Source organism: Amblyraja radiata, unplaced genomic scaffold (assembly GCF_010909765.2).
Source record: "Amblyraja radiata isolate CabotCenter1 unplaced genomic scaffold, sAmbRad1.1.pri scaffold_775_ctg1, whole genome shotgun sequence".
Taxonomy (NCBI): domain Eukaryota; kingdom Metazoa; phylum Chordata; class Chondrichthyes; order Rajiformes; family Rajidae; genus Amblyraja; species Amblyraja radiata.
Genome location: NW_022630784.1, coordinates 1 through 56,786, shown reverse-complemented (window position 1 = coordinate 56,786; position 56,786 = coordinate 1). Strand labels below are relative to the sequence as shown.

Sequence of the window (56,786 nt, the reverse complement as noted above, 5' to 3'; positions counted from 1 at the left end):
ATCTTTAAGAGCCCCTATCTAGCTCTCTCTTGAAAGCATCCAGAGAACCGGCCTCCACCGCCCTCTGAGGCAGAGACCCTTCTTCAGAGCTCCTGCACCTATTTTCTATGAGAAAAAGTGTTTCCTCGTCTCCGTTCTAAATGGCTTACTCTATATTCCAATGAGATACCCTCTCAACCTTCTAAACTCCAGAGTGTACAAGCCCACAGCCGCTCCATTCTCTCAGCATACGACAGTCCCGCCATCCCGGGAATTAACCTTGTAAACCTACGCTGGGCTCCCTCAATAGCAAGAATGTCCTTCCTCAGATTAGGGGAACAAAACTGTACACAATACTCCAGGTGTGGTCTCACTAGGGCCCTGTACAACTGCAGAAGGACCTCTTTGCTCCTATACTCGACTCCTTGTGTTATAAAGGCCAACATGCCATTGGCTTTCTTCACTGCCTGCTGTACCTGCATGCTTACTTTCATAGACTGATGAACAAGGACCCCCAGATCCCGTTGTACTTCCCCTTTTCCCAACTTGACGCCATTTAGATGGTAAGAGGTTTTATTTTCGTGCTGAGCAGCAGGCAACTGCTGTGAATAAAGTATGAAAGTCCTGGGATGTCAGGACTTTCATATGAAGAAAGACTGGATAGACTCGGCTTGTACTCGCTAGAATTTAGAAGATTGAGGGGGGGATCTTATAGAAACTTACAAAATTCTTAAGGGGTTGGACAGGCTAGATGCAGGAAGATAGTTCCCGATGTTGGGGAAGTCCAGGACAAGGGGGTCACAGTTTAAGGATAAGGGGGAAGTCCTTTAGGACCGAGATGAGGAAAACATTTATTTTCACACACAGAGAGGCCAGTTCATTAGCTATATTTAAGAGGGAGTTAGATGTGGCCCTTGTGGCTAAGGGGATCAGGGGGTATGGAGAGAAGGCAGGTACAGGATACTGAGTTGGATGATCAGCCATGATCGTATTGAATGGCGGTGCAGACATTCTTGCCATTGAGGGAGTACAGAAAAGGTTCACCAGACTGATTCCTGGGATGTCAGGACTTTCATATGAAGAAAGACTGGATAGACTCGGCTTGTACTCGCTAGAATTTAGAAGACTGAGGGGGGATCTTATAAAAACTTGCAAAATTCTTAAGGGGTTGGACAGGCTAGATGCAGGAAGATTGTTCCCGATGTTGGGGAAGTCCAGAACAAGGGCCCACACAGTTTAAGGATAAGGGGGAAGTCTTTGAGGACCAAGATGAGAAAAAAAAATTCACACAGAGAGTGGTGAATCTGTGGAATTCTCTTCCACAGAAGGTAGTTGAGGCCACAGTTCATTGGCTATATTTAAGAGGGAGTTAGATGTGGCCCTTGTGGCTAAAAGGATCAGGGGGTATGGAGAGAAGGCAGGGATGGGATACTGAGTTGGATGATCAGCCATGATCATATTGAATGGCGAATGGTGCAGGCTCGAAGGGCCGAATGGCCTCTACTCCTGCAGCTATTGTCTATGTAAAAGATCTGGTAGCAGGTCTCTCAGCACCAGGATAAGCGCTGCTAGTCACGGGACAATCTCACACAGGAAGTGAAACTAAGCACACCATTTCCTGTCTATGTTCGAACACTGAACACAGAACGGTTTCCTTACAGTCCCTCCCACTTTTCAAAGACCCACAGGTTTGTAGGTCAATGTTTAACGTTTTATGTGTCATTCCTAACTGTCACCGTACGCCATTGTCACTTGCGGACGGAGCACCAAGGCAAATTCCTTGTATGTGAATCCTTAATCAAACTTCAAACTTAACTAAAGTTTCTCAGTAAAATTGTCCCCCAGTGCGTGTAGGATAGTATGAGTGTGTGGGGATCGCTGGCCCGAAGGGCTATATCTCCAAAACGGAATTAAAAAAAGAATAAGTACTGCACAAGAACAGACCCTTTAGAAACTCCCTGTCTCTCTCTCTGTCTCTCTCTGTGCCTCTCTCTCTGTGTATCTATCTCTGTGTCTCTCTCTGTGTCTCTCTGTGTATCTCTCTCTGTGTATCTCTCTCTGTGTATCTCTCTCTGTGTATCTCTCTCTGTGTATCTCTCTCTGTGTATCTCTCTCTGTGTATCTCTCTCTGTGTATCTCTCTGTGTGTGTCTCTCTCTGTGTCTCTCTCTGTGTCTCTCTCTCTGTGTCTCTCTCTGTGTATCTCTCTCTGTGTATCTCTCTCTGTGCATCTCTCTCTGTGTCTCTCTCTGTGTCTCTCTCTCTGTGTATCTATTCGGCCCTTCGGCCTATCGCCATTCTCTGTATGGCTGATCTCTCTCTTCTCTGGCTTCTCTCATTATCCCTGTCCCTGTGCCTCATCTTCTATCTGTGCCTTCTGTGTTATCTCTCTGTGTTTTCTACTACTTTGTTATCTCTGTGTCTCTCTCTGTGTCTCTCTCTGTGTATCTCTCTGTGTCTCTCTCTGTGTATCTCTCTCTGTGTCCCTCTCTGTGTCTCTCATAGAAACATAGAAAATAGGTGCAGGAATAGAGGCCATTCGGCCCTTCGAGCCTGCACCGCCATTCAATATGATCATGGCTGATCATCCAACTCAGTATCCCGTACCTGCCTTCTCTCCATACCCCCTGATCCCTTTAGCCACAAGGGCCACATCTAACTCCCTCTTAAATATAGCCAATGAACTGAATGGTGCTTCTACTCTGGGACTGTAGAAAGCATCTTGTCCGACCGGCAACATCTAAAACTCGTTTGGGAACAGGACAGGAAGGCTCTGCAGAGAGTGGTGCGTTCGGCCGAACGCTCTATGGGAACTACACTCGCCCCCCCCTCCCTGCAGGACCTATACACCAGGAGGTGTAGATTCAGAGCCAGCAACATTATGGGGGACCCCTTCCCCCCCAGCAACGGATTGTTCCAGCTGCTACGGTCAGGCAAACGCCTCCGCTGTGAGAACAGAATAATAATAATAATGGATGGGATTTATATAGCGCCTTTCTAATACTCAAGGCGCTTTACATCGCATTATTCATTCACTCCTCAGTCACACTCGGTGGTGGTAAGCTACTTCTGTAGCCACAGCTGCCCTGGGGCAGACTGACGGAAGCGTGGCTGCCAATCTGCGCCTACGGCCCCTCCGACCACCACCAATCAATCACACACATTCACACACAGGCAAAGGTGGGTGAAGTGTCTTGCCCAAGGACACAACGACAGTATGTACTCCAAGCGGGATTCGAACCGGCTACCTTCCGGTCGCCAGCCGAACACTTAGCCCATTGTGCCATCTGTCGTCCCGCAGAACAGAGAGGATGAGACGGAGTTTCTTCCCACAGGCCGTCGAGACTGTAAACTCTTATCTCACCAGGGACTCATTTACTGTTGTGCTGTGTCTTTATAAAATGTGAAAACTGGTTCTGTAATTTTTTGCACAATCTGCAGGCATTGCCACTTTCATTTCACTTCACAACTTGTGTGTGTGTGTGTGTGTGTGTGTATATGCGTGCGAATGTGTGTGCATGCGTGTGTGTGTGTGACAAATAATGTTGACTTGACTAGGCAGTTCTGTCCGAGCCAGACCCAGCAACTTGTTTATGAGTGATTCACAGTCACGCGTTCATCTAATTCCTACTTCCCATAACTGCAACATCATCAGTGGTTGCCTTGCGAATGAAATGGGAAAAAGCTGACCTCAGCCACCACTCTGCAGATCAGAAAATGCCCCTGAATCTTTGCTAAGGCTGGCAGTTGTCACACCCACTATTGAGTCAGGAGTGTGGTTGGGTCGGGCCACATGCAGAGTAGTGATAATAGACAACTGGTGCAGGAGTAGAGGCCATTCGGCCCTTCGAGCCAGCACCACCATTCAATGTGATCATGGCTGATCATCCCCAATCAGTAACCCCGTTCTTGCCTTCTCCCCATATCCCCTGACTCAGCTATCTTTAAGAGCCCTATCTAGCTCTCTCTTGAAAGCATCCAGAGAACCGGCCTCCACCGCCCTCTGAGGCAGAGAATTCCACAGACTCACCACTCTCTGTGAGAAAAAGTGTTTCCTCGTCTCCGTTCTAAATGGCTTACTCCTTATTCTTAAACTCTGTGTGTGTTGTGTGTGGCCCCTATTTCTGCAAGGGTTACTTGAAGTTAGAGAAGTCAATATTCATACCGCTGGGTTGGAAGCTGCCCATGTTCCTGTCTGGTCTTAAGAGATTTAGTTCTTAGGGCTAACGGAATCAAGGGATGTGGGGAGAAGGCAGGAACGGGGTACTGATTGGGGATGATCAGCCATGATCATATTGAATGGCGGTGCTGGCTCGACGGGCCGAATGGCCTCTACTCCTGCACCTATTGTCTATGTTTTCTATAGACACAAAACACAGCACCTCATATTTCGCCTGGCCAGCGGTATGAATATTAATTTCTCTAACTTCAGGTGCAGGAGTAGAGGCCATTTGGCCCTTCGAGCCAATGAATCCTTGCACCCCCTCTCTCACCATCCCCCCCCCCCCCCCACCCCAAGTCTAGGACCAGAGGGCACAGCCTCAGAATTAAAGGGCGTTCCTTTAGGAGGGAGATGAGGAGGAATTTCTTCAGTCAGAGGGTGGTGAATCTGTGGGATTCATTCACTGAGGGCTGTGGAGGCCACAAGTCAGTGGATATTCTAAGGCAGAGATTAGTACAGGAGTCAGGGGTGGCAAACTTACAAAATTCTTAAGGGGTTGGACAGGCTAGATGCAGGAAGATCGTTCCCGATGTTGGGGAAGTCCAGAACAAGGGGGTCACGCAGTTTAAGGATAAGGGGGAAATCTTTTAGGACCGAGATGAGAAAATCATTTTTCACACACAGGGAGTGGTGAATCTGTGGAATTATCTGCCACAGAATGTAGTTGAGGCCACAGTTCATTGGCTATATTTAAGAGGGAGTTAGACGTGGCCCTTGTGGCTAAAGGGATCAGGGGGTATGGAGAGAAGGCAGGTACAGGATACTGAGTTGGATGATCAGCCATGATCATATTGAAGGGCCTCTACTCCTGCACCTATTGTCTATGTTTCTATGTGATGGGGAGAAGGCAGGAGAAAGGCAGATACAATTGATGGGCCGAATGGCCTAATGCTCCTGTGTTCAAGAAGGAACTGCAGATGCTGGAAGATTGAAGGTACTCAAAATGCTGGAGAAACTCAGCGGGTGCAGCAGCATCTATGGAGCGAAGGAAATAGGCAACGTTTCGGGCCAAGACTGATAGGGGGTGGGGGGGGGGGGGGGGAAGAAGGAAGGAAAAGGGGAGGAGGAGGAGCCCGAGGGCGGGGGGATGGGAGGAGACAGCTCGAGGGTTAAGGAAGGGGAGGAGACAGCAAGGGCTAGCAAAACTGGGAGAATTCAACGTTCATGCCCCCAGGATGCAGACTCCCCAGGCGGAATATGAGGTGCTGTTCCTCCAATTTCTGCTGTTGCTCACTCTGGCAATGGAAGAGACCCAGGACAGAGAGGTCGGATTGGGAATGGGAGGGGGAGTTGAAGTGCTGAGCCACCGGGAGTTCAGGTAGGTTATTGCGGACTGAGCGGAGGTGTTCAGCGAAACGATCGCCCAACCTACGCTTGGTCTCCCCGATGTAAATCAGCTGACATCTAAAGCAGCGGATGCAGTAGATGAGGTTGGAGGAGATACAGGTGAACCTTTGTCGCACCTGGAACGACTGCTTGGGTCCTTGAATGGAGTCGAGGGGGGAGGTGAAGGGACAGGTGTTGCATTTCTTGCTGTTGCAACGGAAAGTGCCCGGGGAGAGGGTGGTACGGGAGGGAAGGGAAGAATTGACAAGGAAGTTGCGGAGGGAGCGGTCTTTGCGGAAGGCAGACATAGGGGGGGATGGGAAGATGTGGCGAGTGGTGGGGTCACGTTGGAAGTGGCGGAGGATTATGTGTTGTGCCTAATTCTCCTCCTGTGTTTGAACCCAGCTAACAATGGCCAGTTTCCTTTATCATTACTTTTTTCCATATCTTTTTATTGGTTTTTGCTCTATATATCTCTCTACATCACCGCGTATATCTCTCGTTTCCCTTTCCCCCGACCCTCTGTCTGAAGAAGGGTCTCGACCAGAAACGTCGCCCGTTCCTTCTCTCCACAGATGTTGCCCGACCCGCTGAGTTACTCCAGCATTTTTTGTGTCTGTCTTCCCACCGTACATGTGTTGACAGCACCACCCAGTGGAGGTGGGAAACCCAGGCTGGGTATCAGAGACAAGACACAAAAAGGCTGGAGTAACTCAGCGGGTCAGGCAGCTTGTTCAAAAGGAAACTGCAGATGCTGGAATATTGAAGGTACACAAAATTGCTGGGGAAACTCAGCGGGTGCAGCAGCATCTATGGAGCGAAGGAAATAGGCGACGTTTCGGGCCGAAACCCTTCTTCAGACTGATGGGGGGTGGGGGGAAGAAGAAGGAAAGGGGGAGGAGGAGGAGGAGCCCGAGGGCGGGCGGATGGGAGGGTGGGAGGAGACAGCTAGAGGGTTAAGGAAGGGGAGGAGACAGCAAGGGCTAGCAAAATTGGGAGAATTCAATGTTAATGCCATAAGGACGCAAGGTCCCCAGACGGAATATGAGGTGCTGTTCCTCCAATTTCCGCTGTTGCTCACTCTGGCAATGGAGGAGACCCAGGACAGAGAGGTCGGATTGGGAATGGGAGGGGGAGTTGAAGTGCTGAGCCACCGGGAGGTCAGGTTGGTTATTGCGGACTGAGCAGAGGTGTTCGGCGAAACGATCGCCCAACCTACGCTTAGTCTCCCCGATGTAAATCAGCTGACATCTAGAGCAGCGGATGCAGTAGATGAGGTTGGAGGAGATACAGGTGAACCTTTGTCGCACCTGGAACGACTGCTTGGGTCCTTGAATGGAGTCGAGGGGGGAGGTGAAGGGACAGGTGTTGCATTTCTTGCGGTTGCAACGGAAAGTGCCCGGGGAGGGGGTGGTGCGGGAGGGAAGGGAAGAATTGACGAGGGAGTTGCGGAGGGAGCGGTCTTTGCGGAAGGCAGACATGGGGGGAGATGGGAAGATGTGGCGAGTGGTGGGGTCACGTTGGAGGTGGCGGAAATGGCGGAGGATTATGTGTTGTATTTGCCGGCTGGTGGGGTGAAAGGTGAGGACCAGAGGGACTCTGCCCTTGTTGCGAGTGCGGGGATGGGGAGAGAGAGCAGTGTTACGGGGTATGGATGAGACCCTGGTGTGAGCCTATATTTAAGAGGTCAGGCAGCTTGTCTGGAGAGAGGACCAAGCATCTTTGCCGATGACACCACCATTGTCGGACAAATCGCAGATGAGTCGGGGACGACAGCGCGGAAAGTGGCCCTTCGGCCCTACTTGTCCATACTGGCCAACTAGCCCCGCATGGTAATCTGAGAAAAGAAATTCTTGCCAGAGAGGGAGTACAGAGAAGGTTCACCAGACTGATTCCTGGGATGTCAGGACTTTCATATGAAGAAAGACTGGATAGACTCGGCTTGTACTCGCTGGAATTTAGAAGATTGAGGGGGGATCTTATAGAAACTTACAAAATTCTTAAGGGGTTGGACAGGCTAGATGCAGGAAGATTGTTCCCGATGTTGGGGAAGTCCAGAACAAGGGGCCACACACAATTTAAGGATAAGGGGGGAAGTCTTTTAGGACCAAGTTGAGAAAACATTTTTTTCCACACACAGAGTGGTGAATCTGTGGAATTCTCTGCCACAGAAGGTAGTTGAGGCCACACAGTTCATTGGCTATATTTAAGAGGGAGTTAGATGTGGCCCTTGTGGCTAAAGGGATCAGGGGGTATGGAGAGAAGGCAGGGATGGGATACTGAGTTGGATGATCAGCCATGATCGTATTGAATGGCGAATGGTGCAGGCTCGAAGGGCCGAATTTTCTACATGTGGAGAGAAAAAAAAAATTGGTGGCGTTTCGGTCGATTTACAGGAGTACCCATCTCAATTACCTTCTCCGGCAGCCCATTCCATCGAGCCACTATCCTTTATAAAAAGGTTGCCCCTCGGGTTCCTATGGAATCTTTCCACCTTCAGCTTTCCGTACTCTGGGCAAGAGTTTATACGCACATTTTCCCCGTGACTGCATGGGTTTTCTCCGGGTGCTCCGGCTTCCTCCCACACTATGAAGACGTGCGCCATTTGTTGGTCGATTGGGTTTTTTGTAAATTGTCCCTGGTGTGTGTGTGTATGCAGGATAGTGCTAGTGTCCGGGGGGCAGAGAAATGGCAGATGGAGTTTAACCTGAGCGTGTGTGAGGTGTAGGTGCAGGTTAAATGGCTTTGGTAAATTGTCCCCAGTGTGGGATAGAACTATTGAAGGTGGACAAAAATGCTGGAGAAACTCAGCGGGTGAGGCAGCATCTATGGAACGAAGGAAATAGGCGACGTCTCGGGTCCATATTCCTTCGCTCCATAGATGCTGCCTCACCCGCTGAGTTTCTCCTGCATTTTCGTCTACCTCTGATTTTTCCAGCATCTGCAGTTCCTTCTTAAACAGGATAGAATTATTGGTCCCTAGCATGGATGAGCAAGTGGGATAGCAGAGTTAGATTTAGCTCTGGTTCAGGAATAGCTACTTCCCCACAGCCATCAGGCTATTAAACCTGTCTCTGACAAAACTCTTGAACATTAATAACCCATTATCTGTTATATCAGTTTATTTATTCATGTGTTTTGTAGTCAATGCCTACTATGTTCTGTGTGCTGAAGCAAAGCAAGAATTTCAGGGACACATGACAATAAACTCACTTGAGCTCTTTGGGCTAACGGAATCAAGGGATGTGGGGAGAAAGCAGGAACAGGGTACGGATTCTGGATGATCATATTGAATGGTGGTGCTGGCTCAAAGGGCCGAATGGCCTACTCCTGCACCTATTTTCTATGCAACTGGTGATCGAGGATCGTGGGCTGTAGGGGCGTGTTGCCACTGTTCCTTTCATTGAGTCACTATCTCTAGCCTTGCCGGCTTTATTGGCCCTAATCATGCATAGCAGCACCATTTTGTCTGACAAAAAAAAAACCCACTGCTTACAGCCATTTTATGACAGAAAACAGATCAGGAAGTCACAAAGAGAACAGCCCCTTCGAAAGCTGCCTGGAGGTGGAACCTTATTGAAGATTGCACGTGAAGGCTGTTGAGGTCAAAGTCAGGGGATTGAGTTTCTAAGCCCTTACTCTGGCCAAGAGCAGGGGTGACGGCAAGTAGATATCTTGGGAGTTGGAAGAAGACATCTCAGATCATCTTGTGTGGAACGCCTTACCCAAACAAGGGCAGCACAGCGGTGGAGTTGCTGCCTCACAGCGCCAGAGACCCGGGTTCGATCCCTTCCCACACTCCCAATATCGCAGATGTGTAGGATAGTGCTAGCGTAATGGGGTGACCATTGGTCGCAGGGACTCGGTGGGCCGAAGGGCCTGTTTCCACGCTGTTATCTCTAGACTAACCCACTGGGAGATAGGGGGAAAAAAAGCACTGGAGTAACTCAGCGGGTCAGGTAGCATGTGAAGGAGAAAGAGGTGAGGAGGGAGGGGATTTTGATCTGGGGGGGGGAATGAAATGTGGTGGGCAACTTGTTTGCCATGGATTTCAGCTGTTCAGACAATGGATATTAGACAATAGGTGCAGGAGTAGGCCATTCGGTCCTTCGAGCCAGCACCACCACCATTCAATGTGATCATCCCCAATCAGTACCCCGTTCCTGCCTTCTCCCCATATCCCCCGACTCCACTATCTTTAAGAGCCCGATCTAGCTCTCTCTTGAAAGCATCCAGAGAACCGCCCTCTGAGGCAGAGACCCTTCTTCAGAACTATCTCCCAAGTAACAGGACCCTCCAGGAGGGAATGCAGATCACATCTGTACATCAACACACCTCATCTCAAACTGAGCAGTCTTGTGTTCAAGAAGGAACTGCAGATGCTGGAAAATCGAAGGTACACAAAAATGCTGGAGAAACTCAGCGGGTGCAGCAGCATCTATGGAGCGAAGGAAATAGGCAACGTTTCGGCCCGAAACGTTGCCTATTTCCTTCGCTCCATAGATGCTGCTGCACCCGCTGAGTTTCTCCAGCATTTTGTGTACCTGAGCAGTATTGTGTTGGGGACAGGGAGATCAAAGTGAAAGTATGTCCTCCAGTGTCTCAAAAAAAGACACTGAAAAATATCTCAGAAGTCATGCAAACATTTTATGGGGAGGACTGAGACTCGAGCATCCAGAGAAAACCCACCGGGAGAACGTACAAACCCCGTACAGTCGGGATGGAACCTGGGTTTATGGCGCTGTTAAGGCAGCAACTCTACCGCTGCGCCACCCTTCGTGTCCAAACTCTCCCTGCCTTCTGGGTGCGTAGCAAATATCTCAGGGACCTCAAGCCGGGCCGGTCACCCAATATCACAATAAGTCAAGCAAGTTTTGGGTCTTAAGTTTGCTCCCAGAACCTTCCAATCAGTTCTTTCAAATATACACCCATCTTCCCTCTACTCTGCCAGCCTCAGGTGGCAGAATTCCAGAGATCCGCCCTTCAGAAGTGCCCACACTCACGTTCCTTGTGCCCTTGTTTGTGACTCTCCCCACTGGAGATCGATCACAAGCTGAGCCCCCAGCACCAAAGAAACAGGCCCTTCGGCCCATTGAGTCCACCCTGCCCAGCGATCCAGTCACTCCACACCAGGAACAGTTTACAACCACACCAAGCCAATTATCCTTCAAACCAGAGAAAACCCACAGGGAGAACGTGCCAACTCCGTATAGACAGCATCCGGAGTCAGGATCGAACCTGGGTCTCTGGCGCTGTGAGGCAGCAACTCTACCGCTGTGCCCCATACGATTATGAATATAGCAAAGATAAGACACAGAATGCTGGAGTAACTCAGCGGGACCGGCAGCATCCCTGGAGAGACGTTTCGGGTCGATATCCTTCTTCCTGGTCCGCTGAGTTACTCCAGCTTTTCTGTGTCCATCTTCGGTTTAAACCAGCATCTGCAGTTCCTTTTACACATAAAGAAAGCAAAACCTGCAAGGCCCGTTCAGGAGGAAACGCTGATCACCCCTCCCCGTACACGGAGACACGTCACACACCGAGCAGAGCCATGGTGGGGAAATAACGCAAGCAAACAGCAGAGGTGGGTGTTTACCAAGTTTAATGTTCGATAGTACATGGATTTATAAAGTGCAACATCCACAGAAGACATGGGGAGACTATTCTGCAGCCACACACAAGCCGAGCTCAACAGCGCTGCTGCAGTGCACAAAAGACCAATTTAAACTAGAGGGCTGGGCGGGCGGGCGAGATGGCCACAGGCTGGCCTGATACACTATGCAATTTGGCGTCCACAAGGCTTACTGCTGTGGCAACAGGCACTGCTGGTGCTCTGCGCACAAGCAACTGTAACTCCATTCCCGTATGGAAATCCGGGAATGGGGGGGGAGGGAGAAAGCATTGGCGAATAGGGCCCGTTACACTAAAAACCCACCCTTGTCCTGCACAGACAGCACATGGGAGGGAGGGGGGTGATCGAGACCATCGAAGATTCCCAGAACAACGCACATAAACAAATACAAATTTATTGAACGCCATTTAATAAATACTATACAGAATGCAAGATTTGTACACTGTCTGTGTCCGTGATTAGCATACACACCCAGAATGCTATCCCACACTGCACTTCAAATCCTTCAAACATTATCCTGAAGTAAGCTGGCTTCACGAAGTTGGCCGACTTCAAACAGCGGTGATACTTCCGTGCCCGCAAGTACATGGTTACATGATGAAGAATATCTAACACTACTACATCTAAGATAAGACTGGGCCTGTAAAGGTACTTACCCAGATTTTTTAATGACCCCATACGTATTTTGTCTTTTACCCCACCCCTTTTACCAGTCTGAACCTTTCCAGGAGGAACAACAAGGAATGCCTCCAAAAGCAAGCTGACCACCAACAGTGTTGGACACAATGATCAGTTCTGAGCATCCAGGTGAAAAGTTTTAAAGAGAATCTGGGATTGCAGGATTCACAACAGCTTCTCAACAACCAACTTTAGATCAGGTCAGCCACGTTCATTGGCATCTCATCCACTGTAGTGTTGTAGAACGACTCGATATCACGCAGGGTCCTCCGGTCCTCCTCTGTAATCAGGTTGATGGCCACGCCCTTGCGCCCAAAACGCCCGCCGCGACCGATTCTATGGGAGGAGCGAGGGTGGAGAGAGAGAGAGAGTCGGTGAGTAGGAGCAAGGGGAAGAGCTCAGCTGGGGAAGGAGGCAGAGTCAGGACCTTTCACCAACTAGAGAGCGGTCCTGACCTCCCATCTACCTCATTGGAGACCCTCAGACTATCTTTAAGAAAGAACTGCAGATGCTGGAAAAACCAAAGGTAGACAAAAATGCCGGAGAAACTCAGCGGGTGCAGCAGCATCTATGGAGCTCGAAGGTGGACAGAAATGCTGGAGAAACTCAGCGGGTGAGGCAGCATCTATGGAGCGAAGGAATATGGACCCGAAACGTCACCTATTCCTTCACTCCATAGATGCTGCCTCACCCGCTGAGTTTCTCCAGCATTTCTGTACGGGTCTCGACCCAAAACGTCACCTATTCCTTCATCCGTTTGAAGAAGGGTCTGGACCCGAAACACCCATTCCTTCGCTCCATAGATGCTGCCTTACCCGCTGGGTTTCTCCAGCATTTTTTGCCCACCCTGGATTTTTCCCCCCAGCACCTGCAGTTCTTTCTTAAACAACTCACCTGTGAATATAGTTCTCGCGGTTGGAAGGCAGATCGTAGTTGATGACCAGGGAGACCTGCTGCACATCAATCCCGCGGGCCTGAAACACAAGAGGCAGAGACGTCAGACACAGGCCACTGACCAGCAGCAGCGTCAGGACTTTAGTATGGTGCAACACAACTTTGGATTTAAATCCAACTATGGGTTGGGCGAGAGGCAGGTACATCTCCTCTTTTCCCCCCTTCTCCTCTCTTACATCTTTATTCACTCTTTGGCCACACTACTTTGGTCGTCTGGGGGTCCTATCTTTTCACCTTTCACCTTTTCTCTCTCTTGTTCTTTTCTCTTATTTTTCAGGCTAAAATGTTAAAATTGAAGCTGTACAATAATCGTATAATTTTACATCCCGAATGTTTTATTCTTGTACAATTGCTTCTAATAAAAATAATCTACATTAAAAAAAAAAAAGGAAATCTTGGACTGCATGAAGAGGTTGGGTGGAAGGGCCTGTATGACTCTACAATTGTATTGAGACTTGTCACTCACTCACCAGCAAGTCAGTGGTAATGAGAACACGGCTGGATCCGGAACGGAACTCCCGCATAATCAGATCCCTCTCCTTCTGCTCCATGTCTCCGTGCTGTAAGTAAAGGAAGACACACACAGTCGTCAACTGGCTGACACGCGAAGACCGGCAGCAAAACGCATCGCTTGAATCCATCAGTCGCGGCTGGAGCTCGACAGTTTAAAGCGCGGCTCGGCGTCCCTTCCTTACCAATGCAGAAACGGTGAAGTCTCTGGCCAGCATCTTCTCAGTCAGCCAATCCACCTTTCTCCTGGTGTTGATGAAGATCACAGCCTGAGTGATGGTCAGAGTCTCGTACAGATCGCACAACGTGTCCAGTTTCCACTCCTAGAGGCAAAGATCAAAAGATCCAACATCAACACCCCAGAGCCCACACAATCTACTGACCATTAATCATCTAGCAAGGAACTGCACATGCTGGGTTACACGGAACATAAGACAAAGTGCTGGAGCAACTCAGGGCCAGGCAGCATCGGGTATAGGTGATGTTTTGGGTCAAGACCCATCTTCATAAACTAAACCTTATAGACAATAGGCGCAGGAATAGGTCATTTGGCCCTTCGAGCCAGCACCGCCATTCAGTGTGATCATCCCCTATCAGTACCCCGTTCCTGCCTTCTCCTCATATCCACGACTTCGCTATCTTTAAGAGCGCACCTAATTTAAGAACGTCACCTAATCCCCCCCCCCCCCCCCCACTTTGCCTATCTATTTAAGTTTAATCTCGATAGGAGGTGCCATTAAATTAAAGGAATGGAATGTCTCTGCAACATAGTTATGGAGAACTAAGGGGGCAGTCGTCCATAGTGGAGTGCAGATCGTCATTCTACCAGAGGCCGAGACCGAATGCAGCACTGAAAGCTGAGACAGAAACAGAGAGCTCCCTGGATACGGTGACCCCCACCCGGCCCAGCCCCTCACCTCTCGCTCCACGTTGATGTAGAACTGCCGGATCCCCTCCAGCGTCAGCTCCTCCTTCTTCACCAGGATACGGATGGGTTCTCGCATGAACTTCTTCGTCACCTCCAGGACGTCAGACGGCATGGTGGCCGACAGCAGCACCACCTGTCGGGGGGGAAGAGAGAGAGAAGGGGCGTCAGTCAGAGGCACTGCGGCAGAACCAGGCCACCCGGCCCATCGAGCCTGCTCGCTCACAGTGTGCCGCCACATCGACCGGTCGAAGCACCGGACATTAAGAAAGAGGTCCGCTTCTCCCATTTCAACGGGCGGCGATTCATCTATGTCCCGACAAATCCTGCTGTCACTGATGGGAACGTCAGAGTTTATCCAAGGATCCCAACTTCAGCAGGACACTTGCAAGGGACAATCCCATTAGAAAACACATTTGGCTGCAGACTAAAGAAACTTTTTAAGATGCGACATCTGCACCATGAGATAGTGAGACTGCCCCACACCGTGGCATTACCTGAATGGAAGTGTTCAGCTTCTGGAATATCTCATAGATCTGGTCCTTGAATCCCCGACTCAGCATTTCATCCGCTTCATCCAAAACAAACATCTTGATGTACCGCGTGGCTGGAATGTAAAACAAAACCCGTCAGTCCATCAACACTGTGCTGTTAGGCTTCATCAATACACAACGACATCTATTTAGAAAGATCCAACCGAAACATCACCTAAAACATCGGTGGGGCCTCGCGATCAGGGGTCGATGAGCGGGAGGGGGAGAAGACAATGGGGACCCTGTGTGAGATTAAAGGGGGACCTGGTGTGGGCGTGGGCACTAGTTTTAGAACCCACTACCTGCGTTTGTTCGTTCCGGTTAAGGCGCCGTGCACACGGCAGCCGCTCAACAGTTGCATGTCTTTTTCTTTTTGTTTCACTCACTTTTAATTTAATTTCAAGTTTCTGTGTATCTTCTTGTGTGTTGCTACTATTGGCAGTCCAATCTCCCTCCAGGGATGAATAAAGTTTTATCGTATTGTGTGCATCAGTATGGAAGCTGCACATACTACTCTGGCCTCTGACACCTGCGTTTTAAATAGCCCTTAAGGTGCAGGAAGTGGATGAGAGAGAGGGATAACGTATAGTTGGGCATGAACCCGGTCTTGAAGTCCCTGCCGTATCTTCAATCTAAACAGGGTTTAATTGTCGTGTATACCGACAACGGAACATTGAACTGCACTTGCAGCAGCATAGCAAGTCTGTAAACATGGTACTCGTTGATAAAAAAAATCAGAGAACAGGTGAATGATGTTGGCGTGGGCTTGGTGGGCCGAAGCACCTGCTTCTGTTGTGTATGCTTTGGACAGGTGCGAGCTGCCAGAAGAGGTAGTTGGGACAGGTAGTATCACAACATTTGGACAGGATAGGAGACACGACACAAAATGCTGGAGTAACTCAGCGGGACAGGCAGCATCTCTGGAGAGAAGGAATTGCCGACGTTTCGGGTCGAGGCCCTTCTTCAGATGGATCGGAGATATGGGCCAAACATCGGCAGGTGGGACTAGTGTAGATGGGGCAAGCTGATCCGAATGGCCTGTTTCCATGTCGTATGACTACGAATCAACCAAAATCACACTATATTCTGATCCACCCACTAAATAAGGCTACAACACACACACCTGCTCCTCAGGAGCCTGGCAGAAAGATCCCAGCGTTGGGCTACTTACAAAGAAGCTGACGGTTCATCATATCAAACACTCGGCCTGGGGTCCCGACAACAATGTGGGGGGCCTCCAGCTGGAACTTCTGCATGTCGTTCCTGATGCTGGTGCCGCCGATACAGGAGGAGCAGGTTCCACCCATGTAGTCTCCCAAAGCCACGATCACCTTCTGAATCTGCGAAGCGAGAACAGGAGCGAGGTCAGCCAGGGATCCAGTCTGAACGCAGGACAAGACGCTCGCTCCATCCACAGCACGAAGCAAACAATGCAACCTAATGCGTCAATGGTACATTTAATGTCTGTTGACAAAAATGCTGGAGAAACTCAGTGGGCAAGGCATCTATGGGCCTGATCCTGTGCTGTACCATTCTATGTTCAATAGCAGCCCCATTGATAAGAGAGAACTGGTCTCCTAATCCGAGGAAAGACATTCTTGCCATAGAGGGAGTACAGGGAAGGTTCACAGGACTGATACCTGGGATGGCAGGACTTTCATATGAAGAAAGACTGGATAGACTCGGCACTTGTACTCGCTAGAATTTAGAAGATTGAGGGGGGAATCTTATAGAAACCTACAAAGTTCTTAAGGGGTTGGACAGGCTAGATGCAGGAAGATTGTTCCCGATGTTGGGGAAGTCCAGAACAAGGGGGTCACAGTTTACGGATAAGGGGGAAGTCTTTTAGGACCGAGACAAGACATTTTTTTTTCACACAGAGTGGTGAATCTGTGGAATTCTATGCCACAGAAAGTAGTTGAGGCCAGTTCATTGGCTACATTTAAGAGGGAGTTAGATGTGGCCCTTGTGGCTAAAGGGAACAGGGGGTATGGAGAGAAGGCAGCAGCATCTCTGGGCAACTTTGGACTGACTCGGGACCCCGATCCAGAAACATATCCATTCCTTCTCTCCAGAGACGCTGCCGGTCCCGCTGAGTTACTCCAGCATCTTGGCCTACTCCTGCACCTATTTTCTATAACAAACAGAAGGGGCGACCTACCTGCAGAGCGAGCTCGCGGGTGGGGGCCAGGACCAGTGCCTGCGTCTCCTTCAGCTCCACGTCCAACTGCTGCAAGATGGAGATGGCAAACGTGGCCGTCTTGCCCGTCCCAGACTGAGCCTGGGCAATGACATCGTACTCTGGAGGGGAGAGCAGCAAGAGAGTTAAGACGCGTGATGCCCAGACCCGGCCGGCTCACACACAAACATAGGAAGAACATCTTGTGGCCACAGCATGAATCAGCAGGCATTCACTGAAGGAACACGCTGAGATGAACGAGGGCTGATTGTTATACCCCAAGTCTGATTAAGAAATGTTACCATTTCAGTTTTAAGGTAACTCCTTGCCCAAGACAGGGGATAGAATGCAGGCTCCGAGCTCCCGCGACGCAGGGGGCCAATGTCAGCCCACCCACCCCCCCCCTGCGACCAGCCCGCTCCACTATCGCAATACACCGTCAAATGCCTACCCCTGATGCAGGGAAGAATGGCGCGTTGCTGGATAGCAGATGGCTTCTCAAACCCATAGGCGTAGATTCCACGAAGGAGGTTTTCACGTAGATTCATGTCATCAAAGTTATCAACAATCTCGGTCCAGTTACTCTACAAATGTAAAACATTCCTTGTTAGGCCTGACAACACAAACTTCATACAATCCTATCTACCTTCATACAGTTAACAGACCCATAACAGCATTGATGTGTAGAAGGATCTTGGAGTCACAGACACTGAAGGCGGCAGCGCAAGCAGACGGTAAAGGCGGCATCCTTTAGGCTTGCCTTCATTGCTATAAGTGCCAGGAAGCCTTGATGCAGCTTTATAGGACTCTGGTCTGGTCGCCTCATTACATGAAGGAAGTTGTGGCTGCAAAAGTTGTTTCCCAGAACTCTGAAGAGACACAAAGTGCTGGAGTAACGTAGCGGGTCAGGCAGCATGTCTGGAGAAAAGGAATAGGCAACGTTTCTTTAAGATTTCTTCTGACTGGGAGTAGAGGGTGTACTGGGATTGGAGGCTTGTAGATAGTTTTCTCTGGAACAGGGGTCGAAGAGATGCGTGGGACAAATTCCTTTTCTAGAGGGCGGTGACAGGCAGGCAGATACAATGGCGGAGTTTAAGACACTCCCAGATAGGTACATGGAGGGTAGACACAAAATGCTGGAGAAACTCAGCGGGTGAGGAGGCAGCAGCATCTATGGAGAGACGTTTCGGATCAGGAGCGAATGGGTGACGTTTCAGATGACGGTTCCGCTGAGTTTCTCCAGCATTTTGTGTCCACCTTCCATTTTATCCAGCATCTGCATTTCTTTCTCACATAGGCTAATGGAGTTGATCATGGCATCGTGCTAGGCAGACATTGCGGGCCGATGGGCCTGTTTCCGTGCTGTACTGTTCATCCCCTGCTTCCAAACCATCTTTTACAGCCATGCGTCTTGGTTTGAAGTCACTTCTGAAAAGCAGCAGCTCCCAAGAGAATCATTCTGTCTTTTCGCTGCAGCATTTACAGAATACAGATCACAAAGCAAGCCCAGGATTAACCTACCCCTCTCATACTGATGTCAAATTGTATGCCGACACTCATGCATCACAACTGACTCAGTTTGTTTTGGTTTATAATTGCCAGAGGCAGAGCAAAAAAGCATTTGCTTGTGCGCTATCCAGTCAATAAGACCAACAAGATGTCGACATTGCACCAAATCAAATGCTTAAAGGAGCATAGAAAGGTATGGCACACAAACAGGCCCCTCAGCCCACCAACCACCCACTGAACCTAGTCCTATGTTAATTCCACATTCCCATCAATTCGAGGCACAATTCTCTGCCACAGAAGGTAGTTGAGGCCAGTTCATTGGCTATATTTAAGAGGGAGTTAGATGTGGCCCTTGTGGCTAAAGGGATCAGGGGGTATGGAGAGAAGGCAGGGATGGGATACTGAGTTGGATGATCAGCCATGATCATATCGAATGGCCTACTCCTGCACCTATTTTCTATGTTTCTATGTAATCCAAAGAAGTACAGGTTTGCAGGTTAATTGGCTTCGGTAAAATATAATAAGGGGTAAGCCATTTAGAACGGAGACGAGGAAACACTTTTTCTCAAAGAGTGGTGAGTCTGTGGAATTCTCTGCCTTAGAGGGCGGTGGAGGCGGGTTCTCTGGATGCTTTCAAGAGAGCTAGATAGGGCTCTTTAAAAAAAGCGGAGTCAGGGGATATGGGGAGATGGCAGGAACAGGGTACAGATTGGGGAGGATCAGCCATGATCATATTGAATGGCGGTGCTGGCTCGAAGGGCCAAATGGCCTACTCCTGCACCTATTGTAATTTTGTCTGAAGGGCCTCGGTTTAAACCAGCACCTGCAGTTCCTTCTTACAGATTGTGAGTTGTCCTGTAGTTTTGTGTGGGATAGTGCTGGTGTACAGGGATCCTGTTACCTCGAAACTAAACCAACTCCCTCCTGCATCCGCAGAGTTTACGACGTCTCATCAACTTCGTCCTGGTTTCACCAGCCAAACGCTTGGGGGGTGGGGGGAAATTGGACGACTAATAGAATAATCCACACTGGAATATCCAGAGGACCCCCCCCCCCCCCCCCCCCCCCCGGTGATGTGATGTTGCTGAGCCCCGACATTCTCACCTCAATGACACCTTCAGGTTCCATCCCATCAGGGGAGCCATGTTCGTTGGATCTGAAACCAAAAGAAACAAACATGTCAGTGAGGTGCCGAAGGCCATTGGATCCGCAGTAAAGCTCTGCACACCACTGGTTAAATAAGGGGAAGGATTGGTCTGGCATGACTCATTTTTGCCAGGAGGGGGGACTGAAGGGTGTGCGTCAGTCATGAGTAATAGCAGGCGGCACGGCACGCAAGCCGACAAGAGGAAGTGATTTATCCCAAACAATGGAAGCCAGGCACCATGTCACTGGGCAAGAAAGAACTGCAGATGCTGGTTAAAAAGTGGACACAAAATGCTGGAGTTAACTCAGCGGGTGAGGCAGCATCTCAGGAGAGAAGGAACGGGCGATGTTGGCTGAAGGCAGCGCTGATTATGACACTGCGACCTGCACCTCAACACCCATGTGCCCAGGCTGACAAGAGGCAGAAGTGGAAGAGACCACAAGGTTTGCAAAGATAACGGCAGAGAAGGACGATTAGGATCAGAGACAGGCAAATGAATGCCGCCCACCCCTCCCTCCCAATTCACAAGTTATAGGAGTAGAATTAGGCCATTCGGCCCATCAAGTTTTCTCTAACATTCAATTAACTCATAACCTAGAAAAATCATCTCTGCTCCTGTGACTGATGAGACGCCCTCCACCATCACTGTACAAAGAGTGAATGCTCCAATATTAGGTGACTGCCTCTTCCCACTCTTCTCCCCGGTGAACACTATTCTGACCTCAAAAATACTTGAGAAACTCAGCGGGTGCAGCAGCATCTATGGAGCGAAGGAAATAGGTAACGTTTCGGGCCGAAACCCTTCTTCAGACTATTTCCTTTGCTCCATAGATGCTGTACCCGCTGAGTTTCTCCAGCATTTTTATGTACCTTCGATTTTACAGCATCTGCAGTTCCTTCTTGAACACTATTCTGACCTCTGGCTTTATGTTTCAGTTCACTTCCTTTCTGACATCCGTTTGCCCTTTCACCTCCAGCCTTTGTCACGTACTCGGACCAATCCCTCCCTGAACCTGCATCCACCTATCACTACTCAACCAGCCAGGCAGCACCTAAGCACATGGACAGGTTTCGGGTCCCGTTAGTTCTCCTGAGATGCTGCCTGACACGCTGAGCTACTTCAACGCAATGTTGTCCTTTGCAAACTAGCACCTGCAGTCCCCTGTTCCCACTTTTTCTACCTTTCTCCTCCCTACTCCATCAGTCTTGAGAAGGGCCCTGACCCCAATATTCTCTGCACATTCCCTATCCCTGACCCACTGAGTGATTCCAACATTTGGCCATCTCTTGTAATCTGGCACCTGCATTTCCTTGCTCCCACCTAGCAGGATTTGTCCTTTCCCCACATCTATTCCCCCCCAAACATGCCCCTCTGCCTGTTCCCCATCACAGATGCTGCCTGGCCAGCTGAGTCGCTCCAGCACTTCCCCCCCCTCATTTCCAACACCTGCCACCCGCTGTCCCTTGCCTCCCCAACTTCCAGAATTTATCACCTCTCTAGTTCAAGTCCAAGTGAGTTTATTGTCATGTGTCCCTGTACAGGACAATGACATTCTTGCTTTGCTTCAGCACACACCCATCTTTCTCCCCTATTTCCTCATCAGTCTGAAGCCACCCCCCTTCTCTCCCTTCCCCCCCCTCCCCCCATAAAAGCCACCTCCAACTCCACCACCACGTGTCTCCCAGCCCCTGCAGTTCCTGTCTCCGCCGCTTCCGCATTCACCTTCTCCCCCCCCACCCACACTCGGCCGGGAGCGCGCGCACGCGCAGTCGCCAACCCATGCGGACCCGGGTTGCGCAAGGGGGGGGGGGGAGAGGAGAGAGTCGCGCGTGCGCGTGCCGGGTCCCGCTCCCCCCCCTAGCACGTGACGGGTGAGCGAGAGAGAAGAGACGCTGCGACAGCGCGGCTCCACCGCCATTGGAGAAGCTGCGGACCCCCCCCCCCCCTCTTCCTCCCCGCTTTATCGCCACATGGATCGAAACGGGGCAACGCAAAAAAGAAAAACCACAAGCGACGCCGTCCCTCCTGAACGCACAAACCCGCTCCCCCTCCCGACCAACACACACGCACGCACAAACCGCCGCCATTTTGTGCGCCTCGCCCGCACCTCACTCTCTCCCCCCCCCCCACGTGACGGCATCGCACCCGGAGACCCCCTCACCACGTGACCGAACCCGCACACACACTCATCATCAACCCCCCCCCCCACGTGACCGAACCCGCACTCTCATATCATCGAACCCCGAGACCCCCTCCTCACCAAAGATCATAGAGGAGCGCTCCTCTATGATCTTTGCTCCTCACCATCTCCCCCACCCCCCCCCCCACGTGACCACCCACACACGCACTCAATCATCACCCCCCCCCCCAAGTGACGGCATCACACCCCGAGACCCCCTCACACTCATCTCCCCCCCCCCACGTGACGGCATGCGGACCCCCCCCCCCCATCACACCACGTGACCCAACTCCCCGCGCGCCCCGAATTCAAAGCCCCACCGGCCAACTGCCGTCCGCGAGCCCCAACGTTCGGTCGGTCAGTCAGTCGGTGGCGACGACGAAGGGGGAGCGGAGCCGTCTGTGTCTCTGTCCCCCTCCCCCTCGACGGCAAGGCTAAGGTAGGGCCACCGGGGGAAACGTAGCAAATAGGTGCAGGAGCAGAGGCCATTCGGCACCGTTCGCCATTCAATACGATCATCCAACTCAGTATCCCGTACCCTGCCTTCTCTCCATACCCCCCCCCCCCCGATCCCTTTAGCCACATCTAACTCCCTCTTAAATATAGCCAATGAACTGTGTGGCCTCAACTACCTTCTCTGGCGGAGAATTCCCCCGATTCACCGCTCCCTGTGCGTGAATAAAAATGTTTTCCTCGCATCTCGGCAGAGAGGGAGCGGCTTCACCAACGCCATTTTGTCGCCCGACATGTTTCCCTCCCCTTTTCTTCACGACGTTAAATGGCCCCGGGGTTTTTTTTCTCCCCCCCTCTTCACCGCCCCGTGTTTAGTTTTCTTTTCGTTAATTTTCCTCCCCACTTCCCCCCCCCCCCCCCCTACCTGTATTCCGCGCCGTCTTCCGGACCCTTTTGCTTAATCTCAAAATCCGACATAACCGTGGACCTTCCGCAGCCGAGAGAGGACCGCGCCGCCGCTCGCCCCGCCTTTTATACCCCCTCCCCCCCATCCGGCGCAGCCCAACATGCTGCCCTCCCCCCCCTCCCATTGGCCGGCCGCCCCGCCACTCCCCGCCCCGCCGACCCCTCATTGGCCGCCGCCCAGAGCCCGCCCCCCGCCCTTCACAGTTGCGTCACCCACGCCCCGCCCACACGGCAAAGCTTGGTTGACCGGTCGCGTTTCCGGCTGAAACAAGATGGGGATGGGGGGGAGGAGGTTACAGCCAAAACAAAATATTTTGCTTAAGAGTATATTTTGTATATATATATATATATAGTGGGGGGGGGGGAAGGAGAGTGTGGTGTTGGTGAGGGGGAAGGAGAGAGTGGTGGGGGAGGAGAGAGTGGTGGTGGGGGGGAGGAGAGAGTGGGGGGAGGAGAGAGAGGGGGGGAGGAGAGAGAGAGTGGGGGGGGGAGGGGGCGGGGAGGAGAGAGAGGGGGGGAGGAGAGAGTGGGGGGGGAAGGGAGAGAGTGAGTGGGGGGGAGGAGAGATTGGTGGGGGGGGGGAGGAGAGATTGGTGGGGGGGGGAGGAGAGAGTGGTGGGGGGGAGGAGAGAGTGGTGGTGGGGGGGGGAGAGAGTGGTGGGGGGAGGAGAGAGAGTGGGGGGGGGAGGGGGCGGAGGAGGAGAGAGTGGGGGGGGAGGGAGAGAGTGGGGGGATATATATATATACATACATATATATATATATATATATATATATATATATATATAAAAAGTATAAAAAAATATTTTGCTTATGAATAGATGCTGCTGCACCCGCTGAGTTTCTCCAGCATTTTTGTGTACCCAAAACATTTTGCTTGTTGGTTTGATTTTAGTTTTTAGAAGTTAAGGTGAAGTCATTTACCTTTTGTTAGTAATTTGCCATTGTCGGTGTGGATTCAGGTTTTTAAAATATTTATATATATAAATATAAATTTGACTCTGGTCCTCCCCAATCCCATTTGAAACTGGTGATGGAGTGCTGGAGGAACAAATGGGGATTCCCTGTGTAACACACCACGTGTCTGCGGTGGTGGTGGCGTGGGGAGGGGGGGGAGGTTTCCATTCATTTCCCGGACAAAGGATGCAAAGCCCTGCCTGAGCAAACACTGCCAATCAAAGATCCTATAGTTATAAGATCTTTGCTGCCAATGGCCGGCAGTCCACAGCCTTTGGTGGTGGGGTGGGGGGAGGAGAGGAGAGGAGAGGAGAGGGGGGGGGGGGGGGGGGAGGAGGAGAGTGGGGGGGGGGGGGAGAGGAGAGAGTGGGGGGGGGGAGGGAGAGGAGAGAGTGGGGGGGGAGGGAGAGGAGAGAGTGGGGGGGGGGAGGAGAGGAGAGAGTGGGGGGGGGAGGGAGAGGAGAGAGTGGGGGCGAGAGGAGATAGTGGGGGGGGGAGGAGAGAGTGGGGGGGAGAGGAGAGTGGGGGGGAGAGTGGGGAGGGGGAGGAGAGGGGGTGGTGGAGAGAATAGGGGGGAGGGGGTGCAGCAATTTTCAGCAAAGCACCGTGCTTTGAGAGAGTCGGCAATCAGAGCAAAAGCACCGTGCTTTGAGGAAGGGTTTCGGCCCGAAACATTGCCGATTTTCCAGCATCTGCAGTTCCTTCTTGAACATAAAAGCTTTTCACTGTACCTTGGTACACGTGACAATAAACTAAACTAATCCAGGATTTCAGATGGAGATAGGCACAAAGTGCTGGAGTAAATCAGCGGGACAGGCAGCATCTGTGGAGAGAAGGAATGAGTGACGTTTCGAGTCGAGACCCTTCGTCACCCATTCCCTTCTGTCCAGAGAAGCTGCCTGTCCCGCTGAGCGACTCCAGCCTTTTTGTGTCTATCTTCGGTGTAAGCCAGCATCTGCAGTTCCTTCCTGCACTGGCATTTGCAGCTGCAGTTATACATAACAAAGGACAGTACAGCACCGAAATGGGCCCTCCGGCCCACAGTGTTTGTTCATAACACCTAGGAGCAAAGGTAGACCATTCGAGCATACTCTGGCATTCTATGTTTAAGAAGGAACTGCAGATGCTGGAAAAATCGACAACCGAAATGTCACCTATTCCTTCGCTCCATAGATGCTGCCTCACCCGCTGAGTTTCTCCAGCATTTTTGTCTACCTCCAGCATTCTATCATCGCTGAACTATCTATCCCTCTCCACCCCATTTTCCTGCCTTCTCCCCATAACCCTTGAGATTAAGGACACTCATTAGGGACCTTACTAATCAAGAATCTGTCAACTCCGCCATAAAAATGCCCAATGAATTGCCTCCGCAGCCATCTGTGGCAAAGAGTTCCACTCTGTGGCAATGAATTCCATTTGTGCTGATCATGATGCCGTTAAACTGACCTCATCTGCCTGTACATAATCCATATCCCTTAATTCCCTGCACTTCCATGTGCCTATCCAAAAGCCTCTTAAATGCTTCTCTGCCTCCACCTCCACCACCACCACCCCGGCAGCACGTTTCAGGCCCCCCACCACTCTCTGTGTAAGAAAAAACTTGCCCCACATATCTCCATTAATCTTTCCTCACCTTATCATTTAGTGTGGAAACAGGCCCTTCTGCCCACCTAATCCATGCTGACCAGCGATCACCCGTGTACTAGTTCCATCCTACGCTCTGGGGACAATTTACAGAAGCCAATTGACCTACAAACCCGCACGTTTTTGGAATGTGGGAAGAAACCGGAGCACCCGGAGAAAATCCACACGGTCACAGGGAGAACATACAAACTCCGTACAGACAGCACCCATAGTCAAGATTGAACCCGGATCTCTGATGCTGTGAGGCAGCAACTCTACCACCTATAGCTGTGCTCCCTAGTGCTGGACATTTCCATCCTGGGTTCTGACAATCTACCCTATCTATGCCTCTCATAATTCAATATAGTTGTCTATACTTCCATCAAGTCTCCCCTTAACCTCCGCCGTTCCGGAGAAAACAATCCAAGTCTATCCAACTTTTCCCTGTAGCTGAAACCCTCTAATCCAGGTAGCATCCTCTCCAAAGCCTCCACAGCTTTCCAGCATTGGGCCAACCAGAACTGCACGCAACACCCCAAACATTGCTGGAGATGTTGAAGTTGTTCCAGTAGTAAAGATGTCTCAGTCATTCAGCCCCAAAACAGGCCCTTCGGCCCAACTCGTCCATGCTGACCAAGATACATCGTCTAAACTAGTACCATTTACTGCATTTGGCCCATATTTCTCCAAATCTTGTACCTGTCTAAATGCTTTTTAAATGTTGATATTGTACCTGCCTCAAATACTTGTAGAAACAAGGAACTGCAGATGCTGGGTAACAGAAAAATGAGACACAAAGTGCTGGAGTAATTCAGAAGGTTTAGGCAGCATCCCTGGAAACGTCTGAAGAAGGGTCCCGACCTGAAACGTCACCTGTCCATGTTCTCCAGAGATGTTGCTTGACCCTGCTGAGTTACTCCAGCACTTTGTGTCCCCTCATTGACACGATCACCGTGTTTACAGATTATCCCCACGGTCACCCTGGTTTTAGTTGATCACAAACATTCCCCCCTCTCCCCCGTAGAGTTTGACAAGTTCACCTGAATTCGCCGGCCAATTCTGGTCTGGTACAGCTCCTTGATTGAAGTTGGATTCAAACTCAACTTTGGGCTCGTAGGTCGTGGATTAGGCTACAACTGAGCCATGGCCGATGAGGAGTGGAGGGGCGACTTATCTTTCGCGCCCTCAAGGTCGGATGCAGGCGGCGTCCTTGGGGCATGAAGGCTGAAGGCAGACGAGCAAGGAGAGGGACGACGGTTTACTCGACGACCGGATGGAGGTGACGGCTGCAACGGGCCTTTATGGCCAGCTCTAGCTGGGTTGGTGAAATGGCGCTAAAACATGGCGACTCTTGCATATGGACTCAGTGGCCTGTTTCTATGCATTAACTGCACATGGTACTTATATATGGCAATAATCTTACTGATCTGTATACCTTGTTACACGTGATAATAAAGGAACTATTGTACCATTGAGAAGTACATGAATGAGAAGAACTGCGTTTAATCTGAACACCAGTTCCAGAACAAGGGGGCACACAGTTTAAGGATAAGGGGGAAATCTTTTAGGACCGAGATGAGGAAAACATTTTTCACACAGAGAGTGGTAAATCTGTGGAATTCTCGGCTACAGAAGGTAGTTGAGGCCACAGTTCATTGGCTATAGTTAAGAGGGAGTTAGATGTGGCCCTTGTGGCTAAAGGGATCAGGGGGTATGGAGAGAAGGCAGTTACAGGATACTGAGTTGGATGATCAGCTATGATCATATTGAATGGTGGTGCAGGCTCGAAGGGCCGAATGGCCTCTACTCCTGCACCTATTGTCTATGTATCTATGTTGAGTTGAGGGAAGAGGAATAAAGAAGGAGAATGTGTTGGAAGGAACTGCAGGTGCTAGTTTAAACCGAAGATAGGCACGAAACGCTGGAGTATCTCAGCGGGCCAGGCAGCATCTCCGGAGAAAGGGAACAGGTGAAGTTTTGGGTTGAGACTGAGTCTGAAGAAGGGTCTCAACTCGAAACATCACCTCTTCCTTTTCTCCGGAGATGCTGCCTGACCCGCCGAGTTACTCCAGTTTTTTGTGTCTATCGAGGGAGAATGTCAGCTAGAGGCTCTTGGTTCTTGAGCACTGCTGAGGAGGTTCTTAGGTGCTTGAAAGGAGAGGTTGGACAACCTTGGATCCTCAACATGGAGCTTTGGGGCCACTCAATCTGGGGCAGTGGCCATCTTGCATCCTGGCATGTGCCCAGCCTAGTGGAAGTCTCTACGTGCTGAATGCTGGGATGCCTGGCAACCTTCACCTTCCCTAAGATGCCAAGAAAGTTCCACCGACATCCTCCTCCTCAGTTGTAGGCAGTCCGTGTTTCACTGGCTTACAGTAATATGGTCACATCAGCATCTTAGTCCCTGGATACAGGTACATGGATAGGATAGCTTTAGAGGGATTAAGGCCAATGCAGGCAGGTGTGACTAGTGGGCAGGTGGGACTAGTGTATGTTGGGACTAGTGGGTAGGTGGGACTAGTGGGGCATGTTGGTCGGCGTGGGCAAGTTGGGCTGAAGGGCCCGTTTCCAGGCTGGGTGACTATAACACTACTAAATGGATTACCTGATTACTCACTGCTTTGGGAACTTGCTGTGCACCTTCTGCCTGCCCACAGTTTTTAAGAAGGAACTGCAGATGCTGGAAAATCGAAGGTAGACAAAAATGCTGGAGAAACTCAGCGGGAGCAGCAGCATCTATGGAGCCAAGGAAATAGGCAACGTTTCGGGCCGAAACGTTGCCTATTTCCTCCGCTCCATAGATGCTGCTGCTCCCGCTGAGTTTCTCCAGCATTTTTGACTGCCAGCCCACAGTTCCCCACATGTGAAAGCTTCACTGACAACGAGGACGGGAAAAACAATGTAAAAATGTACGCTCTGTTTTCAGAGCGTGGCATTTCATTTTATGAGTCGGGAGGAATGTGGTTTTGAGGTCAGAATGTTCCATGCCCGCGTATGTTTATGTAGAAGTCTCTTTGTTGTAAGTATTGCTGACTTTTCCACCAGTCTGTGATCATGGTGTGTCAGAAGCTGGCTGAGGGAGAGAGTTCACGTCGACGTATAATAAACACACATTTCAAAGAGGGAAGTTACTGTACTAAGATGGGTACTAAGAGGGAAGTTACTGTACTTGCCATAGAGGGAGTACAGAGAAGGTTCACCAGACTGATTCCTGGGATGGCAGGACTTTCATATGAAGAAAGACTGGATAGACTCGGCTTGTACACGCTAGAATTTAGAAGATTGAGGGGGGATCTTATAGAAACTTACAAAATTCTTAAGGGGTTGGACAGGCTAGATGCAGGAAGATTGTTCCCGATGTTGGGGAAGTCCAGAACAAGGGGCCACAGTTTAAGGATAAGAGGGAAATCTTTTAGGACCGAGATGAGAAAATCATTTTTTACACAGAGAGTGGTGAATCTGTGGAATTCTCTGCCACAGAAGGTAGTTGAGGCCAGTTCATTGGCTATATTTAAGAGGGAGTTAGATGTGGCCCTTGTGGCTAAAGGGATCAGCGGGTATGGAGAGAAGGCAGGTACGGGATACTGAGTTGGATAATCAGCCATGATCATATCGAATGGCGGTGCAGGCTTGAAGGGCCGACTCCTGCACCTATTTTCTGTTTCTAAGATCATTTATCCCCACATGTCCTTTCCCCTCAGGAGGCTCCAGCCCAGTTTAGTTTATTGTCACGTATACCGCGGTACAGTGAAAAGCTTTTGTTGCAGAAAGACAATACATGATTACAATCGAGACATTACTGTGTACAGATACATCAGAATCAGAATGCCGTTTATTGTCATAAGGGAATGACGTTTGGTGCAAGGTAAAGCCAGCAAATTCCGATCAAGGATAGTCCAAGGGTCACCACTGAGATAGATAGTATTTCAACACTTCTCTCCGGTTGTGATAGGATGGTTCAGTTGCCTGGTAACATAACAGCTTGGAAGGAATCTGGAGGTGTGCGTTTTCGCACTTCTGTACCTTTTGCCCGATGGGTGGGGAAGAAGAGAGAGTGGCCAGAGTGCGACTGGTCCTTGATTACAGTATGTTGTTGGTCTTGCCGAGGCAGCGAGAGGTGTAAATGGAAGGGAGGTTGGTTTGTGTGGTGGTCTGGGCTGTGTCCACTTTATAGCTTATTTGTTACATCACGGTGCCGATGAATTATCAGAATGTACCCTTTAGTCCAATTCTGTGTGTGTACTGATAACCTTGTTGATTGGGAGGGCACAGTGGCATAGCGCCAGAGAGCCGGGTTTGATCCTGACTGTGTGTGGAGTTTGAACATTCTCGGTGGTTGTGAGTGCCTGGAATGGGCGGGTGGGGTGGAAGCAGATACGATGGTGTAGTTTAAGAAGCTTTTGCACAGGGAATGGAGGGATATGGATCACGTGCAAACAGAGAGTAGTTGGACTTGGCACGGATATGGTGGGCCGAAGGGCCTGTTCCTGTGCTGTACTGTTCGACGGTACACAAAAAAGCTGGAGAAACTCAGCGGGTGCAGCAGCATCTATGGAGCGAAGGAAATAGGCAATGTTTCGTGCCGAAACATTGCCTATTTCCTTCGCTCCATAGATGCTGCTGCACCCGCTGAGTTTCTCCAGCTTTTTTGTGTACCTTCGATTTTCCAGCATCTGCAGTTCCTTCTTAAACACTGTACTGTTCAACGTTCTCTGTGTTGTGGAGAGAGCACAAAGGGAGTGAGTGATGTTCCTCACAGTGTGTAACGGGACAAATAGCCAGGTGCTCACCCACAGCCAACGTTCGGAGGAAGGGTCTCGACCCATTCTTTCTCTGCATAGATGCTGCTTCACCCGCTGAGTTACTCCAGCATTTTGTGTTACCTTAATAGTCCCGCTCTCCTGCAAGGGTTAATTCCACAAAGCTCTTCACGGTACCTTGGCACATAGTGACAATAATAAATCTGAACCTCTCTCTGTGTGAGTGGGGTGGGAAAGAAAGCTTGTGAATATCACGTTATGTATTTTGGCTGCAAGGAGGTGTCGCCAGCTCTCCACTCCCCTGGAGATCATTTCTGGGCCTTACTTGACAAAGACCATTCACATTCACTTTTATATGTTCAAGACTCAGATCTTTATTGTGTCAAGACAAGGGATAGGAAATCCAATTCAGTACAACAGTGATATACATGTAGAATATGGACGCGGGAGTATAAAACACAAGAAACCTTCATGTCTGCATTATATCACACACATATTATATATATATATATATATATATGTGTATATATATGTATAAAATGTGTGTGTATACTCTAGTGTACACAACCCTCAGTCTGACCAAAAGCCCACCTGCATATACCCCAACGCACACACACACACACCGTCATCACAGATGTGGAAGTGGGGAAAGGATGGGGGCGCCAAGGTGGGGTTCAGACGCAGAGGGTAGCTGAAGCCCCCATCTAACACTCACACTGCCATTCATCTAGTCACCGCCACCAACAGCCCATGGCAGCACCTTCAACGTGCTGCCATCGAGGTACCGTACACTGGCTGCGTCTCCACACCGCTTGCTTCTAGTTTCCACGCCTGCTCTCTAAACCCTGCATGACCAGCGCCGGAGTCATCCAGCAATGCTCAGTCTAAACCTTCGCCCGACTGTCAAAGGGGGCTGATGGAAAGGCAATGGGGATGAGAAACGGCCATTCTTCCCTCTACCTGTCCACACCTGGCCTTTTCAGTTTCCACACGAGAAATAATGGCCGCGCATACACCCTAAATCCCTCACTGTTTCTTTGAACGCGCCCACAGCAGCCCCCTCTCCCATCTTCTGTAGAGGAAAACAAACAGCCAGCTGTGGTGGTGAGGGGTGAAGAGATGGGCTCATGGAATGACTCACTCCACAGGATATAAAATCCAACCCAATACAAACAGGCTTTTGCCATTTTGGTCACTGCCTGAGTGCCTTCTGCAACCAAGGTCTAACTCCTTTGGGAACAGTAGCTACTTATAACAGAGCTTCCTCATGGGAAATGACCAAGAGGGGGGTTTCCAGAGCTGCATTCATTTTCTCAACTCGCCCCATATTAACAAGAACCTGACCTATTGACAAGCAATATGACAGAGACAAGTGTAGGAAGGAACTGCAGACGCTGGTTTAAACTGAAGATAGACACACGATGCTGGAGTAACTCAGCGGGTCAGGCAGCATCTGTGGAGAACATTTTTGGGTTGGGACCCTTCTTCAGACTAATTTGGAGAACATGGATAGGTGATGTTTCGGGTTGGGACCCTATCGGGTCCCGACCCGAAACGTCACCTATCCATGTTCCCCACAGATGCTGCCTGACCCGCTGAGTTACTCCAGCACTCTGTCTCCTTTGGTGGCAGGAGGATTGTTTGGAACAAGAATAAACACGGAGAATGTTGTATTTACACAGCATTTTTGTGATGTGGCGAGTGGAGCCAGACAGGCCAGTGGAGGCAAGGTGTAAAGGGGGCGTGGAGAGCTATTAGACTAGATCACACACTTGAGACCATCAATGTAATTGAGTCCCACTTGTAAACAGGCCCAATAACGGAGAGGACAGCAGCCACACACACACAGCACAAACCCCCTGTGGCAGTGTGGTGTTGGTAGGGAATGTAGACCCAGCTCAGTGCCAGGAGCTGAGATTTAAAAATCCTTGATTGGGAAGTCAGAAGCAGATGTCGAGGAGAAGCCAGTGGCAGCTCCCCACGGCCCCAAAGACAAACCGAGAGACATGCGCCCTGGGTCAGAGTGAGAATTAGCGGGCATGATGGAAACTCAACAGGCATGCCAACTCTCTGGAGTTGCAACAGTCCCTGTGGCACGGGAGCGCATGGTACTGCCATCCAGGATAACTGCAGTCTTGTCAAATGCTCTTGCCAGGTCTTGAAAGACCCAGGCATGTGGGTGGGAACAGACTCCCCTTGATCGAGGATCATTTATCAGACCGAGATCTGGGACACCAGGCAGATGTTAGGTTTCGTACCCTCCCTGTGTGTGTTCTCTCTCCACATTTCTACCACAGTATGCCCGTGCCAACTGGTCAATCTCAGCTGCCCCACACCCTCATCTCACTTCATTTGAACCTCAATGCAAATATGCACTAACTTGGCCAAAAATACAAAAGGGCGGACAACAAGTTGGAGTCAACAGACTGCACCAGCGAATTTATCAGTTTAGTTTCCTAACTTGAACGTAACATCTTGGAACTAACTTGCTCCCTCTCCAAATATCAGCTGACGTGACTGAGGAGGAATTTCTTTCCCCAGAGGGCGGTGAATCTGCGGAATCCATTGCCGCGGTGGCAGTGGAGGCCAAGTCAATTGGTATTTTTAAGGCGGAGATTGACAGATTCTTGACTAGTTCGGGCGAAGGCAGGAGAAGGGGTTGAGAGAGAAAGATAGTAGACTTGATGGGCCGAATGGCCTGATTCTGCTGTTAGAGCCTATGAATATAACTGTTTAAGAGGGAACTGCAGATGCTGGAAAATCGAAGGTACACAAAAATGCTGGAGGAACTCAGCAGGTGCAGCAGCATCTATGGAGCGAAGGAAATAGGCAACGTTTCGGGCCGAAACCCTTAGGGTTTCGACCCGAAACGATGCCTATTTCCTTTGGGTTTCGGCCCAAAACGTTGCCTATTTCCTTTGTGTTTCGGCCCGAAACGTTGCCTATTTCCTTCGCTCCATAGATGCTGCTGCACCCGCTGAGTTTCTCCAGCATTTTTGTGTACCTATGAATATATCTCCCTGCCTGTGCAGCATCATTGTGGAGATCCCCTGCAGTACAGCACGCGGGAATCACCTCTCAGCCCTGACTCACTGATGAGGATTGAGGAAAGGAAGAGGAGGCATGTCTATTAGCAAACTAATGCCCATAAATTGGGCCATTTCTTGACGTGGGTTCTGTTTTCCCCGAGGTAAAGGGCTCATCCAAAGAACAATCTGCGAACGTTCTAGAGAGGCCTCTGAGGTGATTGGGAGATGCTCCAAGGCAAAGGATGGGGAGGAAGCAGCCTTATTCCTCTGTCCCACTTAGGAAATCTGAACGGAAACCTATGGAGACTTTGCGCCCCACCCAAGGTTTCCGTGCGGTTCCTGGAGGTTGCGGGTGATTGCAGTTAGTGGAAGCAGGTAGGGAGACTGACAAAAACCTCCGGGAACCGTACGGAAGCCTTGGGTGGGGCGCAAAGTCTCCAGAGGTTTCCGTTCAGGTTTCCTCAGTGGGACAGGGGCATTACACCACCCTCCGTGGCTCGAAATTGCTATGACTTTTCTTTGACTGAGGTTATTAAGGTTAAGCAGGTCTCAGCTCCTAAATGACTCGCCCCCATCAAAATAACATCTCGACTCGAGCCAGAGACCCTTCCCCTGAGTGCAATCCCACTGCCTTCTTCTCCCCCGGTCTCAGGGACAAGAAGTGTGCAACAGGCAGGTTCCACAGACACGCGGGCTTCTCAAAGGCTCTGGTCAGAGGGGATGCTCTACAAACTCACCCACAGGAAACTGAAACATGCCCAGCAGCCACCCCTGGTCTCTTCCTCTTTTGTGTCAAGAACCATTTATACTAACAGAAGATTTGCTGAAGGACGGGAACCTCGGGAAGTCTCGGTGTGAGCAGGCCTTCGGTACAACTCCCCCCCCCCCCCCCCCATCTCCGAAACGGAGCAACTTCAAACATAAACCCAGACCAGATCTCACTTCCTTCAGTACTCCCAACATCTTCCCATCTCCAATACTTCAGCTTAGGTTCAGCACCCTGCACCCTCTCCTCCCCCAAAATGCCACCTCTTAGAACAAGGTAGGTACCGAAGAGCAACTAGAAAATACAACTACAGATCTTTAACTGGATGGCAAACAACTTCTAAACACAACAAAGACTTTGACTGATGAAGGAAGGTCAGCTTTTAGTAACGGGCTGCACAGTCCGCATCAGGCACTCTGGGCGGGGTATCATGGACTGACATCATGTAACGGCCCTTCAATGTGTAGGAGGGAACTGTAGATAAGACACAAAATGCTGAGTAACTCAGCGGGCCAGGCAGCATCTCTGGAGGACTTGCATAGGTCACGATCCAACCCGAAACGTCACCTATTCCGTTTCTTCAGAGATGCTGCCTGACCCGCTGAGTTTTTCCAGTATTTTGGGTCTATCGACAGTCCTGCGATCCTCGGCCAACAGCAGCGTGAAGCCAGCCGTCTCTTTACCCTTGGAGAAGCAAGCAACTGCAGGTATGTGCGTACAAGGAACCGCAGATACTGTGGACACAGAGGTGAACACAGAGCACTGGAGTAGCTCGGCGGGTCAGGCGGCATCTCTGGAGAACATGGATAGGTGACGATTCTTCAGAGGGGAGGGGAACGAAAGCTGAGTGGGGGGGGGGGGGGGGGGGCCGGACAGAGCACGGCCGGTAATAGGTGAACACACGCAGGCGAGGGGATTTGTTGATAGGCAGTTGTTGGACAAGGTCAGAGTTGAAGAGATAAGCAAGAGGCTGAAAGGATAAAGAGTAGTGAAACAGGGTAGAAAAGTTGAGAATTGAGGGGGTGTAGGAGGGGAGAGGTGGGAGGGGACGTTGTGCTTCAGAAGGAACTGCAGATGCTGTTTTAAACCGAAGAGAGACACAAAAAGCTGTAGTAATTCAATGGGACAGGCAGCATCTCTGGAGAGAAGGAATGGGTGACGTTTCGTGTCGAGACGTCGGAAGAAGGGTCTCAAACCGTCATCCATTCCTTCTCTCCAGAGATGCTGCCTGTCCCGCTGAGTTACTCCAGCTTTTTGTGTCTATCTTCGGGAGGCGAGGTTCTTGGAGGGGGGGGGGGAGAGGGGAGAGGGAAGGAGGCTGTAGTGGGAACGGTCTATTGAAAGGTCCCAACCCGAAACGTTCCCCAGAGACGCTGCCTGACCCGCTGAGTTATTCCAGCACTCTGTGTCCATCCTGCTTAATTCACAGCCAGGTGATAGAAAAACGCACCTCCTCTCAGTCCGTGCTGCGTGGGCAAGGGCAAGGGTTAACAAACAAAGCAACCTCACTGTGAACCACTACTGCTCCAACTGTCGAGGACATCGGTGAATGCAAGGGCATCGTGTGAGACAGTGCTTTAACAGGGATGGCACCAGCAAAATACATTTCATACCACAGCTTAAAGAAGTAACGTCCAAAAGAAAATAACAGCCACTTGTGTTCATACACAGAAAAAAAAAATGACTTAGTGTATCAGGGACTACTCAAAACGCAGCCAAATGCCAAGGATCCATCGTGAATAATTCCCATTAGGAACTTTAAATAAAAGAAAAACAAACATCCTCAAACCCAATGGTGCTGACTGACCCGGGAGCAAATCTGGAGATGGTCAGAAGGTGATCCGCTTCATGCTGCTGATACGGACCTTGGTGAGGAGAAATATCACACTTCAACTGGAACTGGCCATTTTGTCCAGCCAGCTTCCCTCCTCCCTCCCTCCCTCCCTCCCAGAGTGAAGCTGAATCAAGCGCCGCTACCATGCAGCGTGGTCTCCAGGGGGTGAACAGACCCAGCTTTCCCTCTGCCAACACGGACTGGTGTTGGTGACGTGCTTCCCCACCCCCCCCTCCCCTCAAATCATTTTGGTCACTGGTCAAATTCCAGCTTTTATAGATATAGATATGTATAAAAAACCTACAGAAAACAGAATAACACATGAAAGAGAGCACCAAACAACTGTCTCCAAGTCGGGTTGGTGGTTGGAGAGTGAGTGAATCTCCGCTACGGTCAAACTCATTTAGCCTGGATGCACATTTGGCCGCCCTGTCCCACGCCCGTCCCTGCCAGCCACTGGTTAACCAGCAGTTAGACGGTGGCCTCTCCTACCCACGTCCAAAGCAGCCACGGCTCGATGGACACAAGCCTCAGTTCCAAGCAGGTGGAGAAAGTCTGCCTGTTCCCCCTCCCCTCCGCCCACACTCACACACAGAACACTCCCCAACCCCCCCCCCCCCGCTTGTCCCAGCTTACAAACCCTGTGAACAGACTCCTTCAGCCCCAGCCACCACCGCCCGCCGATGTTCTTTGTCCCGTGATCCTGATGTGATAACACAACACAGTTAACCAGAATCTCAAAAATGTTCAACACTTCAATACTGAACAAATATGGCATAGAAAAAAAAAAAAAAAGATTTTTCGTTTCTTTAAAAAAAAAAAGGAGAGGAAACCAGTTGGACGTGTGTGAAGGCCGAGGTTGTATCATCGCTCACACCTTCTCATCTCGTATCGTCCTTTGTAATGTCCGTGAAAGGGGTGGGGGTGGACGGTCGATCACCCCTTGCCGCTGGGGCCCTCCCCCCCTCACACAGTCAGCTTACAGTTGCAGAGTTCCTTGTAGATCTGCCGTCGTAGCTTGGGCATGTCCTGCTGGGTGAAGCTGAACGGCTGCTCCAGAGCCAGGCATTTGCAGAACTGAAACGACACAAGGCAAAAGCCCACTTTGCGTTAAGGGTCAGTGTAGGGAGGAACTGCAGATGCTACTTTAAACCGACTCAGCGGGACAGGCAGCATCTCCGCAGAAAAGGAATGGGTGACGTTTCGAGTCGAGACCCTGAGAGTCAGCGGAGAGGGAAACGGGAGATATCGACGGTGATATGAAGAGAGATACAGAACAAATGAAAGAAATGCAAAAAATGAACAATGATAAAGGAGACAGGCCATTGTTAACTGTGGGCTAGGTGACAACGAGTTATGGACAATGAGACTCAACAAGACACAGGTACAATGACTTGGGTGGGTTCAGGATGGAGAGACAGAGGAAGCAGGGGTTACTTGAAGTTACAGAAGTCAATGCTCATACTGCTGGGGTGTAAGCTGCCCAAGCAAAATATTTTCCAACTCTGACAGTGGAGGAGGCCCGGGACAGATAGGTCAGTGTGGGAGTTAAAGTGTTTGGCAACCGGGAGATCAGGTAGGCCCACGTGGACTGAGCAAAGATGTTCAGCGAAACCTCTGACTCTCAGTCTGAAGGGTCCAGACCCAAAACGTCACCCATTCCTTCTCTCCAGAGATGCTGCCTGTCCCACTGAGTTACTCCAGCACTTTGCATCTGTCTTCCCTTCGAGTCAGCCAGGTATGGGCGGGTAGGCAGAGTGAGAGCCGCTGCCTCACGTCACCACAGACCCGGGTTCCATCCTCCATCCGCATCTGGAGTATTGGGAACAGTTTTGGGTGAATCTGCGGTGGAGGCCAAGTCAAAGGATATTTCTAAGGAGGAGATTAGTACGGGTGCCAGGGATTATGGGGAGAAGGCAGGAGAATGGGGTTGAGAGGGAAAGATCGATCAACCTTGATTGAATAACAGGTTGAATGGCCTAGTGCCCCTGTCCCACTTAGGAAACCTGAACGGAAACCTCTGGAGACTTTGCGCCCCACCCAAGGTTTCCGTGCGGTTCCCGGAGGTTGCAGGTAGGGAGACTGACAAAAACCTCCGGGAACCACACGGAAACCTTGGATGGGGCCCAAAGTCTTTAGAGGTTTCCGTTCAGGTTTCCTAAGTGGGACAGTGGCATAGTTCTGCTACTAATGAAGACCTGCCATGATTGCACGGCAGAGTAGATTCGATGGGCTGAGTGGCCTAATTCTGCTCCTATGCCCTATGAAGATGAGCCACGATTGCATGGTGGAATAGGCACGATGGGCCAAATGGCCTAAATCTGTTCCCATGTCTTGCAAACTTATTTGGTATTTACTCTGGTGTTTTATTTAATTCACATGTTTAATCAATAATGTTTTATTATTAATGTTGAATGTTTTATGAGTCATTCCTAACTGTCACTGTATGTCATGTTGTCACTTGCAGGCGGAGCACCAAGGCAAATTCCTTGTATGTGAATACTTGGCCAATAAACTTATTCATTCATTCTTACGACACTGGTGGCAGAGGGCGGAAGAAGAAGTAGTGGAATTAAAAGTTCAGGACGGGGGGGGGGTGTGGGGGGAGTAACAAAATTGGAACCAGACCAGTAAGAGAGGGGTGGTGGTCAGGATGGAGTCCCTCACACAAGAGAGAGCAAACTTTCCCCACAGGCTGTACTCTAGCCACGAGGAGTGGGTGAACTGGAGGCCCAATGATGGAGACTGAAGCATATGTACCTGCAGGACAAAGGCTCCACAGTCACTGTCGTTGTTCTGCCTCGCCACGTTCTGCAAAGACAACGACTTAAGTTAGCTCACAGCAACAACATCAAATCCTCCGTTGAACCTCAATACACGCAATGACTGCGTTACCCTTCAGCACTATCCAATGACTCAATCGAGCTGGAGTCAATTACTTAGAGACACTAAATGGATCAGGCAGCATTTCTGGAGAAAAGGAATAGGTGACGTTTCTGGTCGAGACCCTTCCTCAGACTGAGAGTCAGAGGGGAAACAGGCCCTTTGGCCCACCAGGTCCGCGTCGACCAGTGATCCCCGCACATTCACACTATCCTACACACACTAGGGACAGAGGAAGCTGCTAGCAAAACGAAAACCTGCAGCCATGTGTCAGATGCCACCTACAAATAATGAACAGAAACAAAGCGAGGAAAACAAAGCGAATATACGAAGCAGAAAATGAAACGTTAACTTCAGCAGAATATCAGAAACAGGAAGAAATCTTCAAATTAAGATTAGGACATTTAAAAAGGGAAGAGGCAGAGATACAGGCAGAGCTAGGGCGATTAGAAAGAGTTTGCAATTTACACATAAGGGAACGTAAACTGATAACACATTAAGCAAGGTGTAATGTATTTGTTTTAAGGAAGATGGGTGGAATGAAAAAATGATGTGCTAAGTTTAGATATGATTATTGCAGTTATGAGGAGGTATTGTAAGATGTCTTAATAATACAATTTTGCAACAGTGTATTAATCAATTATATTTTACATAAAGAGCATATACCGTGAAGGTGAAATTGAGTTACCTGCCTCCAAGATTAGTATTATGTATGAAATAGAATTAACACATTTGGTGTCTTGCGCAGCAGAGACTCCTGGTGGCGTTCAGAATAAAGTAGCTTGTTGGTTTACTCCTGTGTCAGAGTGTTATTTAAAGTCGTTTCCAGCACCAAGTACACAACAAGGATGTTTGCGACAGGGCTGTGTCGATCCGTTTTGTCAAATCCTGACCAGTATCCACACTCTAGTAGAAACCAAGAACGGCAGTTGCTGGTTTTAGTTTAGTTTAGTTTAGGGAAACAGCGTGGAAACAGGTCCTTCAGCTCACCGTGTCCGCACTGACCAGCGATCCCCGAACATTAACATTGTTCTACACAAAATACCATTTTTACAGCTATACCAAGCCAATTAACCTACAAACCTGAATGTCTTTAGAGTGTGGGGGGAAGCTAACATTCTCGGAGAAAACTCGATAGACAATAGACAACAGGTGCACGAGTAGACCATTCGGCCCTTCGAGCCAGCACCGCCATTCAATGTGATCATGGCTAATCATCCCCAATCAGTACCCCGTTCCTGCCTTCTCCCCATATCCCCTGACTCCGCTATCTTTAACAGCCCTATCTAGCTCTCTCTTGAAAGCATCCAGAGAACCGGCCTCCACCGCCCTCTGAGGCAAAGAATTCCACAGACTCACAACTCTCTGTGAGAAAAAGTGTTTCCTCGTCTCCGTTCTAAATGTCACAGGGAGAACAAACCGAATAGACAAGCACCCGCAGCCAGGATCGAACCTGGGTCTCTGGTGCTGTAAGGCATCAACTCCACCGCTGTGCCCTTAGTACGCAGCAGGATACAAAGTGCTCGGGTGGCATGGTGGCGCAGCGGTAGAGTTGCTGCCTCACAGAGCCAGAGACCCGGGTTTGAACCTGACCACGGGTGCTGTTTGTACTGTACGTCTGTAGGAATAAAAAGCCCAGCCAACAGTCCCTACAGTGAAGATGTGGATCACAAACATGTCCGAGACACTACATTTGGAAAACATTAGGCTTGTCTTGGCGGAAAAACCAGATCTATTTCTCAAGACAAGGACACCCTTCACCGAATTCCTACAACAATAGCATGGTCAAACACAAATTTAAATTTAAATCCGATGCTGGGTTGGGTGAGGTGGGCGGGTGGGGGAGGTGGGTGGGGACGAGGGGCAAGGTATATCTCCACCTTTCACTTTCTTTTTTCTTATTTCTATATCTTTCTGCCACACTACTTTGGTAGTTTAAGGGTCTTCCTTTCATTCTTTCTCCATCTAGCTTTTCACTTTCTACTTTTTCCCTTTCTTGTTTTCTTTTTTCATTTCCATAGTTTAGGTTATAAGGTTAAAATTGAAGCTGCACAGTAATTGTATAATTTTAGATGCCGAATGATTTATCTCTGTACAATTGCTTCCAAAAAATAAAAAATAAAAATAATAAAAAGCCATTGAAACATTGACTCCAGGGCACCCACCATTTTGAAATATCCCTTCCAGTCTTCGTAGAAGTCATGTCTGTTCTTCTTTATCGCCTCTGCCTGGAGGTACTTTCCAATATGCTACAATGAAAATGCAAAGTCAGGTATGTTTAATTCATCACAGCAAGATTGACATGCACATCCCGTTTAAGTTTTACACTTCTTTAAGCCCTGTCCCACGGTACGAGTTCATTCCAAGAGCTCTCCCGAGTTTGCCCTGATTCGAACTCGGAGATTTACGGTAATGGCCACTCGTCGGTACTTGGGGCCCTCGTGGACATTCTTCAACATGTTGAAAAATCTTCACGAGTCTTCCCGAGCTTACCTACCGTTAGCGAGTCATCCCGAGTACCTGCCGTTAGCGGTACGAGCCGCTAAGAGACGTCCCCGAGCTCCGACGTACCCACTACGTTCATTCTCCGTGCTTACCACGAGCTTGATTTTTTTTTAAACTCGGGAGAGCTCTTGGAATGAACTCGTACCGTGGGACAGGGCTATTAGTGTGGGTCTCCGAGAATCAGTATAGAGGAGGCAGCAGATACAAGTGGTGGAAACAGAACTGCAGACACTGGTTTATACCAAAGACAGACACACAGTGCTGGAGTAACTCAGCGGGTCAGGCAGCATCTGTGGAGAACATGAATAGGTGACGTTTCACAGAGTGCTGGAGTAATTCAGCGGCTCAGGCAGCATCTGTGGAGAACATGGATAGGTGACGTTTCACAGAGTGCTGGAGTAACTCAGCGGGTCAGGCAGCATCTGTGGAGAACATGGATAGGTGACGTTTCACAGAGTGCTGGAGTAACTCAGCGGGTCAGGCAGCATCTGTGGAGAACATGGATAGGTGACGTTTCACAGAGTGCTGGAGTAACTCAGCGGGTCAGGCAGCATCTGTGGAGAACATGGATAGGTGACGTTTCAGAGTGCTGGAGTAACTCAGCGGGTCAGGCAGCATCTGTGGAGAACATGGATAGGTGACGTTTCACAGAGTGCTGGAGTAACTCAGTGGGTCAGGCAGCATCTGTGGAGAACATGGATAGGTGACGTTTCACAGAGTGCTGGAGTAACCCAGCGGGTCAGGCAGCATCTGTGGAGAACATGGATAGGTGACGTTTTGGGTTGGGACCCTTCTTCAGACGGATTGTTTTAAGATAAAGGGGGAAAGATTCAATAGGAATCTGAGGGGTAACCTTTTCACACAAAGGGTGGTGGGTGTATGGAACAAACTGCCAGAGGAGGTAGTTGAGGCTGGGATTATTCCAATATTTAAGAAACAGCTAGACAGAATCATGGGTGGGACTAGTGGTTTGGAGGGATATGGGCCAAGCGTAGGCAGGTGGGACTAGTGTAGAATGGACATGTTGGGCTGCGTGGACAAGTTGGGCCTGATTCCACACTATATCACTCTATGAGATGTTGGGCGGTGTGGGCAAGTTGGGCGAAGGGCCTGTTTCCACACTATATCACTCTATGACTCTGACATGACGGAAGCAATAATGCCTTGAAGTAAGTGCTGGGACCCAATTGCTTGCGCCGTACCTTGGGGCACCGCCTGTTGAGAGTGCGCTGGGAGTCAAAGTAGGTGATGGTCTTCTGCCGCACATCGACTGAGATCAGGGACCAGTGAACCTCCAGGTGAATGGGGATTAGCAGCAGGTCCTTGTTGAAGATATCAACCTGTGGGATGAACACACAGTCATCAACTCAGCGGTCGGTGTTTCCTCATCTCTGTTCTAAATGGCTTACCCCTTATTCTTAAACTGTGTGTGGCCCCTGGTTGTGAATGGATTGGGACAGGGCGGGGCAGTTTTGCTTTTGTTTATTGCCCCCCAGTTGTAGGTGACGCTGCCTTCGAGGGAGGCCAGGGTGGGTGAAGGGGGCGGTTTTACAGACGGGGCTTACGTTTTTGGTCCATCTTTTCACTCCGTCGTATCCCTTTGTCCGCAGCTTGTCGTAGAAGAAGCTGTTGAAGAAGTGAACCTGAGTGAAGGGAGACAAAGGGATAGTCGTTTTAGTTTAGAGATACAGCCCTTCGGGCCACCGAGTCTGCACCGACCAGGGATCCCCGCACACTAACACTATCCTACACCCACTAGGGACTTTTTTTTAACATTTACCAAGCCAATTAACCTACAAACCCGCACGTCTTTTTTTTTTTTAAATATAAATTTATTCAATTATTAAAAAATAATATTACACTACAATAAAACAAGCCAGAACCTACCACCATAATACAATACAAACATGTAATAAACTACTATACAACTATGATACAATCCTTATTGAGGATACATTCAACACCCTGCGGAGCCCAGCGGTCCCGGAACTCCCTCAGGGTGCCCGTAGACAGGGGGTATTCCCCTTCTAATCCCACCCGGGCACGGACGTACTCCCGGAAAAGGGGCAGGCAGCCGGCTCGGGTAGAGCCCTCCACCGCCTGGCGCCGTGACTCGCGGATGGCCAGCTTGGCCAGGCCCAGGAGCAACCCAACCAGGACATCTTCAGCCCTACCCTCTCCCCTACGCACAGGGTGTCCAAAGATGAGGATGGTGGGTGAAAAATGCAGCCAGAAGGCAAGGAGCAGCCCCTTTAGATATTCAAACAGTGGCTGCAGCCTCACGCACTCCATGTACACGTGGTACACAGACTCTTCCAGCCCGCAAAAGTGGCAGGCGGCTGGCGAGTCTGTGAACCGCGAGAGAAACAGGTTGCAGGGAACACCTCGGTGCAATACCCTCCACCCCAGGTCCCCAATGTAGAGGGGGAGAATCAACCCGCACGTCTTAGGAGTGTGGGAGATAACCAAAGGTCTCGGGGGGGGAAAAAACCCACGCATGTGACAGGGAGAACGTGCAAACACCGTACAGACAGCGCCTGTAGTCAGGATCGAACCCGGGTCTCCGGCGCTGTGAGGCATTAACTCCACCGCTGTGCCTGTTGGTGATGCTCACACACTCAGGCACCCTCGCACACGAATACACACACACAAGCACGCACAAACACATACATGCGCACATACACACAAGCACACAAACACACGCACGCACATGCACACACACACAAACACTCAAACACATACATGCGCGCACACACACAAGCATGCACACACGCACGCACGCACACACAAACACACTCAAACACAAACACACACATACGCGCATACATATAAACACACTCAAACACACACACAACCATGCACACACACACACACACACACACACACACACACACACACACACACACACACATGTACAGACCGTAGAGGGTGGATGGACTTACTTTGTCAGGGACGGTATCCATAACCAGATCTCCGTACATGTTCATGACCTGCAGAACATGAGAAAGAGCACTTCAGCCTTCCCGTAACATAACGCAAACACACATACAACCATCCTCTCCTCTCTTTGCCCCCATCCACAAACGTTCCATACCAAACTCCTGTTGCCCAGGCTCTCAAACTGCAGCTGCCCGCTGGCAAACGCAGGGCAGCTTTTCCTGGCCTCACCCCGGGAAAATCAAACTTTCCCCCAGGGACAAACCAGATATATTTAAGGCAGAGATGGATAGGTTCTTGATTCATACGAATGTCAGGGGTTAAGGGGAGAAGGCAGGAGAATGGGGTCAGGAGGGAGAGATAGATCGGCCGTGATTGAATGGCGGAGTAGACTTGATGGGCCGAATGGCCTAAAATTCTGCTCCAATCACTTGTGACCTGATGAACCTCTTCTCCCTGCTGTGACAGGGAACTGACCTGGAACGTGAACCTTTGAGTTCCCCCCAACAGAGCTTGCCTGACCAGACTCAAGAGTAGAGAAACAGGCCCTTCAGCCCAACTCGGCCGTGCCAGCCAACATGCCCCACCTAAGCTAGTATTATTTCTCCATGTTTGGCCCTTAACTTAAAATAGACCAAGGAGCTCATTGTAGACTTCAGGAAGTCTAGGGGCGGCACGCACACCCCCATCCACATCAACGGGACGGAGGTGAAACGTGTCTCCAGCTTCAGGTTCCTGGGGGTCAACATCTCCGATGACCTCTCTTGGACCCACAATACCTCAACTTCTGGTCAAGAAGGCTCACCAGCGTCTCTTCTTCCCGAGGAGACTGAAGAAGGTCCATCTGTCTCCTCAGATTCTGGTGAACTTCTACCGCTGCACCATCGAGAGCATCCTTACCAACTGTATCACAGTATGGTATGGCAACTGCTCTGTCTCCGACCGGAAAGCACTGCAGAGGGTGGTGAAAATTGCCCAACGCATCACCGGTTCCTCGCTCCCCTCCATTGAGTCTGTCCAAAGCAAGCGTTGTCTGCGAAGGGCGCTCAGCATCGCCAAGGACTGCTCTCACCCCAACCACGGACTGTTTACCCTCCTACCAATCCGAGAGGCGCTACAGGTCTCTCCGTTGCCGGACCAGCAGGTCCAGGAACAGCTTCTTCCCTGCGGCTGTCACACTACTCAACAACGTACCTCGGTGACTGCCAATCACCCCCCCCCCCCCCCCCCCCGGACACTCCTCCCACAGGAAAAACACTATGACTGTATGCATATAAATAGATTTATTTATTGAAATCATATTCTATGTCGCTCTTCCAGGGAGATGCTAACTGCATTTCGTTGTCTCTGTACTGTACACTGACAATGACAATTAAAGTTGAATCTGAATCTGATATCTGTCTAAATGTTGCTGCCCACGTCGCTTGTAAACCTGCTTCCAAAACAGAGATCAATAGATATTCAGGGAGGCCAAGAATATGGGGGACAGTTGTTTTTTTAAGTTGAGTTTAGTTTAGAGATACAACGTAGAAACAGGCCCTTCGGCCCACCGAGTCCGTGCCGACCAGCGATCCCCGCACACTAACACTATCCTACACACACTAGGGACAATGAGATAAAGCCTCAGCATTTACTTTTATGTGTAAGAAAGAACTGCAGATGCTGGTAAAATCGAAGGTAAGACACAAAATGGTGGAGTGACTCAGAGGGTGAGGCAGCATCGATGGAGAGAATGAATGGGTGACGTTTCGGGTCGAGACGAGAAACGTTGCCCATTCCTTCTCCCCATGCCTCACCCGCTGAGTTACTCCAGCATTCTGTGTCTACTCTTATATTCTAATCTCCCTCAACCTAATTTGAGGAAGGACATTCTTGCTATTGAGGGAGTGCAGCGTAGGTTTACAATGTTAATTCCCTTGATGGTGGGACTGTCATATGCTGAGAGAATGGAGCAGCTGGGCTTGTACACTCTGGAGTTTAGAAGGATGAGAGGATATCTCATTAAAACATATAAGATTGTTAAGGGCTTGGACACGCTAGAGGCAGGAAACATGTTCCCGATGTTGGGGGAGTCCAGAACCAGGGGCCACACACACACAGTTTAAGAATAAGGGGTCGGCCATTTAGAATGGAGACGAGGAAACACTTTTTCTCACAGAGAGTGGTGAGTCTGTGGAATTCTCTGCCTCAGAGGGTGGTGTAGGCCGGTTCTCTGGATACTTTCAAGAGAGAGCTAGATAGGGCTCCTAAAGATAGCGGAGTCAGGGGATATGGGGAGAAGGCAGGAACGGGGTACTGATTGGGGATGGTCAGCCATGATCACATTGAATGGCGATGCTTGCTCGAAGGGCCACATGGCCTACTCCTGCACCTATTGTCTAAAATGGTGCAGTGACTCAGAGGGTGAGGCAGCATCGATGGAGAGAAGGAATGAGCGACGTTTCGGGTCGAGACGTGAAACGTCGCCCATTCCTTCTCCCCATGCCCGAGTTACATAGAAACATAGAAAATAGGTGCAGGAGTAGAGACCATTCGGCCCTTCGAGCCTGCACCGCCATTCGATATGATCATGGCTGATCATCCAACTCAGTATCCCATCCCTGCCTTCTCTCCATACCCCCTGATCCCTTTAGCCACAAGGGCCAAATCTAACTCCCTCTTAAATATAGCCAATGAACTGTGGCCTCAACTACCTTCTGTGGCAGAGAATTCCACAGATTCACCACTCTCTGTGTAAAAAATGATTTTCTCATCTCGGTCCTAAAAGACTTCCCTCTTATCCTTAAACTGTGACCCCTAGTTCTGGACTTCCCCAACATCGGTAACAATCTTCCTGCATCTAGCCTGTCCAACCCCTTAAGAATTTTGTAAGTTTCTATAAGATCCCCCCTCAATCTTCTGAATTCTACCGTCTACAAGCCGAGTCTATCATATGAAAGTCCTGCCATCCCAGGAATCAGTCTGGTGAACCTTCTCTGTACTCCCTCTATGGCAAGAAAGTCTTTCCTCAGATTAGGAGACCAAAACTGTACGCAATACTCCAGGTGTGGTCTCCAGCATTCTGCGTGTGCTCTTATACTCTAGCCCCCCCTCAAAATGAGATTCAAGCACAAGTCACGCCCTCCAATACGCGAGGTCGAAGAAGAGAAGCGATATAACCTGATCATTCAGCCAGTTTTGTCCATACAGAGTGGAGAGGTCATCCATGGTGAGCACGTGCCTCTTGTAGGTCACACGGAAGTTGCGCACGGCGCTGTTCCCGACCATCCGGTGGTAGGACTGCATCACGTGGTGGATCATCGTCTTCCTGCAGGATGTGATAGAGGTGAGTGCTGTGTGTCTCTGGAGGCGGTGGGGGTGGCCGTCCCAGCTCGGGGGGGGGGGGGGGGGGGGTGGGAGGTGGGGGGCGGTGACGGTACCAGCACCACCAAACCTACACCAAACCCAAACCAATTAGGAGCAGACGAGGGCATTCGATCCAATTTGTGATCCCAGCTACAAAGACAAATGTGTACAGCAATTCGTTCTTCCCCCGCACACACAATTAAAGCATGGAATAATCTCCACCCAACTATAGTTACCCAACCAGATGCAACTACATTTAAAGTAGCTCTTTCTTCCCAATAACCCTTTCTGGCTTAAGCCCTCCCTTCACCACCTCCACAGTTTAAATTCCATTTGGAATATTTTGGAGGACCAAGAAACCAAGAGCCACTAGTTCTATCCTACACACTGGTGACAATTTACGGAAACCAATTAACCTACAAACCTGCACACCTTTGGGATGTGGGAGGCAACCCGAGCACCTGGGGGAATACCCACACGATCATAGGGAGAACGTGCAAACTCCGTACAGACAGCACCCGTAGTTAGGATCGAACCCGGGTCTCTGGCGCTACAAGCAGTAATGCAGTGCCACCCACACAGATTTGAGACATTGAGGACTGAAATATTGAGGGGGAACTTCATCTCCCGAGTGTACACAAAAATGCTGGAGAAACTCAGCGGGTGCAGCAGCATCTATGGAGCGAAGGAAATAGGTGACGTTTCGGGCCGAAACGTCACCTATTTCCTTCGCTCCATAGATGCTGCTGCACCCGCTGAGTTTCTCCAGCATTTTTTGTCCACCTTCGATTTTCCAGCATCTGCAGTTCCTTCTTGAACACTTCATCTCACGAGTATTTTGGAAGCCTTTGGGATGCGGGAGAAAACAGGAGAAAACCCACGGAGGTCACGGGGAGAACATGCAAACTCCGTACAGACAGCTCCCGTGGTCAGGATCGAACTTGGGTCGGTCTCTGGCGCTGGGAGGCAGCAGCTCCACCCGCCGCATCACCTTGCCGCCCTGGTGATCACGTACCTGTGGGGAGTAGCAAAGTCTTCTTCAAAGACATCCTGCAGTTTCTCGACGACCTCGTCAGTGTTGAGCGGGATGAGGCTGCCGTAGGCTTGGATATACTCGTCCAGGAGGCCTGCAGAGGCGGAGACAACACTGTGTGGGAAGGAACTGCAGATGCTGGTTTAAACCAGGGACAGACACAAAATGCTGGAGTAACTCTGTATCATCCCCTTTGCTCTGCCTATTGTACTTGCGTTTGACTTGACTATATTCGTGTATCTGATCTGATTAGGCAGTTAAGTTTTCACTGTACCACAGTACAGGTGGCACTAGTAAATCTAAACATGTTTAGTTTAGTTTAGAGATACTGCGCGAAACAGGCCCATCGGCCCACCGAATCCGCACAGACCAGCGATCACCCCGTACACTAACATTGCCCTACACACACACACACACACACACACCAAGGACGATTTGCAATTTTTACTGAAGCCAATTAACCTACAAACCTGTACGTCTTGGGAGACGAGTTCGGCATTCCTCGTGAAAACGCACGCCTCCAGATTCAGGGATAGTTTCTTCCCAATTGGTATATGGCAACTGAACCGTACTCTCACCAACTAGAGAGCAGTCCTGACCTCCCATCTACCTCATTGGAGACCCCCGCCCCCCCCACAGTGCGGGCGTTCCCCCCTCCTCCCACAGTGCGGGCGTTCCCCCCTCCTCCCACAGTGCGGGTGTTCCCCTGTCCCCCCCACAGTGCAGGTGTTCCCCCGTCCCTCCCACAGTGCGGGGGTTCCCCCGTCCTCGCCCCCCACAGTGTGGGTGTTCCCCCGTCCCTCCCACAGTGCGGGGGTTCCCCCACCCTCGCCCCCCACAGTGCGGGGGTTCCCCCATCCTCGCCCCCCACAGTGCGGGGGTTCCCCCGCCCTCGCCCCCCACAGTGTGGGCGTTCCCCCCTCCTCCCACAGTGCGGGAGTTCCCCCGCCCTCACCCCCCACAGTGCGGGGGTTCCCCCATCCTCGCCCCCCACAGTGCGGGGGTTCCCCCGCCCTCGCCCCCCACAGTGTGGGCGTTCCCCCCTCCTCCCACAGTGCGGGCGTTCCCCCGCCCTCACCCCCCACAGTGCGGGGGTTCCCCCATCCTCGCCCCCCACAGTGCGGGGGTTCCCCTGCCCTCGCCCCCCACAGTGCGGGGGTTCCCCTGCCCTCGCCCCCCACAGTGCGGGGCTTCCCCCATCCTCGCCCCCCACAGTGCGGGGGTTCCCCCGTCCCTCCCACAGTGTGGGCGTTCCCCCGTCCCTCCCACAGTGCGGGGGTTCCCCCAACCCTCCCACAGTGCAGGTGTTCCCCCGTCCCTCCCACAGTGTGGGCGTTCCCCCGCCCTCACCCCCCACAGTGTGGGCGTTCCCCCGCCCTCGCCCCCCACAGTGCGGGGGTTCCCCCATCCTCGCCCCCCACAGTGCGGGGTGTTCCCCCGCCCTCGCTTCCCATAGTGCGGCGCCCCCTGCCTTACCGTGAATGCAGGTGACGTGCTCGTCGCTCATCACTGCCACGTGGTTGGTGCCGGTCCTAGGCTGCTCTGGCGCGCTGCCCTCTGTCTCTGAGTCGCCGGCACCGCCGGGCAGCCCGTGCTTGCCGCCGGCAGCCCCGTCCTCCTCGCCGCCAAACAGCTGCTCGGCCATCTGCTCGCCGATGCTGCACACGTGGCTGATGACGATGGCTTTGTCCTCCGCCAACGTCCGCCGTCCCCCATCGCCGCCCTCCGACCGCTGGACATCGTCGGGGTCACTCGCCGCGTGCCCGTTCACCTCCACCGCCTCGGCAAGACCTGCGGCCCGGCACGGCAAGGTTAGAGATCCTTCAGCCTTTCACGATCGCCCACACACACCAACATCTCCACCCGGAAAGTTAGACAAGTCAATATTCACACCAAAGAGTAAGTTACACAAAAAGCTGGAGTAACTCAGCGGGACGGGCAGCATCTCTGGACAGAAGGAATGGGTGACGCTTCGGGTCGAGACCCTTCTTCAGACTGAGAGTCGGGGAGAGGGAAACGAGAGGCGTGACCTTTCTGAGAGGTCCTATCCTATGCACGTACCCGTCCAAATGTCATTTAAAGCTGGAATGCGTACAGAAAGAATGTTGCCAGGACTAGAGGATCTGAGCTACAGAAACACAGAAAAATAGGTGCTGGAGTAGAGGCCATTCAGCCCTTCGAGCCACCACCGCCATTCAATATGATCATGGCTAATCATCCACAATCAGTACCCCGTTCCTGCTTTTCCCCCATATCCCTTGATTCCGTTAGCCCCAAGAGCTAGATCTAACTTTCTCTTGAAAACATCCAGTGAATTGGCCTCCACCAGAGTCACTGGATGTTTTCACTCTTGAATACATCATTGGCTCTAGTGTGTAGGGAGTGGATGGGAAAGTGGGATAACATAGGATATGTGGATGGGATAAAGCGGGACAACTCGGTGGGCCGAAGGGCCTGTTTCCGTCTAATTCTCTCTTACCTCTAACTCCGGAAGCGGGCTCCCGGTTGCTGCTCCCTGCTTCTGCCGGCTTGGCGCGGTTCGGCGTGCCGCCCTTGGGCTGTTCGAGGCTGACGGTGTCACCGCTGGCATCGGCCTGGCACAGCTGCAGGGCATCCTTCTGTCGGGCGAGCAGGCGGGAGTACAGGGGGTGTTCGCGGTCAGCGTTCAGCCTGCCCAGCAGCCTGGCGCTCGAGGCTTCACCACGCTCCGCCATGCCGCCCCGGGCCGGGGATGCGGCCACGTCCTTCACCGCGGAGGGAACGCCGAACCTGTCGGAGGCCGGAGTCAGCAGCCGGTAGTCGATGGGCGAGGGCTGGCAATTGGCGAGGGGCGGCTTGGCAGTGGGCTTTGGCCAGAGGCCGGCGTTCCCGTCTGTGGGGCGGGTACCCCTCTCCGTCAGCGGCCCGCAGCCGCCAGTGCCCGGCACAGTCCGGAACAGCTCCCCGGCCTCTGGGAGCGTTTGGCGGCGCAACAGGTGGCTCCCCCCGCCCGTCAGCGCCTCACCGGTGTGCCGGCGAACCGCTCTCCTCCTCCTTCTCCTCCCCGCTCCAGTGAAGAGGCCCCAGAGCCGCCGGTGGAAGGTGAGCGGGGAGATGCGGTGGTACAGCAGCAGGTGAAGGGCCCGCACCAGCCGCCGCCTCTTCTGGAAGCGCCGTCGCCTCAGGCACGACCCCCCGGCACAGCTCACCGCCGGCCCGGCAAAACCGCAGCCCCCCTCCTGCCACGTCCCGGCGTCCCGGCCCCGGGGAACGCCGCCCCAGCTCGGCACCAAGCCCCAGTCGCCGGTCGGTATTCCCGGCGCCTTCCTCTTCCGGGCCACGTTGTTCCAGCCGGCATGGTTGGGCAGCGGCCGGGACCCGTCTCCCTGCGGCTTCACCGCCGCCGGCCGGCAGCCGCCCGAACCCCGCCGCTGCTGCTGCACCAACCAGGCCTCGCTCGCTCTGCTCCCCGCAAACTCCATCCTGCCGTCCCGGCACGCCGGCACCACCGCCGCCCACAAGCGTCCTCCCTCCCGCGAGCGGCTATCGCGCATACTTCCCACGAACCTGCAGGCCAGAAAAACACAGGCGGTTAGTACACGCCAACAACTCACGGGGCGGAGAAGATTAAGGAGGGTGTTGCCAGGACTCGAGGGTCCGAGCTACGGGGAGAGGTCGACACAATAAAGCTGGACTAACTCAGCGGGACAGGCCGCATAAATGGGTGACGTTTCGGGTCATAGAAACATAGAAAATAGGTTACAGGAGGAGGCCATTCGGCCCTTCGAGCCAGCACCACCATTCATTGTGATCATGGCTGATCGTCCCCAATCAATAACCCGTGCCTGCCTTCTCCCCATATCCCTTGACTCCACTAGCCCCTAGAGCTCTATCTAACTCTCTCTTAAATCCATCCAGTGACTTGGCCTCCACTGCCCTCTGTGGCAGGGAATTCCATAAATTCACAACTCTCCGGGTGAAAAAGTTTTTTCTCACCTCAGTCTTAAATGACCTCCCCTTTATTCTAAGGGTCGAGACCCTTCTTCAGACTGAGGGTGGAAGTCACGGAGATAAGGAAGGGCAAGGTGTGAAAAACGAGACATCAAAAGAGATGCAGGTCGTCTGAAGAAGGGTTTCGATCCGAAACGTCACCCATTCCCTCTCTCCGGAGATGTTGCCTGTCCCGCTGAGTTGCTCCAGCATTTTATGTCTGCATTCGGTTTAAACCAGGATCTGCAGTTCCTTCCTGCACATATAGGGAGAGGCTGGTTGGGGCAGGCTAGGACTTTATTCCTTGGAGCACTGGAGGATGAGGGGTGATCTTACAGAGGTGTGCAAAATCGTGAGGGGAATAGATCGGGTAAATTCACAGTCTTCCACTCAGAGTAGGGGAATCGAAAACGAGAGGACATAGGTTTAGTGAGGGAGAGGAAAAATTTAATAGGAACCTGAAGGGCAAATTGTGGTGGGTGTATGGAACGAGCTGTTGGAGGAGGTAGTTGAGGTTGGGACTATCGTATCGTTTAAACTCTTGGACAGAAAAGGATTGGAGGGTTTAAGAAAGAACTGCAGGTGCTGGTTAAATCGACGGTAGACACGAAATGCTGGAGTAACTCAGCGGGTGAGGCAGCATCTATGGAGATAATGGATTGGCGATGCTTCGGGTCGAGACACCTAGGCCCACCGACCAGTGATCCCTGCACACTAACACCATCCTACACACACTGGGGACAATTTACACGTACACCAAGCCGATTAACCCGCGAACCTGTACGTCTCTGGCGTGTGGGAGGAAACTGAAGATCTCGGAGAAAACCCGCGCAGGTCACGGGGAGAAGGTGCAAACTGCGTACAGACAGCGCCCGTGGTCAGGATCGAACCCGGGTCTCTGACGCTGTGAGGCAGCAACTCTACTGCTGCGCCACCATGCTGCATTAGGACATTCAACACCTCCTCGACTGTTTGAATTTTCTTTGAATTTTCCCTCATATTATCTGCCGGAGCTAAACCTCCTGCCCCCATTATGCCCTCCTTACTAAGTATGCTCCTCGGTTATGTCATAAGCGATAGGAGCAGAATTAGGCCAATTGGCCCATCAAGTCTACTCCGCCATTCAATCATGGCTGATCTATCTCTCCCTCCTAATCCCATTCTCCTGCCTTCTCCCCATAACCCCAAACAAAGAATCTGGCAATCTCCGCTTTAAAAAATACCCATTGACTTGGCCTCCACAGCCGTCTGTGGCAAAGAATCCCACAGATTCACCACCCTCTGGCTAAAGGAATTCATCCTCATCTCCTTCCTTAATGTGTCTCACACACTCCCCCCTCCCTGATCGCCAGCGCCCTCTGCTGTTGCTCTCTGGCTGAAGTGCACATATACACACGCACACGCACATATACACACACATATATACGCACACACACACATATATACACACACACACACACATGTAGACATGCACATAGTCACACACATATGCACACACCCTCACACTAACACACACCCACATACACTCTCACGAGCACACAGAGGCGCGCACACACACACACATTCATATACACTCACACACACACATGTAGACATACGCCTGCATTAATCAAGAATCTATCTATCTATCTATCTATCTCTGCCTTTAAAATATCCACTGACGTGTGGCCTCCACAGCCTTCTGTGGCAAAGAATTCCACAGATTCACCACCCTCTGACTAAAGAAATTCCTCCTCATCTCCTTTCTAAAGGTTCATCCTTTAAGTCTGAGGCTGTGACCTCTGGTCCTAGACTCTCCCACTAGTGGAAACATCCTCTCCACATCCACTCTATCCAGGCCTTTCACTATTCAGTACGTTTCAATGAGTTCCCTCCTCATTCTTCTAAACTCCGTAGACAGCCGTACCCTTAGTCAGGATGTTTAGTACACAAGCACATCTTAGATACAGTATGTGTATACATATAGTACACTGAGACAGAATGCAAGAGTTTATATTCCTTGGGAGGATGAGGAGTGATCTTATAGAGGTGTACAAAATCATGAGAGGAATAGATCGAGTAGATGCACAGAGTCACTTGCCCAGAGCAGGGGAATTGAGGACCGGAGGACATGGGTTCAAGGTGAGGGGGGGAAAGATTTAATAGGAATCTGATGGGTAACATTTTTCTCACAGATGGTGGTGGATGTATGGTTTGAGCTGCCAGAGGTAATTGAGGCAGGGACTATCCCAACATTTAAGAAATATTTAGATGTGCTGGATAAGTCAAGTCAAGTCACACTTATTTATATAGCACATTTAAAAAACAACTCTCGTTGGCCAAAGTTTGTTATAAGAATAGTATAAACAAACAAACTACATACATATATACATATAGCCCTCGCTCAGTGGACGTCAGGAAAGGCTTGGGAGTATAGATAAGATTTTAGTCTTGATCTATAGGAGTCGATGGAGGGGGCAGTTCTGATGGGAAGGGGGATGCTGTTCCACAGTCTAGGGGCTGCAACCGCAAAGGCACGGCCGCCCCTAAGCTTATGCCTAGACCGCGGGATATTCAGCAGCCCCAAGTCGGATGATCTGGGGGACCTAGAGGTGGAGTGGTGGGTGAGAAGACTTTTAATGTAGGTGGGGGTAAGGGATAAGACAGGTTTAAAGGGATATATGGGCCAAACGCGGGCAGGTGGGACTAGTGTTGATGGGACATGTTGGTCGGCGTGGGCAAGTTGGGCCGAAGGGTCTGTTTCCACACAGTATGGTTATAAATTGGGATGAGGCCATTTTTTATAGTATCGGACAGGATCTGGCTCAAGATTCAGATCAGATTCAGATTCAATTTTAATTGTCATTGTCAGTGTACAGTACAGAGACAACGAAATGCATTTAGCATCTCCCTGGAAGAGCGACATAGCAAATGATTTGATTAGAGTAGGTTATTCGCAGGCAAGGGAACGTGGGGTGCTTTCCAAAGTGAGCTGACAAGAGACCAGGGCATGCATGTTCCTGTTGGAGTGAAGGTATACGTCGGCGAGAGACCAAACACAGGCTGGCCGATCGTTACACTTGACACCTTCGCTCAGTTCTCAGAGTTTGTACGTTCTCCCCGTGACCTCGTGGGTTTTCTCTTAGATCTCCGGTTTCCTCCCACACTCCAAAGACGTACAGGTTTGTAGGTTAGTTAATTGGCTTGGGTAAAAATTGTCATTTGTCCCTGGTGTGTGTAGGATAGTGTTAGTGTGCGGGGGATCGCTGGTCGGCACGGACTTGGTGGGCCGAAGGGCCTGTTCCCGTGCTGTATCTCCAAACTAAAAAAAGAATTTCACTATACCTCGGTACACGTGACAATAAAGAACCATTGAAGGTGGCGTTTTGAGACATAGAAACATAGAAATTAGGCCATGCAGCCCATCAAGTCTACTCTGCCATTCTATCATGGCTGATATATCTCGCATAGGTGCGATAGATGCCCTTCGAGCCAGCACCGCCATTCAAAATGATCACGGCTGATCATCCAGGATCAGTACCCCGTTCCTGCTTTCTCCCCATAACCCTTGATTCCGTTAGCCCTAAGAGCTCAATCTAACTCTTTCTAAAAAACATCCAGTGAATCGGCCTCCACTGCCTTCTGTGGCAGAGAATTCCACAGATTCACAACTCTCTGGGTGAAAAAGTTTTTCCTCATCTCAGTCCTAAATGGCCGTACCCCTTATTCTTAAACTGTGTGTGGCCCCTGGTTCTGGACTCCCCCAACATGGGGAACATTTTTCCTGCATCTAGCCTGTCCAATCCCTTACGAATCTTATGTTTCTATAAGATCCAATTTGATATGTTTCTATAAGAGTCGAGATCCTACTACTATTCTTCAAACTGGATCTACACCTTTGACAGTATTTTGGTACAAGGGACAATAATCCATCCAGACACCTCAAGATAAACTGTGTGGGGGGGGGGAACGGGACAGGAACAAGATTTTCATTCCCTTAGTTATGGCCCCTCATATTGGGGGACTTGCCCCATATCCATCACTAGATATGAAAAGGAATAGGCGACGTTTCAGGTCGACACCATCAGATGAAAGGATTCTGAAGAAAGGTCTTGACAGAAAAACGTCACCCATTCCTTCTCTCCAGAGATGCAGCCTGTCCCGCTGAGTTACTCCAGCACTTTGTGTCTATCTTCGGTGTACACCAGCATCTGCAGTTCCTTCCTACACACTGGGTATAAAATATTTAGTTCAAACCGAGAGAGGAATCCCTAACCAGGGAACGAGTTTTAAATGAATAGTTCGAATTCAGGCAAAATGAAAAATGCCTTGAATGCAAGGTGGCGCAGCGGTAGAGTTGCTGCCTCACAGCGCCAGAGACCCGGGTTCCATCCTGACCTCGGGTGCTGTCTGTGCGGAGTTTGCACGTTCTCCCCTTGACCTGCGTGGGTTTTCTCCGGGTGCTCCGGTTTCCT

General features: G+C 50.8%; 2 protein-coding genes across 3 annotated transcripts; both read right to left on the bottom strand.

Moving 5' to 3' along the window:
* Positions 1-11,111: 11,111 nt before the first annotated feature.
* LOC116970345 (eukaryotic initiation factor 4A-I-like) lies at positions 11,112-22,766 on the bottom strand. 2 transcript variants are annotated; one of them, XM_033017009.1, is made up of 11 exons: positions 22,651-22,766; positions 19,551-19,602; positions 17,389-17,521; positions 16,920-17,059; positions 15,930-16,098; positions 14,723-14,832; positions 14,218-14,361; positions 13,486-13,623; positions 13,261-13,350; positions 12,731-12,810; positions 11,112-12,172 (listed from the first exon to the last, which is right to left on the bottom strand). In XM_033017009.1, exons 1-11 carry the CDS (start codon positions 22,701-22,703, stop codon positions 12,028-12,030), a joined length of 1,254 nt encoding a protein of 417 aa, XP_032872900.1. In that variant the 5' UTR covers positions 22,704-22,766; the 3' UTR covers positions 11,112-12,027. The 2 variants fall into 2 exon arrangements, with proteins under 2 accessions (XP_032872900.1, XP_032872901.1); XM_033017010.1 differs by having other exon boundaries at positions 11,537-12,172; positions 19,551-19,608; positions 22,657-22,757.
* Positions 22,767-35,132: 12,366 nt separating this feature from the next.
* Positions 35,133-55,038, bottom strand: LOC116970344 (sentrin-specific protease 3-like). Its single transcript, XM_033017008.1, has 12 exons — positions 55,034-55,038; positions 54,039-54,044; positions 50,843-51,910; positions 49,840-50,154; positions 48,346-48,457; positions 47,145-47,292; positions 43,991-44,038; positions 42,614-42,691; positions 42,251-42,388; positions 40,709-40,792; positions 38,421-38,471; positions 35,133-36,737 (listed from the first exon to the last, which is right to left on the bottom strand). The coding sequence occupies exons 3-12, from the start codon at positions 51,894-51,896 to the stop codon at positions 36,627-36,629; spliced, it is 2,139 nt and encodes a 712-aa protein (XP_032872899.1). The 5' UTR covers positions 51,897-51,910; positions 54,039-54,044; positions 55,034-55,038; the 3' UTR covers positions 35,133-36,626.
* Between the last annotated feature and the right edge of the window lie 1,748 nt (positions 55,039-56,786).

What these genes read in the sequence shown, in the direction of transcription:
- LOC116970345 (XM_033017009.1), bottom strand. Translation starts at nt 22,703, where the DNA reads ATGTCGGATTTTGAGATTAAGCAAAAGGGTCCGGAAGACGGCGCGGAA. An exon ending in AGCTGAACACTTCCATTCAG is followed by an intron (nt 14,362 to 14,722) that starts GTAATGCCACGG and finishes CCCCCCCGACAG; the next exon opens with GTGGTGCTGCTGTCGGCCAC. An exon ending in CGCGAGAACTATATTCACAG is followed by an intron (nt 12,173 to 12,730) that starts GTGAGTTGTTTA and finishes CTCCTCCCATAG; the next exon opens with AATCGGTCGCGGCGGGCGTT.
- LOC116970344 (XM_033017008.1), bottom strand. Translation starts at nt 51,896, where the DNA reads ATGCGCGATAGCCGCTCGCGGGAGGGAGGACGCTTGTGGGCGGCGGTG. An exon ending in AAAACTGGCTGAATGATCAG is followed by an intron (nt 44,039 to 47,144) that starts GTTATATCGCTT and finishes CATGTTCTGCAG; the next exon opens with GTCATGAACATGTACGGAGA. An exon ending in TGAAAAGATGGACCAAAAAC is followed by an intron (nt 42,389 to 42,613) that starts GTAAGCCCCGTC and finishes TTCATCCCACAG; the next exon opens with GTTGATATCTTCAACAAGGA.